A 66,158-nucleotide genomic window follows, 5' to 3' on the forward strand; every position below is an offset into this window, starting at 1 on the left:
CCATCATTAGGGCAGCCTGTAACGGTGGTAGAGGCTACTGTGCAGCAAGAGAGCCTTTTTTAATGAAAAGAGAGGGCTCTAATTTATAGATTTGGGCCTCCCATGAGCTAAAATGGCAAGAGAAGGCTACAATGACAAGTGGAGAGCCACACAATAGCTGGAGTGACAAGTGTGAGGCCACTTGTGTCACTTTGATCCACTTTCTTGCCACATGTCCCAATCTAAGAGATGGGTTCTCCCATAATCTTTACCTCTAAAAATATCCCAACTAGTAGACATTCTGTCATAGGCACTTTGCCAACTCTTCGTATCTGCTCAATCCCAGATGTAACGACGCGAACAGAATTTCCATTGGAGTCGGGCCAAAAATAGCAACTCTCCCAAATTTTAGGAGTGTGGTCCTTTGTATTCTAGGATAATCCCCCATTCCCAAAGCTTGTACTTTCCAAATATTTAGACATCCTGGAGTCCACCAGACTCCTTTCATACTCAGAAATGTCGAGGCTGGTGACACGAAGTGCTGCCGATTGGGAGAAAGAGTGGCTAGAAAGGGGCGAAGGAGTGAAAGGGCAGGTGTAGTAGTCAAAGAGAGGTGTTCAAGCAAAGAGCAGTATAAAAAGGGATGAGAGCTTATAGGGGGAGTGGTGGGTTTGAGACAGCAAGCAAGAGAAAGGTGTGGCTTGGGAAAAATATGTAGCTGCAACTGTAGGGTAAGGTATGCGATGTCCTAATGTGTGCGCCTGAGGTATGAGTAAGGTGTGCTTCCATTCATCTTTTGGATTCTTTTTTTTTTTTTGTAAAGTCAATAGCATTGTCTTGTGTGTTGATTCTACACAAGTCAGCAGTCACCATACATACTATTCTGATATAAAGAGTACTTGATTTTTCAGGAAAGGATAAATCAGTTAGAACAAAAAAAGAATGTGTTGTCTACTAGGATGAAGCAGCTGGAGATGTCAACAAGCCCAATCCCTGTGTCTTCTTCTGTGCATAACAAGGCAATACGATTGGTAAGCTCCAAGTATTGAAATGTGGGAGAGAGCCTGAGGTGTCTTTTTGGGTTGTAAGCCCTGTGTTTCTTTGACCAAGTAAATTAATAACTGAAATCATGACTTCTAACCACAAAACAGAAGTTAAGGTCATATAACTGGGACAGCAGTAGGTTTCAGCTCTCGTGAGGAAAAGATTTACCATTCTCTACACACATGTTTTAAGGCTACATTTGAAGCAATTCTTTACCAAAAGCAAATTCAATCCAATAGCTCTTTTTGGGCTTGTTGGTAAAGTTGAAGGATGGGTCTATGCATTTGTACATAGAATACAGCACATTAAATCCAATAGCTCTTTTTGGGCTTGTTGTTTAAGTTGAAGGATGGGTCTATCCATTTATACATAGAATACAGCACATTAAATAAGATTGCAATAGAGAACAAGTATCAATTGCTTTCCATTAATGAGCACTTTGACCAGCTTCAAGGAGCTAAATACTTTTTGATAGTAGATCTTTAATATGGGTATCACCATGGCTAAGCTCCCTCAAATCCCTAGTTCATGCATCGGCCCTCATAGGAATCCCATAACACAGGATGTACCAAAAATAGTTATCTGATGTGTAAATAGTATGTCTCGAATTTAAGTCACAGCAACAAGCAGGAAGCTCTATGCATTGAGTCTGTTTAGCCTTTTCAGTAGCAACAGTAGACATCTAATGTCCTTTTGCTAGTGGGAGGAGAGTGGCAACAATTCTGACTTATTAGCATGATCTCAACTTGAAAAAAAAAAAAGGGGCAGGGGGCGCTGTGTGTGCACCCTCCATGGTTGACCGTTCTTAGAGGGGGACCATTTATGCTATGAGGTGGGTGGGAAGAGCCTGCAATGCCAAGTGATCCCCTCCTAGTCTTTAGACTTCAAATGTCTCAGATATGTGGAAAATTTGTCATATGTTCTTGCATGGCCCTGGAGATACCGTGGAGGTTCTACCAACGGCCACATAGGGTGTGGATCAGGTGGACTGGTTCATGGGCATTCTACTGGCCGTTGTGACAGTTTCTACTTGTAGGACAAGTGGAGCATGTCCGTGTCATGGGGGATGAAGTCTGTCTCCATTGCCCAGGTGATGAAGTGCTCACTTTGTTGGTCTTAGGTGCATGCAGGAAGTGCCATGAGACTTGCTATCGTTTTGTGAGTGAGCTCATGTGTTTTGGGAGTGTGTAGCTCCGACCTACAAATGTTTTGGATGAGATGGAGGCATCAAGCCTTAAAGGTTTAGCTTCTTCTGGTAATGAACAACAAATCAGCGCAGAAAGTGAAGATACTTTTTGTTGGTTCTATACTGGGTGGACATCCATGGTGCATGTGCAGAGAAGAGAGACAGTGAACAGATGTAACAACGTGAAAGTAAGAGAGCAAACGATTGTAATGTACATGGGCGCCCTTTGACAAAGTGCTTTCTTTCTTTGGTCTTATTATTTTTCCTTTTCTCGTGAAATGTGGCACATACTTTAAGCTTCCATATACCATGGAGCTTACTTAATTTGAATGCATATTATGTCCTTCGTAAATAATTATTTATCAACACCACAATATATTCAAAGGGGAAAAAAAAAGTATTATGCATGTGAGCTCTCTTGATCTATTTCCAATACCAGAAGGAGACGAGTTTAAATCATAGTTTTAGCTTTGCTAACATCCCTTGTATAATTTTAAAATTGTGGTTCCCTTTGATTAAAAATAAGTCAACCAAGAAAAACATTTGAGGCTTGCAATATATATATATATATATATATATATATATATATATTATATGTATATAATGCACAACATGCATATTGAAATAGCAAGCACTTGTAAACTTTAATTGTTTATAGGTATACAGCACGAGTTTTATTTCAAGGCTTTTATGGTTGTGTAGATCTAATTTAACAAGGAAAGGCATGGAAGTTACATCTAGAAAATATGGATCACTTGTCCCCGTGAAGCACTAGTGGTCAACTCTTTACTCCTTAGGTGCATATCTTTATTCAAGAGGAGAGTCATGCTATTGAAGATGTGCTAGTGTTTATGAATATATGGTGCTTACGTAGTAGTGATTGTGTGGTGACATGGTATGCCATTTAGATTCTCAAGCGTAGACTTCGGATCGAAGACATTGATTACCATGATTTAAGATTTTGATTTGTCTTTTTGAAACTAGTTATTAAAAGCATCATCAAAATCTTATCACAATCTTATTCTTGTTACTAAATTCGTGGTTGAAATTACTCTCTTATTATATAAAATTAGTGATATGGAAGGCATTCTTTTGCCTCTAAAAACCTCACACTCAGAATAAAAAAATGAAATCATGGCTTTTCCTTGGAACCTTGATCTTGCTAAGTTAGAAAGAAAGGAAGAAAGAGTTATATTAGACGTCTCCTAAAGACTCAATGGGTTTATGAGGCCAAAGTGATGCAATGCTATCCATGGTTTGTCTCATCATGGAAAAGAAAATGAAAACAAGTAAAAATAAGGTAGCTCTTTGATAGTAGAGGTTGATACAATAATGATCATCATGGGGAAGTCGAGCATGGGGTTATTGAGTATGGTCGAGAGGTCCCAATCTGTCACAGTACGTGGAAAGGTGGTGTGATGGTGGTGGAACATGTCTTGGATTTGGAGATAACAGGAGAATTGTGGTTGGTGTCCCATGGAGGTATGTTAAAGTGTGCAAGCCCGTTCTGAAGTGACTCCTCAGGGATGGGGCGGAGCTGAGGTATCTTGTGGTAAACCACCCATGGGGTCCACTATGTCTATATCCTTTCCCTGGGCTCAGAAGAAATTGGTGATGGTCAATTGGCAAGGAAGGAGAGGTGGTGGCTATTGGCGACACTAGCGAAAACCCTCATGGAAAAGATAGTGGTACTTCTCGTAGATCTCAGAGTACATTGGGTAGTGACAGGTATAGTGCTTCTTTGTCTCGACCCTTATGTGGCATAATCTCCATATCCTTTTTCCCCAAGGTCTCTTCGTATGAGCTCTCCATCTTTGAATATGTGCTCTACCTGCCCTGTCTCCACTTATAGGTTGTGGGAGGTACCCATAGGTGGCCACTACATTGTAAGTGCAACATACCCTCCACTTATTATGTTTCTTGGGCACAACAACTATAGGAGATACCCATTCTGCATCAGCAATTGGATAAATGACCAGCCCGTAGCAACTTAGACCTATGCCTCCAAGATCTGCCTTTGTATTGTTCCTAATCTCCTTAATTTCTGGGGTATTTTATTGAGATAAATATATGAAGAATTTCCTTAGATCTTGTCTTGTTTGTGGTGAATGCTATCCTTGTATTTCTCTCCATGTCATGAGATTCATGCACTACACAAGAAGAGAGTAATGTCATTGATAATATTTAAGAGAACGAAGATAATATAGTTTTTGATAGATTAAATACAACCATAGGTATGAAATTGCAACAATCAAATTGCTACACGATTCTTTGTCCATAGAGTGAATAGCTCATTGAGACAATTGACATGCTTTCACTAGAACTTTGTAGGATCTAAGAATCACCATGAAAGTGACATGTTGCTTGTCTCATAGATTACATGAGATGGATTGGTTGTTTTTTCGCATGGAAAATAGTATTAAATTTACTTTGGTTCCACCACCTAAGAGGTAGGCTAACCTTGAAATTGATTTTGTTTGTGTGTGCGCACGTGCCCATGCGTGTGCGAGGTTCTCTTCATGGGAAACCTTCCTAAGAAACATCATGTATTGCTACATTGGCTATTTCACTACACACTTTGTCAATGGCAATAAACTACTCAATTTTTACATCATGACTAGATTCTTCCTTGGTTTTGAGAATGCCAGTCTTGGTATTCACGTACTTTTTTTTCATTTAGTGGCAATGTGTTCTTTTTTGTTACAATACCTTTTTCTTTTGATTTAAAGCGTTAGAACCCTTATCCTTCTTCTTTGTGCTAGTGAAGAAAGCTTGGTCACCACCATTGTGACTTTGCATCGGCATTTCCTCATTTTAGAGTAATGATGTTCAAGACAGTAGCTAATCTTAACCTATGCCATATTAAGTGTCGTTTGGTCTTGTCGTAGAGCACAAATGCAACTTTCTAGTGTGGGTGTGCAAGCCCGTTCGTACTCCGTTATCACACTAGAATGCTTACATGGGCATGGGAATGAAGGCGGAGACTTCTTTGCCTAGGTGGAGACAATGAGGAGATAGCCTTTGTGGTGGCTCTCTCTCACAAGAGGTGGTACAGAAGAAGCTCAAGTAGGGAGAAACCTACACTCAATCCTGTCTAAGCAAACCATCATGCTATGTATAGGTCCATGAGAAAACAAGCAAGCAAGAGAATGGAGAAGAGGGAGAGCTCACAACTATTCTAATGCAAGTGAATGAATGTGTATTGCTTAATGTCGAAAATGAGTTATATATAAATGACTAATTTTCATAGGAACAAAGTTTAAAAAAGTTCCATTGACAATAGTCCTAGTCTTAGGTAATTATATACATAAAGTTTATGACTTACGTATTTGGCTGTAATGATGAGGCTCGGTGCAAATGCTAGCTATTGTGAGTGTCTATGTATGGTCCCCCATCTACAGATGTACATGAATGGGTGTCAATGATGCAAGTACTAGCTATTATGGATGGATGTCAATGATGAGGCTTGGTGTAAGTGCTGGCTATTTATATAAGATGTTCTTGTGAAGTGCAAAGCCCTTGTGAGTAATGCAGGTGTCGTGTATGGGCTATGTGGACTAAAAGGTGTTCTTGTATGTGTTCTCCCCATATGAAAACTCCGACACTCTGCTTTCTTCGGCTCTTTTTTCTTCTTTCTTCAACATTTACCTTTTGTCTCAATTTTGGAGAATTAAAGTCATGAAGCTTGCGGTACCCCTCTTTGAGTTGACGAGGGTTTTGTAAACGGGGCGTTGGGCTCGTAAACAAAAGGAAAGTGGTAGATTGGGCCTGTCATATAGTTGTGAGAATTACAAGTCCACATTGGTGCCAAAGATACCGTTAATCTTGTAGAAGGAAGTGATAAGGGGTTGTGGGAAAGCCATTTGCATCGCTGCATGATAGTGTTTCTAGAACTCATTATTTGGCATATCCTATGGTCGTGGAAATATTTGACCATGCCATAGAGGTTACCTGGAGACTGGAAATTTTTTTGCCTTTATTGAGGTCGAAGACTAGGCGTTCTTAGTCCTTTGGCACCTCCTCAAAGATGAGGATAAATGAGTTGAAAGAATCGGCATGTGGAAACTATAGCTCGGTCGATGACCTTTGTGTAGTACTGGATGAGGATAACGAGCTGGAAGAAGTGGTAGGTGGCAATTATGGCTCGATTGAGGACCTTTTTGTAGTAGAGATCACTGAAATTTTTCATGCGGAACCACATCTCCATGGTGGTGAGTGGAACTGGTCCATCAATGTTAGGAAAACCCTTGCCTTTTCCATCTGTAAATGCGAGGACCACCTTCTTTTGATTAGTATGAACCTTGGGTTGATGCAGACCTCTCTTAGTGTGGCCATATGCATTTATTGATTCAAGAGATAGACTTTGACCATATCAAAGGGTGTGTCAAGATTGTTGCGGAAGTTGCCTTGGAAGATGAGATCCCATACATTGGGTGGATAAGTGAGTTGCTACTCAATGGATGGGGGAAAGGACACCCCTCGGTTCTTCCCATTGCCTTCATTGGCATCTTCCTGTCGGGTTGAGATTGGTGCCTCATTTAAGGTTGACGGGCCCCTCATGGAATGGTTCAATGATTTGAGGTTTTTTGATACAAAATGGCAATTTCTTTGTTCTCTCTCTCTCTCTCTCTCTCTCTCTCTCTCTATATATATATATATATATATATATATATATTATAGACTCTCTTCCTCTTACATCAACTCTTGCCTTGATTTTAGATATTATTTTAAGATATGCACCAAAATGTGCACATAAATATACACATTAAGAATGCACACCAAATGTGCACATCAATTGTGATGTGTACATTGACCCTTCATATGAAATTTGATTTGGGTTAAGAGAATTAGATTATTAACTAAGTAAAGAATAAAATTCAAATTTTAGATTAAGGATGTGTTCTATTTTAGGGTTAGCTCTAGTCCTAGAGAGAGTGGAATTAGGGTGTGGTTGAGAGAGGAAATTAGCTAAAGGTGAAAAAAAATATCTTAGTTCAATTAGAAATCGGTAGGTTAGATACTTAGGATTCTTTTTAAAAATTGGTGCAAGGAATTCTAGAGAGAGAAAGCTTCAGAAGGAGAATTATAAACAAAGAAGAAGAGATTATATAGAGTGAAATCCATGATTAACATTTTAATCAAGAGAACAAAAGTACCTCATTAAAAAATAGGGTTATATCTTAAAGTGCAAAGTTTAGAGGATATTGAAGAGATCAAATTATCAAAGGCTTTTAATGGAGAATAAGGACCATGAAAAAGATCAAGAACAAGAAAAGTAGGAATTGATTCAATCCTTAATAAATGCAAAAATTATTGGACTTGAGAAGTCAAGAGTGAAATAAGTTTAAGGGACCTTAAAGGATAGATGTCCTTAAGATACTTAAGAATGATCAAAGTTCCTACCTTAGATCACATTAAACTCCATTTCACCATTTTATCACATCAAAATTTCCATCCATTGGAATTAAATTTCCCCCCTCATTAGGATATGTTATGGTTCAAGGAATTCGGCATGTTCGTCAAAGTTTCGATCGGAGAGCTATGATATCTCGTCGAGTTTACAATGGTTTTATAGTGCATCGAATGAGAATATGGTGTACCTTGATTGAAATACTACTTCTTTGTTTGGAATATTATATTCATGTGTTGCATATATCGTGGAATCATGTAAAGGTACCATGCAAGTTCATAGAATGTTGTGTGGGTGTCATTCATGGGGTGTGGGTACATATGTTGCATATGTTGTCACGTAAAGGTACCATGCAAGTTTATATAATGCTATGTGGTGTCATTCATGGGGTGCATCACATGAAGGAATTTGTTTGAGGCCTTAACCCCTCTCGATCGAAAACATGGGTGTTTTGCCAGCACAGTTGGTGTGAGGATAGGAAACAACTCCGGGAGTGAAACAGCCAGGGTAGTACTTGGTGGGGCTAAATATGTGTGCTGGTACTAGATACACATAGCTCATGACACTGATACTTAGAGTGTTTGTGCTTCTAGGATAGGTGACAACCAATAGAAATGACTCCTAGGATTATTTGGCACTTGTGTTAAGGTGGATGTGAGATATTATAGGGCTTCTCTAGTCATCGCAATGGTCTAAAAGTGCTTGAGATCTCATTGGTGCATACCGTCCTAGTCTAAGGATCATGGTCGTAGTGTGAGGAGATTTGATGATGATGTTATGACACTGATGTGTTACTTGGATATTTGTTATGTGATATATTATATATGTATAATTTGAGAAGATCAGTGAGATGTATGTTTTCTTTTGAAAGGATTGTTTTTATAAATAAGTGTGTGAACTCTTATAATGAAGTGGCATGTATGAGTGAAGTGGTAATTTTTAATTAAGGATGCGTGAGCTCATACCAGCTCCATAGACTCATTGGGGGTGGAAGACTAGACCCATAGGACTGGACGGGGCTAGATTGAGCTTATGGATCTAGTCGAAGTAGAAAAAGGATTCAACATTGGAAAGTGAGCAGTAAGGTGCACCTGAGAAGTGGGTGCTTTCTAAAATGAAACAAAGTTGAGTTACTAGAACAAGAAAAACCTAGGACGAATAGATTAGTTAGAAAATCATGAATAAGAATAGAAGCATTATCTTCATAATTGAGGAGCCATGACATCTTGTTAAGCCTTGGGGAGCCGCTTGATGTGGCCTGCTTATATGAGAATTATAAAGGGAATACACCCGGTGGAATCATTTATCTTTCTTGCATTAGGATTGTTCTAGTTAGCCTAAGAGGAGCTAATGGAATAGCCAAGCATTAGGAAATTGTCATATGAGGCCCCCCAGTGAGTCACTGTACCCTCAGTGTGATTCCGCTACCATAGATATAGGCCCCAAGTTAGTCACTCTATGCTCTACTCCAAGTGAGTCACTCTATCCCTAGTGAGCTGCTCTACCCTTAGTGTGATTTCACTACCATAGATAGAGGGGTAGGAGTCTCAAAGTTGGTATAAGAGCTAAGCCATGTTTAGATATGAGATTATGATGTTTAGATGTAGATTTATCATATGATGCACTACCTGAAAATCGAAACTTATAATATTTTACTGGATTTCTCTTTCATATGGAGCAACAGTTGGCCAAACTTCATCTATCTAGAGTCCCGTGCCATCTCTCGATGATGACATAATAGCTTTTTTGCATTCGAGCATTTCCTCTCTTCAGCTCATTACACATATCGAGTCACCCATGCCTAATATTTTGAGAGCCTTAACTTTTTGACCATCGCTTAATCAGAGGTATAGGTGGTACTCAGAATTGTGGATCATGGCTACCTTTAACTAGGATAAGCGACTTGTCGAAGAACTTTGCCCTTGCAATGTTCCTTATTCGACTAGTTGTTGTGAGAGGCATAGTTGTTTATGGGATATTTTTGGAGAGATCTTGGAGTTCATAAATTGATGTGTATAGGACTCTAAGGTGCTATATTCCTCGACGTAGGATCTCAACTACCAGGTGAGATTCTAATTGGTGTACTATGGCATGTATGCTCGCATGTTATCACTTTATGAGCTAGGCTTGGTCATTGATGACCTTCCTTTGATGTACTTAAAATAAAACTTTTTGGAATAAAATATATATTATCTTATCTTCTATTTGAATCTTGTCTTCTATTTTGAGTAATGTTATGTAAAACTAAAATGTAGTATAGCCCAGAACTTGTCTTCTTCTTTGGAAGGACAAGCGATCCGAGTTTATTTTGATCATCTGCCTAGTAACAGTGTGATGACTGTAAAATTCTATGTCAATTGTTGAGAATTTAATTTTAGGAAGCCTTATCAGTCATTATTTATGTGGCATCATTAGTGGGATAAAGAGGAAGAAAAGTCTATTCTAGTGATAAACATAGATTATCTTTCGTTATATGCCTTAAATCTAATCTTAGTTATGATGTCTCAATTTGGTAAAAGCTTACAGAATTTGTGGTAGAAGCCTTTTTACCCTAGATGAGTATTTAGCCAAGCTAAATCATCTTAGTCTGCATCTTCCCCATAGAGAAAGTTTTATAGGGTAGTATTGTCGTTTTCAACTTTTTGGATCCCAAGATTGAGATCTCTTCCTAACGATGCAATATTGTTTTTAAGGAAACAAAAGATACCTTTTTATTGTTATATAGTCATTCCCAAGATTTCGATTCAAGAAAAGTCTTTTATTTTAGAGGTGCAGGCGTCAAGCTCAAAATGTTGTAACCAAAATGGAGCCATTGGATAACGAGCTTAAGGAGGCACTCGATAGATCTCAACCATGACTCTTTTGAACCTCGGAGAGATAATGTTGAATTGAAAAGATTCTATGGACGAGTACTTCATTATGAGGTACAATGATAGGAGCAAGATGTTTCTTGCCAAACTGAAGCTTATTAGTGTGGACTAGAACAGTTGGAGGAATTACATTGAATCTAACCATCTTAATCAGGATGAGTTGAGATGGGAGTGTTGATATTTGTGAGCACATGGTAAGGGCAAGGCATGAGTAGAGGACCATGAACAGGAGCATCCAACCACATCGCACTTGGACATTATCCCACATGAGCACATTTGTAAGATGTGTACCTCCCTCGTATATAAAAGGGGTCATTTTCAAGCAATGAACAAAAGCTTCTCTCAAGCCTTTCTATGAGTACAAGTTTCCATCTTGGAACCTAACTGAACTTGACTCAATCTTGATTAGTTCATCATTATGTTTGTAATTAGGCTTCATCCTCCATAGGATTAGATTAACTTATTCAGTACGATTAGGGTTAGCTTCCATAGCCATTGATTAGGGTTTCATAAGTTTCATCATGGTACCAGAGCCTTCCCTTTCTCCTTGAGCTTCTCATTAGTATCTCTCTAGCATCATTTGCACTAATCATGTCATTAAAGCACTAATTCTAACCTTATCCATCCCCTTAGTAGCTCAAATTTGTTAAGCTAAATTCTCATTACACAAGTCACCATTGGCTCTCAAAATTTAAGCTTCTTACCTACTCCTAGTAGGCGACCCTAGCCCCAGGAGGAATCATGGCAAATCACCGACCCTAGCCCCTGGAGGAATCATGGCAAATCACCGCCTATGGTCTGAAATCTACATAGAATCACTAACTGGTCTTTCACACCATTTTCTCTGTAGGCTTGCAATTAGTCAAAAACCTCTTAGGGTAATCTTAGTCATAGCTTAAGCTACCCACAACGCAAAGCTAAGCTCAAACCGTCCCCTGGTTGAGCCACACTTTGCAAAATACCAATCATTGGAAGTCGTTGATTTATGCCAATTTGAGCTACCATTGGAGGGGTTGTTAGACTTGGGGACTGTCAAGGGAAATATAGCTGTGCTAAAAACCCCATCAAATCTACCTTATACATGCTCACCTTGATCCTCCAAATTTAGCTACTTTTAATCTAGGATTACGGCTTAATTAGTGTAATTAATAGTCAATTAACAGTTCAAAGCAAAAACTAATGTTGTAACTTATGAGTGGGGGTAACATTTGACACTTGCAAGCACTCACATGCATTCAAATCATATCATTACACGTGTTTGTACTACTTAAAAGTCCACTGCATTGCCAATTTGTAAAGCAGTTAGACACTGCTGAGAGCAAGCTCCGGTAAGACCTTTTTGCAATGGTGTCAGGCACTATTACAAATGTTAAGAAGTTCTCTAGGGAAGGATTTCACACCTGGGACACAAATGAAATATCTTCTCATGCACAAAAAGCTATGGATTGCATTGTCATTAATTGGATTGCACTTGGGCACCAACCTCATTCATGACATTGATTCGGCAAAATAAGCATGGGATGAGTTAAATTTAATATTTGATTCCAAGGAAAAAAAATAAGAAATTCATTTGAAAATAGAATTTTATGGCTTAGAGATGGAATTTCATGAGTCACTAGCACAGTTCTCATAAGCCAAATGAAAAGCATTATGGCCTAGTTGGATGACATTGATGCAAGGATAGGTGAAAAGGATGCACTTGCCATACTTCTAAAAGGCATGCATGAGGAATATGGTGCACTAGTGTGACCACTCTAAAGTAAGAAAGAATTTATTTTGGCTCGGACTTAAGAAAGATTTACTACAACATGCTCGTCAATGTTGCTAAGTCTATTAGAAAGGTTAAAAATGCCAGAAAAGTTGTATCCATAGATCAAGTAGGAGTGCGTAAGCATGGATTTTATTACTAGATTACCTTTAGTCAATGCAAGATATGATATCATCTTTGTTAAACAATCCTAAAATGGGATTGATCATGGTGATAGACATAGATTAAGCAACATAATTAAGGTGGATTAAACCACACTAAGAACTCCATAAGAGAGAGAGAGATTGCACACTCAACACTCAACTCTTTTGCATATCACCAATGAACCATACAATGATATAGGCTTTCTAGCCTTATCCCACTTTACATGTCATCATCCATGTGGCACTCCCTTTTCCACTTCTTTGGTCAACACTCACACACCATACACGTGGCATTCTTATTTGACCACATCACAATATCTTGCACCTCTAGGGTGCTTTCCCACATTTAACCAAATAACCCATTCATTTACATTGCACATTTCAATACCCCTCCTCAATGTAAACTTGGGTGTGTGCATACAATCTCTCGATTTGACCAACTCACCTCTCACCCCCATCAATTTGGCATTGCCAATCTCAACCAAATAACCTATTCATTTACATTGCCAATCTCAACACTCCCCCTCAATGTAAATTGGAGTGTTCAACAAGTGTGTCTGCATGTGTCTAGCTAACCTAAACACTTCAAGTCCGTTTCGAGCACCATTTTGCTCCGACAGAACCACCGAGTGCTTTTTTGGACACCCATGTGCTCGAGAGAAGGAACCAACCCATAAAGTGCGATGCCTATGCGTGCACAACTCAACACACACCACAAATACATCTATTTCGAGTACCCTTAGACTCACGACGCAAGGGGAGGACGCTCATAATTTGGGTGAGAAAATACAATCCTTCTTATGCATGCAAGCAAGGGCAGGGTACCCACAAAATCCAAGTGGTGAAAAAGATTTCCCATGGCTTTATTTTTATAAGCCGATATTTGCCCATTATTTAAGGGTACTGCAACCTTTGTGTGTGTGTCCGAACAAACTTTGTTTTGAAAAAAGTAATCACAACGCTGATCAAGCATGTGAACAAGGATTTAAAATCCTTAGTGAGTGTGAATGTACTTTCAGGTTTCTTTTTCAACTATGCAGCATGTGAATAGGGGTTAACCAAGATTAGGTTATCGGTAACCTTTAATTCTGCACATGGCCTGCAGCCTACGGCAGTGCACCATATTCCTTTATGCAGGGTGGATCCACACTCATGATGGGTCTTCATCTTCTTTACAAACTCGGCTCCAGCAGCCCACAGCCAGGATTTGACCTAATTCCTTCAACTGTGTGAAGATGGGGTAGTGTTCCAACTACCGCCACCATGCTCACTCGCAAAGGCTAACAGGTAGCAAAATCATCCTCTTCTAGTCGAGATCACCTCCTTGTGGTGGTGAGTTTTCATTACACGTGTGTCCCTCTGTCAGTCTTCCACACAACTTCTGCAGTTTCGCCAAGCTTTCCGCCCTCCTGCTGCAGCAATGCCCTCTCTATAGCTTTTAGGTCTCCTCCCTTTGATGCCCATCCTCTGCTCTACACTACTCTGGGATACACCCACTTCATTTTCTTCTCCATCTTCCTGTGCGGTCCAAGCTTCTACGCACTTCTTTACTCTTGAGCCATGGTTCACATTGCTTTGAGACAACCTTCTTTTTGTGAGTCTCCATTGACCAATACAATGGCTTGTTTGTAAGCTCCCGTTTGAGATCCATTTGTGTAGCTTCTTCTTTGCTCTATAACTCCTTTGCCTCTGTAATGAACCTCCTTCCAAGGTTCCACCATAGCCCCCTTACGTGGCCATTGCGAGCTTTAAATCAAGCTTCACTACTTGCATATGCTACTTCCTTGCATGAAAACTTCAAGGGTGCTTTGTCAAGTTTCTCCCATCGAGAAACCATAGGTGCGTACACACAACTTCCACCACTTTGCTCATCTCCTTGAGCTACATTCACAAGTGCATTCTCTTCTTGATGCACACACATGTGAACTCCATTGAGTCCACCATCTCACTTGCCATCATCTTGACAAGCATGTACCTCCACCATGCTCCTTGCCATAATGCAAGAATTCAAAGAGTAATTCCACATTCGTTTTCATGCAATCCTTCACAAGAGCATTTTCCCATGCTCAATAACCAAAAATTGAGGTAAAATTCACAAAAACAATCTTCTTGAGACACCTTTGTCTCCTTAGCAGCTTCCTTGTTGACATCGAAGACTCCATAGCCTTTATACTTGCTAAAAGTCTTTATTTCAGCTTCTTTGATGATGACCAAGCTCTCCATGTTTCAAAACTCTCATTTGCAACGCTCTTGGGCAGCTTCTAGATTCCTTGTTGACATCGAAGACTCCATAGCCTTCATACTTGCTAAAAGTCTTTATTTCAGTTTCTTTGATGATGACCAAGCTCTCCATGTTTCAAAACTCTCATTTGCAACTCCCTTGGGCAGCTTCTTTGATGTTGATGAAGACTTCATATTGTTGAAATCTCTATTTTTAGCTTCCATGGTAGCACCATAATCTCTAACTCTCCATGATGATGAGTGTGCATAATTTTCTCATAATAGAAATGCTAAAATAGAAATATGCTTAATCAAATGAACACATAACCAAAAACTCTATATATAAATATTCACTATGACCAAGAGCCCACCCAATCTTTGACACCATGTTAAACAATCCTAAAATGGGATTGATCATGGTGATAGACATAGATTAAGCAACATAATTAAGGTAGATTAAATCACACTAAGAACTCTATAAGGTAGATTAAACCACACTAAGAACTCCATAAGAGAGAGAGAGAGAGAGAGAGAGAGAGATTGGACACTCAATACTCAATTTTATTGCATATCACCAATGAACCATACAATGATATAAGCTTTTTAGTCTTATTCCACTTTACATGTCATCATCCATGTGGCACTCCCTTTTTCACTTCTTTGGTCAACAATCACATACCATACATGTGGCATTCTTATCTTACCACAATATCTTGCACCTCTAGGGTGCTTTCCCACATTCAACCAAATAACCCATTCATTTGCATTGTACATTTCAACAATCTTAGCCGTGGTAGATCGCTTGATAAAGTTTACTCATCTGATTCCAATAAAAAAAGACTATAGTACTTTCTATGTTGCTAAAGTCTTTCTGAAGGAAATATTTAAACTTCATGGATTTCCCAGAAGGATTGTTATGATTTTGATATGTGAATTTCGCATCCGGCATTTAGATTGTATTCTTGACCTATCTAGTTCTTTGCCTAAGACTGATGGCCAAACAAAGAGAGTGGACTAGATGATCGAAGAGCCCAAAAGATAGATGGATTATTTTCATCTAGTAGAATTTTCTTATAATACATTACATCATTGAAGCATAGGAATGAGTCCATTTAAGGCACTTTCTGGACAAGATTGTGTAATTCCATCAGATCCACTGATAAGAGTGAAATTATTAGAAGAAAATGTTAGATGAAATGGATCATCAGATGCAGTCAATAAAAAAGAATATCAAAGCTACTTAGGATAGACAAAAAAAAAGGTTGATATCTGAACCAGACTACCAAAGAATTCAATGAGGTGATATGGTATTTCTTCGTGTGCGACCCAAATTAAGTTTTCTCTCCTTAAGAAAGTATAAGAAGCTATTACCTAGATATTGTGGACCATATATAATTATGAGGAGAATTGGCGATCAAACTTATGAACTTTTATTCCATACTTAATGATCCACGATGTCTTCCATGCAAGCTTATTGAAGAAGTATGTTCAAGATCTGAGTCCATATATTTGATGAGGAGGTTGCCTTTCTTGCCTAAGGTCAAGTGGAACTAGAACCTGAAGCAATTTTCTATGTCAAAGAAAAGTCTCTTATGAATATGATCTTAAAGGAACATGTGAGATGAAGAAGTTTCTCGGTTGAGGATGTGACATGGGAGAAACAAGAGGATATAGTAAGAGATTATCCTTAGTAAGTGAGATGAGGACATCTCAAATCTTCAAGTGGGGGGGAATTTGAGATCCCTCTTACTAAGAAGTAAGTTGAATTGAGTATGCAAATCCATTGAATTGGTCCGACCCACCACTGATCAGAGTGGAAGTGCCGAAAAATATTAGATGAAATGGATCATTGCATGCAATCAAAAAAGAAGGATATCAAAGCTGCTCATGATAAACAAAAGCGATATGTCAATTCAAAGTGGACTATGAGAGAATTTGATGAAGGTGATATGGTCTTTCTTCATGTGTAATCCAAGAGAAGTTTGCTCTCCTTGGGAAATTATAAGAAGCTTTCACCTAAATATCAAAGCTGCTCAGGATAGACAAAAGTAATATGCCGATTTGAAGCGGACTACCAAAGAATTCAATGAAGCTGATATAGTCTTTTGTCGTGTGTAACCCCCAAGAGAAGTCTGCTCTCCTTGGGAAATTACAAGAAGCTATCACCCATATATTGTGGACCATGTATAATTACGAGAATTGAACTTTTACTCCTCCATACTTAAAGATCCACAATGTCTTTCATGTGAGCTTATTAAAGAAGTATGTTCATTACATCTTAAAGTTTTGAAAGATGCTTTAATAATCATCCCCTTGGAACAAGTTTGAGCCTATAAACCATATTTCAACAAGGGCTAAAGATCTACCTGAATCAAACCTTACAACATCTTTCTAACTTTTCCATGGCTACTACTAAAAATCTGCATGTGAAGTGGCTTCACATAAAGATGGATACATACATGCACAAAGGCAAGGAGAAGGCTATCCTAAATCTGCAAAAGTGTGGACAACCACTGAAAAGGGATCTTTGAGGTCCAAAAATTACCTCGACAAGAAAATATGGGGTAAGAAATTTAACCATGGTAATTTATGTGTTGGATATCAATGCTCCACCCTCATATTATATTATCTAGGCACTAGCTAGCTTGTTTTTATATGACCCACATTATGTGGAGTAGCCATGGTTGAGCAGCTTGAGCGCTTGACATCATGCCCGACGTTCTCATATTCACATGGGAAGGTGGCATAGGAGGTCATATGATTTAGAGATGGCTTGGATTAGATTTGGCATGCTGCCAAATAGGCTACATGCTACACTTCATCATTATCTCCTACTAGCCCACACATGGAGTAGGTATACTTTACTCTTGGAAACCTTGTTTTGGCATTCTAGGGCTCAAATGGCGTCTAGGATGAGCCCAAATGGCTGTGAGAATTGAGGTGATTGTATAACAGGTTCTAGTTTATCTTTATGGGCCGAGTCTACACCATGTACGGTGGCACCGACTTGGATCGACAAGGTCACATCACGTCCACCCCGTGTATACATACCCATATAGATACTACACAGCTACCCCCTTTTCCACACCATTCATCAGTCATCATTGTGAGTTTACTCCTTAGCTTCTATTCGCATCATATGACCTCCATCTTAGTAGTTCCAGATCAGCCATGGCTATATAGAAACATGGCTAGTCCCTTCTCCACATAGTTCATCAGTCATCATCGTGAGTTTACTCCCTAGCTTCTACTAGCATCATATAACCTCCATCTTAGTAGTCCTAAATTAGCCATCAATGAAGTTCCCTTCATACGAGCACCCATGTGTTGGGATTTTCCATCTATTATGCCACTTTAGTAATACACAATATTCTTCTCTATATTTATTATTATGTAATTTGAGTTTTAAAGTTTTGTTATGTGAAAGATGCTATTTCTTGTGAGTGTTCTCTTATATGATATCAGAGCTCTACTTGGCAAAAACTTCTTTGCTAATTATTGTCATAGTAGTCTCCTCCCTTAGTAGAAAATGGCATCTTCTATGAGACCCCACCAAACCACCATTAGATGCTGATGGAGATGGTTAACGACACCAATTATCCTCTCTGAAATCTCAAGAGCGATAGGATAATCTGCAAGTCATGGGGACATATCAGCCCACACTCTTTTATCCCACCCTCTTTCTTTTTATGATTGCTACACTGATAACTTCATTTTTGTAGGGATGGCTATTGACTTAAGATTTAAAATCTCATCTCTCTGACATGGGACCAGAGATCCATGCATGCTTAGCTTTTAAGACGATGGATGTGTGACCCCCCCCCCCTTCTCCCAGTCATTCGGAAAGTTTGCATTCACATTTAGAGATATTTGGATTGAGAAAAGTTTTTGCTAGTCCCATTGGTGGAGGTATGTCATGTACTACACAGACGCCTTGGCATTCTCATCTTGACCTTACAAAAATGATATAAGATAAAGAAGATAACTTTTATGATATATAGATGGTGGCACTCCAAGGGATACCCAAGCTATTGTATCTCATATCTAGATTAATAAAGCAATGAAAAAGTCTATTTCTTTGTACTTGGTTTTTGTAAGAGATAATGTAGCATACATGTGGATTCTCTTACGTATGAGAGGCTTGGTTTTTTGTAAGGATTGTTTTTTGTCGAGACTCTCTCCTAGGTGAGTTGCCATTAAAGAGGCCCTAGGATCACCGCATAGATGTCGTGCCTCGCAGTTTGCCTCCTAACTAGTTAGAATACTAAGACAACAAGAGGATATTAAGCTATATGTAAATGAGGTTTTAGAGAAGGACTCATACACGGCCAAGCTCTTTTCCCCTTGAATAAGTTGGATGGGTCTATATTTTTCAGCCACATAGATTTGAAAAGAATTATCATGTGAAAGTGGTGCCCCAAGATGTACATAAGAAAACTTTTTGCATAGCTTTTGGTTGTATGATTCTTAGTTACACCATTTTGTCTTACAAATGCAACAACCACTCTCAACCACATGATGGACCGGATTTTCAAAAAAACCATGAGAAGTTCATAGGTATTTTGATTTGTTATACGCCAGACTTCATATTTGTATTGAACGCAAATTGGATGTTGTGTTATTCATGTCAAAGAAGTCTCAAAGTATAGAGATTGATTTTGTTTGTCTATCAATGTAAGGTGTGTTGGAGGCATACCTAATCCATATATCATAGCATATGTATATACAAACTGGGTAAGTGATAAAGAATTTCTAATTTATTACTTTATAGTAAATCATTTTCCATAATTGAAATGGTTTACGATATTGTTTCACCTAGTAGAGGTGTCGAGTGAGACCACACTTGTAGAGGTGTATCTGGATGGTGCCATTAGCTTTTGGATGTGACCATAGATAGCCCATAAACATGTCCGTAGAGACATGGTTGGCCGTAGAGACATAGGTATGTATTGCCAAGCAACCAAAGTGGTTGTAGGAGTAGACATGTGGATAGGCATGTATCTACTCATGGGCTGGGAGCGGTACTCTTATTGGTGTCTATTACTCTTGATCTTCTAGTAGTGCATAGACACTATACATCACATAGACGCTATCTATGTGTAAACTATTCTTGGAAGAACACAAGAACTTTTAGAGAGAGGAAAGTGTAGCTTTCCTTAGACTATGTGTAAGGTCAATTGAACTTTACCACATTATAGAACAATTTGCTAAAGACTTGTAACAGTTGCGCAAATCTGTTGAATTAAAGTCCATGTGGTTTCTAACCACAAGAGAAAAACATCATTGATGTCATAGAACATGCAAAGGAATTCCTTGAATATCGGAGCACATTCATTATAAAGTTCTTGATTGAGGATTTGAGAACTTCTGGCATATACTAAAGGCATGATGTGACTCGATGCCTTAGTAGTGATTTGTGTTTTATTGGCATCTTTCATAGTTGCAAGTGGCAACTATGGTTTGGTGTTCCAAATGAAACATGAGTGTTGCATGCTTCCTTGGTCATAATACTTAAGGAAAACATGTGTTGTGTGTCTTGATTTTCTTGTGATTGTACTTAGGGAAGTTACATGCATAGGTAACCATATGGTCTACACATAGACACTTGTTTACAACTTTTAGAACCATTTTCACAGAAGAAAACTCTTCTTGAAGGAAAGAGTAAATAGGTTGACAAAGTTTTCCAACTAAAAAGATGTGAAAACATCTGAGCTCGCTAGGCTCTTTATCAAACATCTCTACAAACTATATGACCTAGCCCGCAGATATAGTGTTGGATAGAGATAGGAGGTTTGATAGTCGCTTTTGAAGGGAAATCTTTAAAATTTGGATATTACTTTTAAGTATATGGCCAATCATCCAGAGTTAATGGTCAGATTGTAAAAGTCGACCAAGTTCTAGAGAATATGTTTGTGCATATGGCAATAAAAGCAATCAGGTTAAGCGGAGTACCTGTCACCTGTTGAATTTGGTTTTGCTATTCATTTATTAACTAGATTTATTCCATTCAGGTTGCTGCATGGATTCTAGTCTACATCTCCTATGGCCGTAGAGCTGTAAAAGGAGAATATTCAACTCTTTAGTAGTGTAGTCTATGAGCTTGAGTTGCCCAAGAGCTCTTGAGTACATCTAGTTTTTCATGTCAGTGGCATATGAAAACATTGTATGACCAAGGCAACGTAGTTTGTCTCAAAGTTGTAGTTGAGTCCTTGGAGTTATACTGCACTTCCACATGAACCAATGACAATTCTTAGGTTTGAAGATCGGAACACAAGGTGTACTATATGTACTGATAGGCAATTGTTAAGTGGAAGGATAGGTCAGAAAAGGTCTCAAGTGAGAACAACTAAATGCACTTAACAAAAGATTTTCCCAATTTTTTTTGGCAAATGAAAACTCTTTATAAGGGGGGAGGAGGGGGGGTAATGTCACATAGCCTATAATAGATTGTGGGAGCTCGGCTGGATGTGGAGCCCACATGTCGGAGTGCGGACGACGAGTTCATCCAAGGTCTAGGGGTGCAAGTCAGAGCAATTGGGGGACCACACAGGCTTATGGTCGGGCATGCCCCTATAAGTGCCCAAGAGTGTGGAGTTATCCACATTCTCCTCTATGGTTGGGTGGTGACAAGACCGAATGATGAATGCATCCGAGGTCTAGGGGTGAGGATGCCCAAGTCACAGCAATTGGGCGGGCAGGTCGCTATAAGTGCCTGGGAGTGTGGAGTTTCACATTCTCCTCTATGGCTAGGTGGTGACTAGAGCTCATTGCCCTCTTAAGCTATGGTGGTGGCTATGGTGGATGTAACATCTTGACAAGGTCGGCCTCACGACCTTTTGTAACCAATTGCATGGGGGACGGGATCTCCCTATTTACCTTGCACTACATGAAATCCTACCATAATACTGACAATTCACGGGAGGTTAAGACGGATCACTTCATCGAATCTCACTCATCACCGAGGATCTCGTACAAAGATCCTTACAGCTCTCGGCCATGCATCCAAACCCCATAGTGGGAAGAGAGCCATGATCGACGTTCGACACCTAAAACAAACGATTATTTAAATTCTAATGGGAAAAAATTTAATGACATTGATGGGTACCACCAGCCTTCCTCGCTCACTAGAAGGCCCAAGACCGCCACAACAGGGTGTCCCTCACTACACTAGCTAAGCTGCTTTTCGGCCAACTGATAGATTTTGGGACCAAGACTCCCTTACCTGCTGAGCTCCAAAGCTCTTGCAATAACCCGACAAGCATATATATACTAACAAAGATCCTTTGTCATGCCATTGGTAAAGAGATTCCACCCCCTCGTGCCTCGCCTAGCCCGTTCACTTCCTATGGCATAGCGTCTCAGTCCGATACTCTCAACCCGCAACCTCTTCCGAAGAAACATAAATGGGAGACATCCCACAATCCATTTGTTTCTTCCCCAAGGCCAACCATGGAGGAGCCTCCAACCACCCATGTCATTGGCTCCAATTGCAACATCAACCTCCTACCGCCACCATCCCCATTCCCTAGTCCACTCAAGGAGAAGATCCTCTTGGCTCCTCCAAGAGTGGTATGTTTGAGCCTCATGACTTCTTTGCATCTCACCTCCACATCCTTTTCTTCTTCGACCAAGTCACATCTTGTCTCCTCCACAAGTGATATGTTTGAACCTCATGACTTCTTTGCACCTCACCCCATATCCTTTTCTTCTTCAACCAAGCCATCTCATTCATGGACACACCACACTCTTATACTCCATTTTGATTCCCATCCGTCTGCTTGTGTCCAACCTAGCCACTTGATATCACTTTTTCATGAATTCTACACCCTTTACCAAAACGAGGAAGATCACTTCCTCGACCTGTCATGGGGCCTTTTGTACTTCTTGAAGAAAAAAATAAAAACTCATAAATACATCAAAGATTAAAGCATAGACTTAAATCAAATTGATATGATTGAGCATAGCATAGCATAAAACAAGAGAAAAATAGAACAACATCACCATCAAGACACTATTGGCTGCAATCTCCCCCCTCATGCATGTAGCTCCACTTCCACGACATGAGTATTTTGAGAATTGTATTCAATATATAGCCCAAGGAGCTATATATAGTTTTGCGTACAAAATTGGGCTTGTTTTTCCACTTTTTACAAAAATAGCTCAAGCACTAGAGCTTATTCACACACTAAGTGTAAATAATCAAAACTCTTCTAGCATATATGCTAGGAATATAGCAATGCCATGCACAAGCATGCATAAATAATTTGTACAAACATTTGGCACATGGCCAACAAAAATAACTCATAAAATAACCTTGTGCACATTCGCACATTCCATTTATTAAGTTGTAACCAGTATTTAATGTGGGATCACCCACGATACCAATTCACTAGGATGGCACACTAGTGTTTGGGTGTCCCTGTACAACTAAAGGGTGGACATTATATAGCATCCCCACTGCTTGGATAAGCAACTGACCTCAGTTGTGAGTTTGCTTATTGTGAGCAAAGGAGATCAATTATCGTATAATATATAAATTCAAGTATCATCTATAGTTATAATAAAAGACATTATATCAAGGACTTCAATGTGTAATAAGTTCTAGTATCCCATACCACCAAAAATTATCCCACATAAATCTAGAGATAAGTATGCATCGAAATCCTTCACATAGGATTAATCTCGTGTCCCATACCACAAGACTAATACATAGTGAAAAATTCATAAAGTATAGTTCAAGATGGAAGAGACAATTCCTCCAAGAAGTTCTACTTTTGATGTATAAAAACTCTCCTTTAAATTTACCCAAAAAAATCTTAAATAAAATTTATTATATAAATAATCAAAATAATTCTATTACCTCAAGAGCCGAGTAGACATCATGGTATTCTTCTTCATCATCAAATTTTGGTACCTTTTTTTTGTAAAATAATTTGTAAGACGATAATTTAAAAAATTACAAAAGTAACAAACTTATCAAAGTTTGGTGCTTTTGAATGGTAGGGAGGGTTAGAGAATTCATGATGATGAAAGATAGTTGTAGAAAGATATAAATTTTAAATGTAGAAATAAAAATTTGCTGAAACAATAATACTTAGCTCATCATCCGATGCGCGATCGAGTAAAAAAGTGTTGCCGATGTGGTTTGAATTTGAGAAGTTAGCATAATATTCGAAGTAGAGCTCGTATGTCGAAAGATAAGTAGTGTCATTAGAAAGCCTTGATTTAATCTGCAAAAAGCAAATCTGAACAAAAGTATGAGACATTGTTGATTTTATAGAGTTTTGATGTTAAGGCTTGGATAATGCCTTGAAGATCTTCTCTTGATTGAGTTTGCTCAAATTTACTCTTCCTTGTAATCCTTTTTGTTCAATTCACTTGAAGCTTATGCTTGTGCTTGAATGTTATGGCCCTTTTTTTTTTGGAAAGTGTAGAGCCCCCAAAAGTGATATTCACTTATAAAAATAATAAGCTATTTAGCTTAAAACTTATAAGCTTTGCTATATAGGCTTATATTGTAAGTGTTATAATATAAGTCTTTAATTAGAAGGTTTTAAGTAGCAAGGATTCATGATAAGAACAAGAGAAAAAAAAAAGGATGACGGGCACATAAGCCTTTAAGAGTACGGCCTTTTTTAAGTCTCAGAGACTAGCATGCTCGTCTTTGACCCAGGCTCGAAAAACAAAAACAAAAAAGTATGGCCTTTTTAGATTATAAGAGTGATAAGCTTTTTAAAGCTTTCAATAAGCATATAAAGCTTATTAACTTAAGCTTTTTTTAAGAATTTTTTTTAAAAAGCATTGCGCTGAGTTAAAAAAAAGTGAAAGAAAATCAGCCAGCCAGCGCAAAGTGGAGAGTGCGAAGGGCGGGGATGAGAGAGAAAAATAAAAATAATAATACAGTTTTTTTTCCCTTTTTTTAAAAGGCTTCTCCACGGCTGTGAAAACCCCCAACTGCGCAACATGGAAGAAGAAGAAAAATAAACAAAATTGAATTCTCTTTTTGAAAGGCCACTTGATTAATCTTTAATCCAAAAATTAATGAACTGCAAAAAGAAAACTAAAAAGTGATTTCTCTCTTTGATTTGCTTAAGAGCCGACCATAGCCATCCATTATGGTTTCTGCTTAGCAATTCTAAAATTAGGGATTTGAACTCCTCAATTTGTTGATTCCATCCATACAAATGGATTTGGGAGAGGATTAAGATTTTTAAAGGTGGGTTTGGGAAAAAGAAGAGTGGTTTTTGTTTCTCACATGGTGGTTTTGATTAAAAAGTGACCTTTCAACCCTGCCCCTTAATCCCAATTTCCATCCAAGGGCTTTGAAAATTCCTATGCTTTTGTCCATGGGTTCTTCACTCTTTCACTACTCTACCCTTTGGGTTTTAGTGAGTTTCTCCCTATTCTCCAAATCAAAGTATCATAAGCTTTGATACCATTGTCACGGGACCTTTTGTACTTCTTGAAGAAATAATTAATAACTCACAAATACATCAAAGATTAAAGCATAGAATTGAATCAAATTGATATGATTAAGCATAGCATACCATAAAACAAGAGAAAAATAGAACAACATCACCATCAAGACACTATTGGCTGCAATCTCCCCCCTAATGCGTGTAGGTCCACTTCCATGTTATGAGTATTTTGAGAATTGTATTCAATATATAGCCCAAGGAGCTATTAATAGTTGTGCATATAAAATTGAGCTTGCTTTGCCACTTTTTATAAAAATATCTCAAGCACTAGATCTTGTTCATCACATACTAAGTGTAAATAATCAAAACTCTTCTAGCATATATGCTAAGAATATAGCAACACCATGCACAAGCGTGCATAAATAGTTTGTACAAACATTTGGCACGTGGCCAAAAAAAATAACTCATAAAATAACCTTGTGCACATTCTCACATTCTATTTATTAAGTTAATTTCTCCACACATTAAGTCGAGTATATTTTTTTATGATTATTATGCATCAAAAATATGATAAAATATATACTTGTAACACCACACCCAGCCTCAACTTCTTCATCCATGGAGACCCATTTCACTTGGCCATGATTTCCATGAAGACCCTTGTTCCCCAAGCAGTGAAGTCTACTTTCCACCAACTTTGTAACATGCCCAATATAACCCATTGGTGGCATCCTCTGGCTATATTATATACTGTACTCTTACCTCGAACAAGCCATCATCACTGGCAAAGCCACCATCCATGTTGCTTACTTGCAAAACATCTCCATAAGACGAGGCACAAGAGCCCTTCACCTTAGCCATAAGCCTCAAGATGAGAAGGACGGCCTTGACGAGTTCTCATAAGGGTGGGCACCAATCTTTTAGAGAAGAAGGAAACCATGGTGGACACTAGTCTTTTAGAGAAGAACAAAACCATGTGGGCACCAGTCTTCTAGAGAAAAAGAGCTGCAAGCCAATCAAACCCCCTCTCTGGACACTTTGGGAAACAAAGCAGATCCCTAGAAGCTGCACCCACCCACCTCTCCAACCGTCCCAACTCTAAGCCCCACCCATAACCCTCCCGTCAAGCATCTCATAGTATGGCTTTCTTTATTTGAAGATTTCATGGTACGAGTTCTCAAACTCTCATATGAGCTCTTGATGAGTTCTGTGAAATATATGTGACTAATCTTGAGATTGAAGTTCTATGCTATGTTTGAAAAGAATTCATAGATTTTGTTTTTTTTTAAAGTGATAGAGCAAAACCATATCCTGAGTGAAGTCAAGCTTAGGAATGTAAAGTGAATGAAATTGGTGAGATATGAGAGATTAGTTTGAGTGTAGTAACACAACCAATATGATGACGTGTATCCATTGAAGAGTGCAATTGTGTGCTTATGAGTCCCAATGATTGGGCAATCTATCATTGAGTCTTCAATTGTGGTGGCATGGAAAGGATGCATGCATAGAATAATAGAATTTTGATTCCCAAAACATAGCTCCTCCACATTATACATGAAACCTCCATTCATTCTTTTAAGGAGTCAAACAAGGACCTTCTCAAGGAGTTTCCCATGGAAATATTAAGGACCTTATCAAGGAGCCTCCATAGGGAATTTTTCAAGAAGCTTTTTGACCAATCTCTTGAGGATCTTCCTAAGGAGTCTTACAATGACCTTTATCAAGAATGTCTCAACTAGGAAGCTTGCTAGCCAACCTTCAATCACCAATTTCCCATACCATTCATAATCTATCACTAATATAGTACTACCTGGGCTTAAAAAGGGATCGAGGAGTTACATAAACCTTTACATAGCCAAGGAACCTTATGAGGACATGAGTACTTGTGTAGTAGCCATAGACATCAATCAAACACAAGGAAAAGGAGGATCTTGAGATTGAACCTTAGAGCTAGGATTATGAAATTATTATGGTGGAATCACCAATTATAGATATTCATAGCCCTTATAGGAAAAGCTAGAAGGCCAAGAAAGTGGTAGGTCCAAGGGACAAGCTTTGTCCATATCAAATCCTTTAACACAACACTATAGTTGCCAATACAAAATTCTAAGACTGACATTTATGTACACTAAGTAGATGGATTAACAAAACTTATTATTGTTGGGGAATTAGTGCTACTATAAGGATGTCACTCATGTTCCTAAATGTATAATCTCCAAAATCAATCTCTTAAGTTTTTTTTCACATGTTGAAGTGAAAACCAATGATGATCTTTTAATAGACTGGCAATTTGAATAGCAACCATACAATATTATATGATGACCCAAAAAACATAAAAAATTAATCACCATCCAAATTTCGGCTTGCCAAATCAAACAAAACAAGAGCAAGACCCAACTTGCACCATACTACAAAGTAGTGTTAAATGTCAAAACTCCAAAACTCATCACTCAATGGTTTGATGGTTCCACTCTCCCCAAGTGTGTCATTAATAAACTCAAGTGCATGGTGACATTGATGCTATTGTTGTGGACATAAGAGGTACATCAAAGGTTGCACTATGCTGCACAAATGTGGCCATCACCTTTGTTGTGGTGTTAACAAATGAATGGGTGTACCCCCTCACATCCCCATAAGACAAGGCAAATACATTAAGATCTTTCTCTAGGATCTCTACAAAAACCTTCTTTCGTGAGGAACTTGCCCGGGGTTCCTTTCTTAAACTTCAATATGGCCTTTCACTTTTTTTATCAAGGTAGCTTAGATTAGGAATGGATTCACTTTGTAATCTTTAGGAGGAAGACCTACTTTTTCATAAGATGAATGTGGGTTTTCTTCAACGTGTCCTAGTTCCTTTGACCGGGATTAGGGCATGGGCTCCCTTAGATCATTCATCTTGTGGAATTGGAATGTTTTCTTCACGAAAAGTAAGAGAGAAATCACCTTCTTTAGAAATTCCTTCAATGAATGTGACATAGGCACGTGTGGAATTCATTTACTCAATACATTGTCATGGCTACTACTTGATTGAATTTAATCTCCCAAGTATGTTGAGTTTCTAGTAGCTTAGGGCTATTAGCACCTACTGAGAGTCTCTTTAATGTTGGGATTGACCCTTGAAACAATCCACCATCGTCTTTGTTCTCCCTATTAAAGGTTGCTTGGGGCTACTTCTTGTTTGGCATTAGAGGAGCCTCTTTAATGTTGGGCTTGGCTCTTGGAAGGATCCACCATTATCTTTGTTCTTCCTCTAATAGGAATCATTAGAGAAGCCTTTCACATTTGTGGATTTTTTTTTCCTTTGTAAGCACCACACAGCTTCAAAATTTCTCTTTCAATTCTTTTTCCAAGTGTGAGGCCTGATCTATCTTGGTTTTAGCCTGGAATAAGAATCGTCCAAAAGGGGATAGAAAATACCATAAGAGATGGGTTGTACCACTAGATATGACAAGCAAGTAGTCCTTGCTTGGTGGCCTCTACACTCGAAAGGATGTGCCAATTTGGCAGGTTGAAGACCTACCATCCCAAATCCTTCATTTTTTTCTCTTTTATTGTAAAGGCATCTGGGATTGTATCATCCTTGAATCCATACTCAAGCCTTGGAAGTGGCAAAATCCAAAAATGCATCAATGCCATGAACTTTCTTCTCTTTTTCTAGTGGCCTCTTTGGATTTGATGTGGAGAATGACTTCAAGCCTCTTCACTTGGTGACAAGGCCTTTAAACTTCTTCCTAAAAGGTAGAGATAACACTGGTATGTTTCTAAAAGTTATGCTTGGTTAGAAGATACTAAGGTCCATTAAAAGCTCATACTCCTTAATTCATTATATCGGCTTCTCTAGTCTTGTGGGATATGGGGCTACGGAGCAAGAGAATCTCGTGGTTTTTCTCCTTCACTTTAAGAAGGCCTATGATTGATTAGGCCTTCTTGCAGGGCACCATGCCACGGAAGGGTTTCTTTGCATCTTGGATCCCCATGGGGAGTCTTGGCCCTCTACTCATTTTCCCACAGTTGCACCTAATTCTGGGGGCAAAAGGAAAAAGCACTTCCGAGAACCCCCTTGGTACACTAGGGCTGCCCATTAGCCCCCTTCCCCTTCCCCTTCGCTGCCAAGCCCATGACTACCATAAAGGGTGTTTTGCGTTGCCTTTGATGATCTAGAATGTGAGATAGGCCTTCATGGCAAGTCATGGGAACTCAGCAACATTCACACATTGTATGTTTTTGGAGAGATTTACAAAGAGGAGCACCACCCAAATGCCCTCTTTATAGTGAAATCCATGGGGTACTCTATTGCCTTTTTTGAGGAGGTTTTGAGCCTCTTCCAAGTTTTATTCAATACTGTCATCCAGCCTTGAATGAGGGACAAGTCCTAGGGTATCCCAAATAGTATGAGGCTGCACTCCTTGGAGACATTTTTCACTGTGGCTCCGCAGATGTTGCTAACAAACTGATAGAGACCAGAAATCTGAAGCCTCACAAGGGATGATCTTGGACAAAGAGACAGAAACGGATATCCATACTGATGGGGAGGCATTGAGATGCACCACAACTGCTTGTGACCTAGAGACTCTTACTGTAGAAGCCGGAAGCAGATGCTACATGTGTATTTTTTGTACTTCTCATACATAGCCATCTGCATTTGTATCATGCCGCCCTTATATCTACCTTTCACAGTCACCCATTTTCAACCTATATTATGAGCCGGTCATTAGCGCTTTCATGCAATGTGCATGAAAAAGACACGCTAGATTACTTGGGAAGATAAAGATACACTCTTGCTGTATCACCTTGGTCTCACTGACCCTTGTGGCCCTTCATAAAACATCAATATATTCTCTCTCTCTCTCTCTCTCTCTCTCTCTCTCTCTCTCTCTCTCTCACACACACACACACACACACAATTATACACCAACTTTGGAATGTGAGGTTCTTGATTAGAGCTCAAAGAGATTTTGCAATATGCACATGCGTGCGTTACTTTTTGTGGGCTACAATGGTTCGATGGCTCGGAGAGCTTTCCATCTGGCTTGGGAAGTCAAATCCCTGATCTTCAATCGCTCCCTCTATAAAGAAGGTTCGGTAATCATCAAAGTATGGTTCTGTTGATTTGAACTGTATACACATGGTTCATAAATCATGTTAGATAAGTAATAATGTATAAAGAAGAGAAAACCCCACAACTTTCAAGGAATTTGGGACATACAGCAGTAAATGCAAATATGTTATGGACCATCTTCTGTAGACGAGGAGAGTAGGGGTTCATCTCCATGATGGCCAATGCCCCACCTCGTTTCAAAAGTCGATGCGCCTCTTCAATTATCTGAAGTTAAAAACCACAAGCAATGCTTTGCTCATGTCAGTGAGAAAAACTTTAAAATAAGCTCTATTGGTGGGCATTAGAGTGCTTCCTCAAATTCATACCAGTTTAGTAGCCTCACGAGGAAGTTCATGGCAGACCAAGCTAAGGGAAACAAGGTCAAAAGCTCCACTCGGAAGCCCAGTGTATTCACCAGCAGCATGCAGGAACTGTACTGCTGTCTTTTCCTCCTTAAAGCACGAAGAGAACTAAGTTGGAAGAGAGAAAACTGAAAACAATACTTAGGGTGACTTCACAAGCAGCCGGCAGGGAAGCTTGCAAGAAACAAAAGGTGGGCAGGCAGTATTTGTAATGTGGGCAACTTAATGGGAGATTGTATCTCTACAAGCTGCACATGGATAGCACTAAAGAGCCTGTGTGACTCTCCATCACCAGGTAGAAGCTCAGGAATCCAGGGAGAGATGCTCTATGATTGGCTCATTCATCAAAACTGGCTGCCACCCACTTGTGAAGCCACCCTTACATAGCTGCAAACCTCACTAATCCAGGGAGAGATGCTCTATGATTGCCCCATTCAAAACTACAGCACACTTTGCTGTAGCCTGTCACCCACTTGTGAAGCCACCCTTACATAGCTGTGCAAACAAACAAAACAAAAAATGAAGAAGTCTTACAATTAAACACTACCAGAGTGACTCATTATTTTACCTTAGCATTTTGCTTCTCTTTGAGCCGATAATTGGCAACAGACAGAAAAAAAGGTGAAAGGTCTACTCCGATGACATGAGCACCTGGGAAAGTCTGCAAGCAATTGTGGCAAAAATATTATGGAGGCTGATTATTATTATTGTTTTTGGGTTTAAAAGACTGGCAAATTTGTTACATAAATTAGCAGCAAATTTTTTAATAAATGCAAGTGTTTTTTTTTCGTTGAAGAACAGCAACTATTTTTTAAAGAAAAGAAAAAAATAGCCATAAGCATAAGATTTGAACACATCTACTCTAAATAACAGCAATATAAACTTTCCATGCTTACAAGTCCTTAATCCTCTACTCAATTCCCTCAATATTATAACGCAAATATTTTGTGGAGGATACACAAAAAATAAGTTTTTGACAATTTGTTAGAGGACTACTTTTTGTTTTTGTGTGTGTGTGTGGGGGGGGGGGGGGTGTTTGGAAATCCTCATGTGTCAAGTGTTACAAGCCTGCAAAATGGTTAAGGCTGACCAACAACGCCCCCACCCCCCCCCCCCCCCCAAAAAAAAAAAAGAAAAAAAGAAAAAAAAGAAAGTGAACTACAGAACCTCGAGAACAACCATGGTCTCCCAAGTGAACCCTTGTCATTCTCTGTTGCTGATTTTCCCACTGCTGTTGGCCATTCATGAACTTTGAAGAGAGGCTCAATGGGCTCGTTGGCAATGATGAAGGTGAAGAATGGGGGGAGTGGGGAAGGCTTCTTATAGCCCCACATTAGTAAATCAACTGCTTTGAGGCTGGTCCAGATGCAGTTGAATGCTTCTGGATGTGCTTTTAAACTTAAAGATAATATTTAGTAAAACTAAGATTGTGTGTTAATGTCATGTGCACCCAGTACTCTAGGGTGCCATGTGGACATATAGATGTACATAAGACGCAATCTTAGTAAAACTAAGATTGCTTGTTAATGTCATGTGCACCCAGTACACTAGGGTGCCATGTGGACATATAGATGTACATAGTACACAGTTAACTTCCATCCTCATCATCTGGATATATCATCAAGATTCAAGGGAAGTAAAATGAAATGAACCGGTAGAGTATAGAGATAGCTCCAAAAGTGGGTATAAAAACCATGATCATCCTAGTGTGTTTGAAGTTTGAACTTTGAACTTTGAACTTTGGGTCTTGAGAAAGGCTTAAGGGAGGGAGGCAGAGAATGAGGGAGAGAGTGTGTGTGAGAGGGGCTGCCTTGGGAAAGGCTTAAGGGAGGGAGGGAGAGAATGAGGGAGAGAGTGTGTGAGAGGGGCTACCTTGGGCCCTTAAAGCCCCCGTCTAAAGACTCAAACCAGCCAAATAATTTATTTATTTTTAAAAATTGTGGACGCCTCGAACGCCTCGTAACAACTATGGACGAGGTTAAACAGTCAGTCGGTCAGTCACTGCATTGTCATGCATAGATATGTAACCCACTTGGAATTACGTTATGTACAAGTATCCAGGCAGATAATGAGGCAAAGAGCCAAGCGCCAGACACTTGTATGAACAAGTAACAAGACCCACATGCAGTTTGACAGCCCAAACACAGCTGCCAGGCAGAGCAGGGCAGTTTGGGACAGGCCCGATGGCACGGCAAACAGAGCAGTTGGGTACAGCCTGGAGTGGGTCGTGGGCTGGTTGTTCATTAGTCAAGAAGACCAACCTAAGTGCCCTATTTAAAGGAAATCCTCCTCCCCACTTCCTCGTCTCTCAGGCCTGCAAGTACAGGCATCTACAGGCAATCATCAGCCACAGAGATCACCTCCACAACTGGCCCAGACTATTCATATGTATGTGTGTGTGAACACCTACTTATAGGTGGATAAGATAAGTGTGCCACATGTCATTAGTGTGTGTGTGTGTGTTGACATGTGTCATCTGATGAGATGAGATGAGGATGATGCTATCACACCCACGAGCCCTCCTTTTCTTGTACCGACTTAGGAGACGTATCTTTCATATGTATTCACATGCTGACCATAGTGCACACCATGCTCATGATGATGATGATGATGATATAGCTAGCCTATTTTTTAACGAGTTTTTTCCAAATATCATTTAGTTTTTTTCTCCATGGCATAGTACCACATGGAACTCTTGTATCACTTTTGGTCTCATAGACCCATTGAGTCTTTTGAGATGTTTAATATAACTCTCTCTCTCTCTCTCTCTCTCACACACACACACACACATAAAGGAGGATGGTACTATTATCATGCACTCCTCTCACATATTGGCATATTGTGTCGGCCACATGGCTATTTTGTACTACTTTTCACATGTTCACAGCATAGGTAGCTACTTTTTATTTTTGTTTCTTTTTCCATGGAGCTATTGTACTACTATTTGGTCTCATAGACCCTTTGGGTCTTTTGAGGACGTTATAAAATATATATATACCTAGATGAATCCAGGAACATGCCCAAATTCACCTTTTAGGAACGTGCATGTTATATACTCATGGTAGTCAACCCACAAGACTATATAACTATCAACTCCATTATGCATAGTATGGACTAGATACTACGACATCCCCACTAATGTCATCAGTGCCCAATAGTGGGTGTAGAACTCGGTATCAAGATATGCTCTCACACACGCACTCCACACACACACACACACACACACACACACACACATAAGAGGATATATTCACACAAAGGCCTTCGTATTGAGTTTCTGTCAAACCTCCATAGATGTAGGGTAGACTCAGCCATAATGAAGCACATCACTAAGGGAAGTAGCAAATAGAAATAATTAGTATAGCAAATAAGTAATTGATAGGGCAAATGCACCACTAAAGATAGAAAGAATTGGCACAATATCAATTGGCCGCGGACAAAAACCCATTGGCCTTCTTCCGGAGCTCTCACATGCTTCCCACATGGTGGAGGCTCGAGTATAGTGGATTACCTGATGGGATCTCCGGCTTTAGCCACATCCATACACGCCTTCACCATTTCCCCCCCCCCCCCCTCCCCCCTCCCCCCCTTCCCCTTGGAGCCGACCATGCCTATCTCTCCTTCAGCCTCAGCTTTTCCCCACCATCCTCACCACCACTGCCCATCTCCCACTACACCCACATTCACTTCCACCAGGATGGGGACTCGACTTACTCCGACCATCTCTACCGACATCTAACATATGTAGACCCCAATCTCCCACTAGCCGACCTCACCTCAGCTCACCACAATCTTACACACCTCTGACATAGCCGCATTTCCATCCACCAACCGATCTACCGCCAGACCCCAACAACACCATGCCTAGAACGATTGGTATGACGAGGAATGCCGCACAACACATGAGTGTCTCTTACGCGAGGTTGCAACAGGCCAAATCCGATAGCAAGATGCTCAAAGGATTAACCAATACACAACCAGACGTAAGAAACGAGCACATGTTAAGGGCCAATACAAGGACTTATACCAGACTCTCGAAGGTGTGAACTGTACTGAGGGCTGGAAGAAAATCCGGGAGAAACACCCACCCACACCCATCACATCTCCATCCATATGGCACACATATGCACGATCCCCATACGAAGTATCAGATCAGCCCCCCATCCCATCACCATCACATACACGTCCCATCACATCGACCTTCTTCACACCCGACATGGTAGCCCAAGCCATCCGGAGACTCAAAAACGGTAGATCACAAGACCACGAGGGCCTCTTGGCAAAGCACATCTCCCATGCGGGGGAGACCCTAGCACCCCTCCTAGCCCATATGTTCAACCGGGCTCTTTCAAAAGGCTTCCCACCCACCTACACAACCCATATCATCACACCCATCCATTAGGCTGGAGATCCCGTGGATCCCAACAACTACAGGACTATTATGATTGGCCACACTAGCGAAACTTATGGGTCAATACTTGAGCTTGAGCTCAACACACTAGCAGAGAGAGACATGGGCACAAAGCATCAGGGCAAGCAAGCTTCCGCAAGTGATTCTCTACTTTGGATCACATCTTCACCCTCCAAGCCATCATAGAGGAGGCCAGAGCACAACACCAACGGGTTTACTATTGCTTTGTGGACTTCCGCAAAGCATTTGATACAGTGCCTCTAGCCAGACTACTGCAAAGACTCCAAGATTTGGGGGAACCATCAGACATGATTTGGGGGATCATGGCATTATATGAGTCGGTCATAGGGCGGGTGAGATGCCCAAGAGCATTATCAGAGGAGATCTCCAGTACAATTGGAGTGAAGTAGGGATGCCCACTGTCTCCCACTCTCTTTGGCCTCTACATTGACGAGATTTCGGCCTTCATTGATAAAGGAGGGGGAGGAGCCATATCACTAGCAGGCATCCTTGTTTCCATACTACTTTATGCTGATTACATTGTGCTTATTGCAAATTCTCCAGAGGCATCTTGACACGTTACAGGACTTTTGTGCACAGCAGGATCTCACAATAAACCTTGGGACAACCAAGGTTATGGTCTTCAACACATCCCCTCTTTTCACATCTCAACTGAGTTTCACCTACATGGGCAGCCCAGTGGAGATTGCATACTCATATGTGTACTTGGGAGTCACTTTTATAGGACCAATCTTCTCGATGAGCCATGCTGCAAAGGCTATACTGATGCGAGGGTATGTTTCTCTCGCTCTCATGGAGAGAGCGTGCTTCCAAGCCCACTTCCAGGAGCCGAGGACCAAGATGTGGCTATTTGACACCTTGGCCATTCCAGCATTGATGTATGGAGCACCCTTCTGGGCACTTAATCTTACAGCGGCCAAATGGCCAAGGATAGAGAGGCCTCAAGTCATGATGCTCTCCCGTATGATACATAGTAAACCATCGGTCACACATGAAATTATCCACATACATTCATAGGATCACTGCCATGCCCCCCTGGAGACTCCCGAGGCTTGCCCTACAGTCCTCCCAGCAGCTAGCAGCAAATGGACAAGAGTCACAGTATAGCCAAGTATGCACCTAGTTCACGAGGCAAGGACTCAGGATGGATCTCCGATCGCCTCCTCCCACTCTAGTATGACCGGGACTCCCCATTCATCAGGCTCTCTCTCAGGATGATAGGAATCGGGTGATCAGATATGATTTATTGGGACTATACATACAGGATACCTGGATCACAACACATGGGCCACTCTCACACAGACGAAAGTACTACATGGATACTTTCATGAGGCTTATAGAGGATGGTTTCATACTGTGGGCCAGATATCTTGGCATATACATGTCACATGCCATGCAGATTGTAGTGGGCTAGTTGCCGTTGTCATTGCACCGCCTAAGGATAGAGACAGGGAGAGCCATGCAGATATTTCGTGAGGAAAAAAAAAGAAAAGAAAAGATATATTAACGTCTATGGAAGGCCAGATTGACCTATGAGACAAATCTGTATACAACAAGTCCACGTCCTGAGTATCATGGAAAGAAAAACTGGAATGAAAAGCAAATCCTAGTCATATGCATCTCACTATGCAGACACTGTCTAGCATGCTATAGATCTACAATCATGATAGGTGGTATACTACTAATTCCACCCAATGGAGATGGTGGGGTGTAGTGCATCATACATGGGACATGGGACGAGGAGGACTCTCACATCTGTTGTGCCCTGGTGTAGCCTTTGGACTCTCTCCTCCATAGCTCTGTTGTATCGTGCATGAATCTGGGCACACTGGGCCTGATGGAGTAGTTGTGGTCTACGTCCGGGTAGTCGCGGTCTCCTGGCAACTCTGATCTCCGAGGCTCTCTGTAGTGTGAGCCCTCGTCGGGAGGTGGATGATACAGGGGGAGGGGGATGTGGCTCACTCATAGACCTAAAGAAGCTGGTGATCTATGGCTAGGATCTCTAGCTCTGCACCTGTAGAAGCCTCTCTCTATGTCACTGTAGCTCAAGGAGGAAAAGGCCTAAGCATCTCTGATCAGGATACTCCATCACTCGGCTAAGTGGGCCAAAACCCTCTCTAAACAAGCAGTGGTATCTCCCTCCTGATCTCATAATATACAGGGCATCTGCATATGTAATGCTCCTCTGTCTCTACCTCTCTGTGGCATAATCTTCATACTCTGTCCTCTCTAGGGGTCCGTGCTGCTCTTTTTGCCTCAATCTCCAGAGTGTGAGAGGAAACTCTGATCTGACCAATAGTCACCCTCATAGTGTGAGACGTGTGTACATCCATATAGCCTGGGCGTCTGACAAATCCATCCTCTGTGAATCTAAGGAAATGATCTCTATAGTATTGCATCTTGGTGGGAAGGGGGCCCGACCAAGTCTCCCTGGTGTGCATCTGGATCAAAGCATGTCTCAGAACTCTAGTCCTCTGCTCTCAGGAGAGTGTAAAGTATGGGGAGTCATCATCATACTAGAAGGGCGGTAATCTATCCATGTCAAGCCCATGTGCTGAGGAGAGGATATGCACTATGTGCCAGTAGGAGGTTGATTCAGAGGAGCACTTCATATGCAGATGCGCCATACATGCGCCGTACATTATGAGACTTGATGGAGGTTCCACTTTCTCTTCAAAGAGGGGTTTGGACCCTTATCTAGGATCTTGGATTACCCAAATCAACGATGCCTGGGCCTCTTCCTACTAGAGCTTCATCGCCACAGAGACTCACTGATTAGGGAGTGGAGACCCCATGGGAGACACCCACCCCGGCCCCAGGCGACCATCACTCAATTCTTCCAACCACGAGAGGATTCCCCACCAGCCTCATCGAGCCACACATTCTTGAGTGCCGGACCCCCCCCCCCCCCCAAACCCCACTCTGGCGTGAATCTAGACCAGGCCACGGCACTACAACAAGCCCGACACCCCAAACTCCCTAGACCTCGCCAGCAACACAAACATCAGCCCCAGCTTGAGGAGATCTTGGAGAGGCACAGACCCACCTTCCCATGCCTGGCAGATCTGCAGAGCCTTTTGCAGGCTCTGCAGAGCCTTTTGCTAGCCCCATGCTCGATATCCTTGACGGCCCCCTCCCCCTTGAAAGAGTGCACGGAGCGGAAGCAAAGTGGCACTAGAATGTGCTGAACAGAGAGAGCGAGCGAGAGAGAGAGAGAGAGAGAGAGAGAGAGAGAGAGAGAGAACTATGCTGAATATACTGAAGCAAAACAGTCCCAAGCAAGAGACACAGATAGTCTCATAAGTGAGGGAGCAAAATATGTACAAGACTGAATGAGAAAAGAGAGGCCAGCACCCACTATTTATAGTAAGGGAATGCTGGCCGACTGGAGCTGCAAAACAGGCCGACTGGAGCTACTGGACATGGCCGACTGGTAAATGCCAGAAAGGCTCGGAAAAATCCCAAAAAAATAGTAGAAAAAAGGGGTGGCCAGCCCACAAGCAAGGGCCATGCGAAAGGGACCAAATGGGCACCATAAAAGAGCAAAATCTGGGGATGAATATGCTAACACCCCCTCTCAGCACCAGATGCTGAACAAACTCCGAGAATCCGAAGATGGGGAGCCAAGGAAGCCTGAGAAACTGGCTTGGTGAACAAATCTGTAGCATTCTCCGCGAAAGGACAATGCTCCAAACGCAAGTCTCCAGCAAGAACCCGTTCATGAACATAGTGATACTGAATCTCAATGTGTTTCGTACGAGCATGAAACACAGGATTCTTGGCGATGGCGATGCAACTCTGATTGTCACACCAAAGAAGAGTAGATCCGGGTAGGAGGACAGCCGAGCTCCTCCAATAATCTCCACAACCATATCGCCTCACATGCAGCATAACAAACTACACGGTACTCCGCCTTGGTAGAGGAATCCAACAAGAGTGTGTCCTTGGCCATAAAAGATGCCAAAATCCAGAGTGCCACGCAAGTACTGAAGAACTCTGAGAGCACACCGCCAATGCTGCTGACGAGGTTTGGATGAGAAGGAACTAAATAAACTGACTGCGAAGCATATGTCCAATCGGGAGTAGGTCAACCATACCAAACAACCGACGAGAACCCGATACTGTCCCTGATCAGTCCCTGGAGAAGCATCAAGTGAAGGAAGCTTCTCACCAACATCCATAGGAGAAGATACTGGTTTGCACCCAGTCATCTGAAATGTATCGAGAATCTCCCGAGTGTACTTCTGCTGAGAGAAGAAAATGCTAATCGAGGTCTGCCAAATCTCAAAGCCAAGAAAATAATGCAAGAGGCCAAGATCCGTCATCTCGAACTCTGTCTCCAAAGCATCCATAACAGAACGGATCGCACAGAATAAGAACCTGTAAAGATGAGGTCATCAACATAGACCACAATGATAACAATCAACCCCCTCTCAAGGAGGATATAAAGGTTCGAATCTATGTGAGAACGGCGCAGGCCGAGCTTCTGAAAGACCTCATCAATCGGCTGGTACCAAGCCCGCAGAGCCTGCTTTAGACCATATAAAGCCTTTTTCAGCCGGTACACATAATCATGTTTGCCCGGAACAACAAATCATGGCGGCTGATCAATATAAACCTCCTATGTAAGCTCTCCATTCAGGAAAGCCGACTTGACGTCCATCTGGAAAACGGGCCATCTATGATGTCCTGCAAGTGCAAGAACGGTGCGAATGGTAGTCATCTCGACCGTCGGAGCGAAGGTCTCATCGAAGTCGACACCAAGGCGCTGAGCATAACCCTTGGCAACCAACCTCGCCTTGTGCTTGTCCAAGCTGCCATCAGCTCAGAACTTTGATTTGAAAATCCAACACACACCAATCACCTTATGTTGCAGAGGCCGAGGCACCAAAATCCAAGTGCCATTCTGTTCGATGGCATCCAGCTCTGCCTGCATAGCACGACGCCAAGGCTCATGTGAAAGAGCCTCATCTATAGAAGTGGGATTAGAAGGACCATTAATGATTGTAGACATAAGAGCATAATTAACAAACATGTTGCCCTCATGAATTTGTTTCCCTGTAACTCTGGAAGAACGCCGAAGAGAACCAGGCGAAGGAGCAGAAGGAAGCTCATATAACCCAGAATCACGAACTATCTGATAATACCAACCAAGTACAGATCTGCTCGAACTCGCCGGAGGAGGAGCAAGGTCATCATCATCTGACTGAGTATCCTCAGCTGGAGGTGTAACAGAAATAGCGAAAGCAGGAGGAGGAGGAGAAGGAGGCGGAAATGGAGGTGAAGGAAGAAGAAGCTCACCACCCCACTCTGAAGATGTAGGAGTCTCATCGAACACCACATCACGGCTCACAACAACTTTACCGGCCTGAGGATCATAAAGACGATATGCCTTGGACACAGTGCTATATCCGAGAAAAGTCATGCACTGAGACTTCGAGTCCAACTTGGAGCGGTGCTCCTTAGGCACATGAACATACGCCGTACACCCAAATATCCGAAAATGAACAACGGAGGGCTTCTCACCATGGAAAGCCTCATATGGAGTTTTGTCAGGAAGAGCAGCAGTAGGAGACCTGTTCTGAATGTAGAGAGCAGTGGAAGAAGCCTCAGCCCAGAAACGTCGAGGTAATGAAGAATGCTCAAGCATAGTATGGGCCATCTCCAGAATAATCCTATTCTTCCTCTCGGCAACTCCATTCTATGATGGAGTATATGATGTAGTAAGCTGTCTCCGAATGCCATGTGTCTTGTAGTATTGCTAAAACTCCTAGGATGTGAACTCACCCCCTCCATCAGTCCTGAGAGCCTTGCCAAGTGACCGGTCTCTTTTTCCACCTCATCTTTCCAATCACAGAAGTGCTGAAAAGTCTCATCCTTGGTCTTCAGAAAGAAAACCCAAGTATATCTGGAAAAATCATCCACCATCACGAGCATGTACAACGCCTTACTCAAAGACGCGGTACTCATAGGACCACATAAGTCTGCATGAATGAGAGCAAGTGATGTCGAAGATCTGTGTGTCGCCTCCTTCAGAAAGGCGGCTCGATGTTGCTTCCCCTGTAAACAAGAGGAACAAGCAGTAGACGGAGCCTTGATGGTTGGTAATCCCTCAACCAACCCATCCTCCGAAGCTCGCTACAGAAGCTGATAGCTCAAATGACCAAATCGAGCATGCCAAAGAGCAAAAGAAGCACCAGAAGAAAGCAGAGCGGTCAACTTGTAGAGACCACTATCTTGGACTCCCTCAGCCAAGATGCTACCAATCGCCTTATCACGAATGATAATCTCATAACGAGAAAAGATCACCTCCGCACCCTGAGTTGTAAGAGTACTCACTGACAAGTCACAAAAGGTTAAAAGCCAAATCTGGAATATACAGAACGTCAGAGAAGTACCTCTTGTCCTCATTAGAACGGAAGATGGGGATAGTGCCATGTCCATGCACTGGCACAGAAGAAGAATCACCCAGAGTGATCTCGCCTGATCTGGCAATGAAGTCCTCGAACAATCTCGATGGGGTGTCATATGAGCAGTAGCACCGCTATCAACAATCCAAGACCATGACTGAGAAGTCACAAGAGCAAGTATACGTCGAGTACCTGCTAAGAGAAGTATGCCATCATCCTTCTTGGGTTGAGACACCGCCGTTGGAGAAAGAGTTCTTTGCTGCTTCATCACGCTTCTTCTTGTGACATTGGGGTGACTTGTGACCCTTCTTGCCACAATAATGACATTCAATGTCCTTATTCTTTGAAGATTTGTTGTCTTTATCCTTGTCGGAATCCTTGGAATTCTTGTCAGAACCCCCTTTTCCTTTCTTTTGTTGATTCTTTCCTTTATCTCGTGCTGCCAAAGCTCCATCAGGGCCACCAGAGGTGCCAGTCCGCTCCTCAAAGCGAGACTCAATCTGCATGACGGAGGGAAGAACTTCCTCCCAAGTAACTGGAATAGGACGAGGAGAAGAAACAAAAGACTAAAAGTATGCATCAAACCTCTCTGGAAGTTTGGAGAGTAGCCGAATAGCCATATCCTTTGTGGAGATATCCTTGCCACAAACAGCAAGCTCGTCCCGGAGATCTTTCATCTTCGAGATGAAAGCAAATAAATATGGAAAGGCAGAAACTGATAAGTTCATAAGTTGCTTTTCCAACGCCAAAATCCGACCCGGAGACTTCATGTGCAGCATCTGCTGTACGCACATGAGAGAGAACAGCATCCTGACAGTTCAACATCAGAAAGGAGAAAACGCGTCGATCATTCAACTGCCAAATATCAATCTGTGCCTGAGTCGCACCACCGGAAGCAAGGGTGGGAGGGGTGGCATTGGCTGGTGTAACAAGCCAATCCCAAAGATCCACACCACGCAAGGCCGATTTCACCTTCACCTTCCATAGGGTGTAGTTGGAACCATCCAACTTGGCAGACTCAGCAAACATATGAAGAGAAGTCGGTGCAGCCATCACGAAAGCTTGGGCTCAATCTCAAAAAATACACAAACTCTAAAGAAGAAGTGTCCTCCACAAGTACCAAGAGTGCCACCAAAGCCTGCAACACCACAAGCCCCCTCTGCAAAGGGGAAAGGGGCCATTGGAGAGGCTGCTATCCTGTAGAAAACAGGCCGCCTATGTCCAATCTCGAAGTGGGAAAAAACGCTGATCAGAAAACGCCATATGGCTGCAGTTGGAGAAGCCAAAACTGGAAGAGAAGTGACCAAAAGTTGCTATCCAGAAAACGCAGCAGCAAGGGCTGTGGATCTGGGAGAAAACGCACAGGAGAAGGTGCTGAAAACAGGGCTGAATCTGGGGCAGCAAAGAGGTTGCTAAACCGGGAGCGATGATACTATGAAAGAGTGCACAGAGCGGAAGCAAAGTGGCACTGGAATGTGTTGAACAGAGAGTGCAAGAGAGAGAGAGATATGGAGAGAACTATGCTGAATATACTGAAGCAAAACAGTCCCAAGCAAGAGACACAGATAGTCTCATAAATGAGGGAGCAAAATATGTACAAGACTGAATGAGAAAAGAGAGGCCAGCACCCACTATTTATAGTAAGGGAATGCTGGCCGACTGGAGCTGCAAAACAGGCCAACTGGAGCTACTAGACATGGCCGACTGGTAAATGCCAGAAAGGCTGGGAAAAATCCCAAAAAAATAGTAGAAAAAAGGGGTGGCCAGCCCACAAGCGCCATGCAAAAGGGACCAAATGGGCACCATAAAAGAGCAGAATCTGGGGATGAATATGCTAACACCCCTATCGGGGGGTTAGCTCCATAGGTTGTATGATGATGATGGTCCCACTTTGTATCATATGGCTCGGATTTGACATTCTCAGCTCATAGCTCTAGTCTTTGTTTTCTTTTGTACCATGATAAGATTACATGGACACTATCGTATCACTTTGGTCTCATAGACCCACTGGGTCTTTTGAAGACATTTAATATAACTTTCTCTCTCTCACACACACACACATGATCCTGCATGATCTGTAGCAAACTAGACAATGTCATGGGATCCATAAGCTTCACTCCAGGCATCCTTAGCCTTTCTATCAAACATCCCCTTTGGGTGCTGATCATTGACGCCTGAAGTTCCAACTTACTTTGCAGCTTTGCACAGCCCACCCTGCTACATGCAAGAGTGCTTTTTCATGCTAAGACATTTCCAAATTATTACCACAACAAGCCTCTTTCTAAGCCACTCTTTCTTTCTAGATTGCATTCATGCGTCCAAAAACAGGAAGGGAAAACCTTCATGAGTTGTACTGACCTCATACAGCCCAAAGGTACTAAGACCAGTAGCACATCCTATATCAACAATATTTGTAGGGTTTGTTCTCAACATTGAAAGCAATTTTGCATGGTATGAGTCTCGCAGTTTCACATCACCCTTTGGATCAAGCTTCTTCCTCTACACAAAAGAAGTAATGGTCAAATAATGCACTTTATGTGAAGAAAACTCCAGTTGCATTCCATCTTCGCTATTCTCAAGCCTCGGAGGCCTGCTCGTGTATGGGCATACCTTGGCCATTTAGTGCTTTGATTCAAAGGGTTTTGATGCCATAGAGCAAATTTAGAGCTGAAATATATTCAAAAGTAATCCTACAAAAGAAACCGGCATATAGATGGCATACCTCAGGATCAAAAACATTTGCGTGTACAGACTTGGCTGCCAATTCCACCTCCAAAGCTGCATCCCATGAAAGATTTCCCGTCTCATATGCATGAAATGGTTTCAAATAATACTGGAAAAGAAAATGAGAGTTAAAAGATTCATGCATGTAGGGTATGGTATTACAAAGATTTGACATACTTCAAAGTTACTTGCAGCTCTTACATCAGGGTACGTAAGGGTCAGATTTTGGACTGCATCAAGCTCCGAAGACCAGTCATGATTCCGTAACTGTGCGAGCTCTGGAGCCCAAGGGTGGCCGATTTCTGTGCCACGGTTCACAATCATATTCTTAGCTTTGCCTGCTGCAAAATCGAAGAAAGGCTTGTACGAGAACAAAGCGTTGACAATGCCTGTTCCAATGCTCAGTGGAGAAATACTTGCAGGCATCGCCACCGTTTCAATAGAAGGGTGTCTCTCAGTTGATTGGGTGGAGCTGCTGCATATGATAGAGTAACTGCTGTGGTGACATCCTTTGTGCAACTCCATACGTGTTAGCTGTGTCAAGGAAAAATTCATGAATGCAGCTCTATATCATTTGTTCACTTTCTTATGCCACTTTGACTCCATGAGAATCTAGTCACAAAGCTTCGCATCATAGACTACGTGTTATGACATACTCGCTCACATCATCAGTGCTGCGAGTTCATGCATTAAGATATGTTCACCTTAGTGGAGAACATAGATATATCACCATATCAAGTTTTTTCTACTTCTCCGAGGGTGAAGGGCAGACGAAGGGAAGCACTTAAGAGAAAACACACACACACACACACACACACACACACACACACACACACACAGAGGGTAGTTGGTGGATAAACGCACAGAATCCTCGTAGAAAATATATTTATCACCTGCTGCTGTGGTACACCTACTACCTCTATGGAAGGACAAAGGCATGCTTAGATATCTCATGTTTCAAGGGGAAACCGAAGGGGAAACTATTGGGCACTGATGACGATAGTGGGGATGTCATAGTATCTAGTCCATACTATGCATAATGGAGTTGATAGTTATATAGTCTTGTGGGATGACTACCATGAGTATATAACATGCACATTCCTAAAAGGTGAATTTGGACATGTTCCTGGATTCATCTAGGTATATAATATATATATATATATATATATCAAGATCATGCAGCAAAGGTTGAAATAAGCTAAAGCTACCTCCCAGTTGAACCACACATGATGTGTTCCATGTCAATTGGTTGAAGCCTTACATAGGACCTCCTCTCTCCATTGTCCACAATGAACAAGAACCAAGTCTAGACATAGTGGACAAAGCTGAAGTTATGGTTTTGGACTAGATCCTCTTACATCGTTTCAAGCACAACTCCGGCCGAAGAGAAAGACAGTTCCTCCGCGAAGTTTCAAGACCGAGGGACACATTAAGCGGTGTGGCTTGACAAGAATTTCTTCGAAGATTATCTAGCATTATTGACGGACTACTTCGAGGCTCTGTAGCTTCTATCAAGTTAAGCAAAAGGGGATGTCATGTGCATCCCACGCTTGGATGCCACGTGGACATATCTGTACAGTAGATGTAGGACCTAGAGTAGTAACCGGTCCCTTGTGAGCCCTAGTCTGAGACGAGTCAACCAAGGTTCCACTCTAAGCGTCTAGGGTCAAGTGTACAAGTCCCATACATGGTCTTGGTCAAGTGTGCAAGTCTTGCACATGGAGTACTGCCAGTCCGTATTGTGAATCACCCTCTGGAATGATGTAGAGGTGTATCGGGCTCTGCCTGGGGGTTTAGAGGTTTTTAGCATAACCCTCGTATGTGGGCAGGTAGGCAAAGGGACAGCCTTGTGGGCCACCTAAAAGAGCTTAAGGACCTTGCCTACATAGAGGGTAGCCCTTGTGGGCCACCCTAGGGGCCAAGGAGGCCCCATGGAAGGCTGGGCATCCAGCCGGCCAGGCCTAGAAGGCATGCACAGCAAGGTGGCCAGCCCATGGTGGCTAGGGCCTTAGTCAGCCAGGCCACAGAGGCTAGTGCCTCAGCTGGCCAACCCTTGTGGGACCTTGATAGCAGTTGACCAGCCCTACTAGGGGCCATGGTGAAAAGGCGCCCCTTTATGGTGCATATTTTCACGTCGTGGAGCTTCATGGAACTGGCCCGACAGCTTTTACAGCCCACCAACCAGCAGTTTTGGACCTATATAAGCAAAGCCTTGTCAAGAGTCAATCTATCTCATTATTCAATAAGTGCTGAAGTACTTCAAGGGCCACGACCACCAAGGTAAGTCTGAAGCAAAAGGTGAACTTGAAGGTCAAGGATTTAGGTCATCTTCAGGCTGCCGATTTACAGCCAAGGAAGATCTACAGAAAGTCAGACATTTCCATCATTCAATAAAGCAAATACACCAATCCTTGGTGGGGGCCCTTCAGAGGGTCCCAATCGCGTGTACTTCTCTTTGTTCCTCTCTCTCTCTCTCTCTCTCTCTCTCTCTCTCTCTCTCTCTCTCTCGCACTCTTATCTCCGCTACATTGTGCAATCGCCAAGAACCAAGGTCCAAGGTGCTGAATATTCCTTATCAAAGTGTAATCGTGTCTATAAGTTTCCACATGTTACAAACTCTATGGCCTTCCTAACACCATCTAAAGACCTGACTCTTGGCATGCCCCACACGGTCAAATCACCTTCTACATCCTGGCCTAGCCTTTATATAGGCTCTTCACATGCCCATAAACTGGCTGACCGCACTTGCAAGGAAAAAACCCGCCAGTAAACGGCATCCCAACTTCATCTACATGCCCTTGTCTACCTTGCTGACTATTGTCCTTGGCTAAGCAACTCCTTGGTCTAAATTAATTCAGCATTTATTGCTGAATTTCCACCAGTCGTGGGACATAGCCTGGTTTTCAGCTGGCTGACTGCTCCTGAGGAGGAGTATAAATAGTGGAGGCCATAATCCCATCATTCATCTCAGTTTTCACCAAGTGCTCAAGCCAATCAAGGGCCAGTCAAGCCAAGGAGATTGCCAAGCAAAGGGGTGGACTTCTGAAGGTCAAGGGCAGGATTTTCCAGCCAAGAAAAGGTCAAGTTTCCTGTATTTGTTTTCAGATTTACATCATTCTAATAAAGCAAATACACCATCCGTGGTGGGGGCCCTACAAAGGGTAATTGGGACCCAATACTGTGTCCTCTCCATCTCCCCCTTCTCTCTCTATTTTCTGCACATCTCCTTTCAGTTTGTGCGTTAATTCCGTCGCGAAAAGAGTGCTGATTTCTGAGTTTTGAAGTACCGATCCTTCTCCGAAGCTTCGGCATAATTACAGTGGTATCAGAGCCTACTTCAAGGACGAAGATTCAGCAAAGAAAACCAGAAAATTTTTTCGCTCTCGTGGTTGGTTTTTAGACACCGGTGGACTACCCCTTTCGGAGTGACTCCCGTCCCTCGAAGGACGGTTGGTTTTTAGCCTCCGGAAGCCTCCGGAAGTCTCCCACACAGATAGTGGATGGTCAGATTGCATTCCGGAAAGGAATTGCATTTTCCCGCTATGGCGAGTTTCGGCGACGAGAGAGAACCAGAACCATGGGACCAAAGTGCACCAGGCAGCCCAGCTAGGGCACCCGGCTTGAGTGTCACAGACATGTTCCAGCAGATGATGCGAGCAATCGCACACCAGACAGCCAAGTTGGATGAGCAGAAGGCACGGATCTTGGCTCTAGAGGAGCGTTCTCGCTCTCCAGCGTCGCGTTTTCCATCTCCTCCTCCCTCTCCTTCCGTATCCCAGATACCAGATCCTCGTCACAGGGACCCTCTCGCTGGGTCACAGCCGCAGCCAAGCTCCTTGCTTGAGATGCAGATGCGTGCATTGGAGATCCGACAACGAGAAGACGACGCCATGCGACGCGTGGAACGCGAGCGTTACCTCAGAGCTTTGGACGCCAGATTGACACCGGCGACGCCCTCGAATCATCTTCCTGAGAAAATGAATTTCAGTAAGTATAATGGTAAACTCGATCCCACAACTCTATATTCATGGTTACATCAATGTGAAGCTTACTTTGCCGCAGTTAGGAAAACAAATACTAACAAAGTGATCTTAGCTAGTTGGTACTTGGAAGGTGAGGCCATTCCTTGGTGGACTCAGTGGGCTCATGCCCACACCAGAGCAGGTATGGCAGCTTATGTGTGGGACGAGTTCGTACGCGACCTTAAGCAGCGGTTTCTACCGCCCCACTACCTTGAGCGACTCGAAGACGAGTTCAGGGGAGCGCGTCAGAACGCGCAACCAGTCCTTCAGTTTGCCAATAAAATTTCGACCTTGTGTCTGCAATTAGGCTTATCTGATACGGACAAGAAAGGGCAGTTTTTGTATGGCCTGGACACGCAAATCCAATGGGAGGTGCGTATGTTTAGGCCAGCCACCTTTGAGGACGCACTCTCGCTTGCGCAGAGTGCAGAAATGAAACACAATGGTGGCAAGCCCAAAACTTCCCAGCCGGCTTCTCCCAAGGCTAACGCCTTGGGGGGCAAAAGCCAGAACCAGACGGGGTCTTCCCCAGGACAGAGCCCGGGAGCCTCTAGCTCCAAGAACTCGAACAATGCGTCTAAGCTTACTCCAGACCAGAAAGCGGAGGCAGGCAAGACAGGTGGCAAGTTGAGTGCTAAGGAGCTTTCTCAGTACAAGAAGGAGGGTAGATGTTTCTTTTGTCACACAAAAGGACATACTTCTCGGGATTGTCCGAAGAAGCCTCCAAAGGCCGCCGTCGCCTCCACAGCTTCCGTGGTGAGCACAGCTCCCACACAGACCCCAGCGGCTACCCCTAGTTCTTCAACCCCCGGTGCTTCAGTTGGAGCAATTATTAGCTGGGAGCTCGAAGATAAGCAGAAGGGCGCCCATGACTAGGAGTATGAGCGCAACGAATTGCTCAAGTCCTTTGGCTACATAGGTGGCCAGAGAGTCGTCGTCTTGTTTGACAGCGGCAGCACGGAGGATGTGGTCACGGAACATGCCGCTAGGCGTGCCCGTTTCGAGCTGACTCCGGTGGACAAACAGGTTGAGGGTTTTAGCACAGGTGTGACAACGAGCGTCAAGTATGAAGCTCTAGCTGCTAAGTTAGTGATTCAGGGCTTAGAGTTTGTGCGTGACTTTATGGTTGCCCCTCTTGTAGGAGCAGACATAATTTTGGGTATCCAGTGGTTTCACAAGTTTCTTCCTGATGTCAAGTGGAACAAGCACACGTTCCAGATCGATCGGAATGTGTCAAACACCCCGGTGACCATTAAGTGTGAGCCACGTATTCCAAACTTTCCGCTCATAAGCCACTTGCAGGCTAAGCGAGCAGTTAGGAAAGGCGCACAGTGTGCGATGATTTACATCCAGACAGCCCAGACGGTGGCCAGTGCTTCCGAGAAGTACTCGGTTCTCCATGAAAAGTTCCAGAAGATTTTTCTTCGGGACAATCTCCCTCCCCAGCTCCCCCCGTCCAGACCGGAGGATCACAAGATTGACCTACTCCCAGGCTCGGAACCCCCAAGCAAGTTTCCGTATCGCCTTTCTAAGGCAATGGAATCGGAGTTGGACCGCCAACTCCAAGAATTGTTGCAAGCTGGCTTCATCCGCCCCAGCGTGTCGCCATTTGCAGCACCGATCTTGTTTGTCAAGAAGAAAGATAGGTCTTCTCGGTTGTGTGTCGATTATCGTGCACTCAACAAGCTGACTATCAAGAGCAAATTTCCGATGCCTCGAATTGACTATATTCTCGAGAGGCTGAATGGAGCCAAGGTGTTCTCTAAATTCGATTTAAAGAGTGGGTACCACCAGGAACGGATTGTAGAGGGGGACATCCCCAAAACAGCCTTCCGTACAGAACGGGCCCACTATGAATTTGTGGTCATGCCATTTGGTTTGACGAACGCCCCAGCTACATTTAACCGCATGATGATGCGTGTTTTTCGGGAGTTGATTGGAGAGAGTGTGTTCATATTTTTGGACAACATACTCATATTTTCAGCTACAGTTGAGCAGCATGACATTGATGTGGAGAAAGTCCTTAAGTTGCTGGAAAGCAACGAGCTCTACGTCAATGAAAAGAAGTCAGAATTTTATATGTTCCAGGTACATTACTTGGGATATATAATTAGTGCTGAAGGCATTCGACTGGATCCGGCTAAAGTGGCCGAGACTGTTAACTGGGAAGTACCACAGACAGCTTATGACATTAGATCATTTGTGGGTATATGCCAGGCATATTCCACCCACATTGACAAGTTTTCCGACCTCTCGGCAGACCTCACCGATCTGCTAAAGGGAGTGAAAACAAGAAGGCAAAAGATTACAACACCGCTGGAGTCAGATATTCCAACAGTTCGGTGGTATGATTGAGTACCTTCCAGGAAAGGCCAATCCAATGGCCGATGCTTTGAGCAGGAAGGGACAAGTATCTGCGATTCAGACCACTAGACTTGACCTTGTTGGTACAGGACTAGAAGACATGAAGCACACACGTACGCGGATTCCGAGGAATTCGGTACTCAGTGGGAACAGGCATTGGATGCCACAGGACCATGCCATTTTCTGATACGCGATGGTTGGCTTTTCTACAAAGGCCGTCTATGTGTCATGAAATCATTCCGGGCAGCTCTTCTCCATGATGCCCATGACGCCATTACAGGTGGTCATAGGGACATGAATTCGACTCTGAAGAAATTAGAACGGCAATACTATTGGCCAAAGATGAGGCGCGATGTGTTTACATATGTACAACGCTGTGACATTTGTCAAAAGGTGAAAGCTCCTCGTGGAAAGAAGATAGGGTTGTTACAGCCTTTGCCAATTCCTAAGGGTCCTTTCCAAGACATTTCGATGGACTTTGTCACAAATCTGCCTCCCAGTCCGAGTAAGCGTAATACGCAGTGTTTAACTATTGTTGATAGGTTCAGCAAATTTGTTATGCTTATTCCTTGCAAGGCCAATGTGACCGCCGAGGATGTTGCCCAGCTATTCATTCGGCATTGGTACCCGATTGGCGGGATTCCTAGAACCATAGTGTCAGACCGAGATGCCAAATTTACCAGTCATTTTTCGAGGGCATTGTTTGATAATTTTGGTACTAAGTTGAATTTTTCTAGTGCATTCCACCCACAGACAGATGGCCAGACAGAGATATACAACCAGTTGGCCTTTGATGTGCTGAAGTGTTATGTCCACGATCAGCAAGGTAAGTGGGAATCGTTTTTGCCTTTAGTTCAAGCTGTTTTGACTAACTCTTTTTCTTCATCTATTGGCAGGACTCCATATGAGGCAGCGTTTGGAAGACCTTTCCAGTCGTCGTTAACCAGGACTTCGTCTTCAGTACCGGAGGCGAATAGAGTGACGGAGTCTTACCAGGAGATCCTAGAGTCAGTTAAAGACAGATTGGCTAAAGCGCAAGAGGCCTACACTCGACAGGCCAATAAAGACCGAAGGGACATGAAGTTTTCGAAAGGGGATTGGGTGTATCTTCGGATTATGAAGCAAAGATTGAAGCAGGTGGGCAAGCGATGCCCAAAGTTTTCTTTCAGGAGCTTCGGACCATTTCCCATCCGGAAAAAGTTTTCTTTCAGGAGCTTCAGACCATTTCCCATCCGGAAAAAGATTAATGAGGTGTCTATGCAGTTAAAGCTACCTCCGAGTTGGACTATGCACGATGTATGTCAGTTGGTTAAAGCCATATGCAGGTCCACCCCCTTCAGAGGTCAAAGACGAAGCGGAACCAGACATTGTTGATGAAGCAGAAGTAATGGTTCCAGAACAGATCCTTCTGCACCTTTTCAAGCATGGCTCAGGCCAAAGACTACGACAGTTCCTCACGAAGTTTCAGGACCGAGGAACTCATGAAGCGGTATGGCTCGACAAAGAATTTTTCGAAGACTATCCGGCATTATTGACGGATTATTTGGAGGCTATGTAGCTTCCGTCAAGTTAAGCAGAAGGGGATGTCACGTGCATCCCGCACTTGGATGCCACGTAGACATTTCTGTACAGAAGGTGCAGGACGACCTGGGATGGTGAACTGGTCCCATGTGAGCCCAGTCCGGGACGAGTCAGCCAGGGATCCATCTCAGATGTCCGAGGTCAGGTGTGCATTGTCCTGCACAGGAGTCTAAGGTCAGGTGTGCACTGTCCTGCACATGAAACAGTGCCAGTCCACGCTGTGAGTCTCCCTCTAGAATGATGTCAGTGGTTCTGTGTATCTGGAATGGTACCAGATGCCAGATCACTGAGTAGGTCATGTTTAGGACAAGGGGCCAGCCCATAGGGCTACCCCGGAGCTTAGTATGGGCATGGGAATGGTGTGAAACCATCCCCATGAGGGCCAGGAAGGCCCAGGCTAGACCCACCAGCCATGGAAGGGCTGTAGGACAGCCCTAGGGCATAGATAAGGCAATCTCCAGGAGATTATAGCCTTTATATGGCCGTAGGGCATGTATGGGGCAGCCCATACAGGCTGCCCAGCCCTGGGATTGTGGACAAAAGTTGTGTCCAGTCAGTCAGAAGCAGGCGCATCACTTTCAGCCTGTTAGGAAAAAAAGGCAGTATTTTTTGAGATTTAATTCAGCATTTATTGCTGAATTTCAACCAGTCGTGGGACATAGCCTAGTTTTCAGCTAGCCGACTGCTCCTGAGGAGGAGTATAAATAGTGGAGGCCATAATCCCATCATTCATCTCAGTTTTCACCAAGTGCTCAAGCCAATCAAGGGCCAGTCAAGCCAAGGAGATTGCCAAGCAAAGGGGTGGACTTCTGAAGGTCAAGGGCAGGATTTTCCAGCCAAGAAAAGGTCAAGTTTCCTGTATTTGTTTTCAGATTTACATTATTCTAATAAAGCAAATACACCATCCGTGGTGGGGGCCCTACAGAGGGTAATTGAGACCCAATACTGTGTCCTCTCTATCTCCCCCTTCTCTCTCTATTTTCTGCACATCTCCTTTCAGTTTGTGCGTTAATTCCGTCGCGAAAAGAGTGCTGATTTCTGAGTTTTGAAGTACCGATCCTTCTCTGAAGCTTCCGCATATTACACATCCTACCCCCTTGCATCGAGGATGAGATTCACCTACATGGGAAGTCCAGTGGAGATTGTCCGATCCTCTCTATACCTCAGGGTCACTTTTTTGGCCCACGATTCGCCATGCAACATGCATCAGAGGCTAGATTGGCCCGAGGATACACAGCCCTAGCCCTCATGAAGAGACAATGTTTCCAATGCTTTCCATGCCCTTTTCCAGGAGCCGAGGACGAAGGGTTGGTTTTTTAGCACACTTGTCAACCCGGCATTGATGTATGGAACACCCTTCTGGGCGCCAGATCTTTCACTGGATGCCTGCTGGCAGCAACTAGAGCAGCCCCAAGTAATGATGCTCTTCTGCATGATCCCCAGCAAACCATCGGCCCCACGTTAGAATATTCTAGTAGAGTTTGATGCACCTCCTATGGTAGTGGAGGCACTTACATCCACTGCATCCGGGACATGCATCCCTCACGACTTTCGAGGCTTGCGTTACAGTCATCCCTGCAGCTAGCAACCCACACCCCACGGAAAACCCTCTTCGCATGCTGCATGGTTTGAGGCTCATAGACTCCAAGTGGATCTGCTCCCACCACTTCACTATAGCCTAGATGCCCCCTTCCTCAAGCTCACACATGAGGATAGGAATCGGGTGATCCAATATGATCTACTTGGACTTCACATTCAGGCCACATGGATTACACCGTTAAAGCCATTGCACACCAAGATGCAGTACTACACGGATCATTTCTTGAGGCTCTGGGGTACGTTGATATATACATGTCACATACCATGCAGATTTAGATTGGACAACTAAGAGTATCTTCCCTATCTTGCCACCGCCTTCGGAGAGACAAAGAGAGCTGAGAGAATACCTCGGGAGGACAGGATCTGCAGATTGTGCCCGCGAGAGGTTGGGTCAAAGGAGCACTACATTTTCCATTGCCTAGTGTACTACGAGATCTAGGGGAGATTTCATTGTCTTTTCACAGAAGCTTTGGGTTATCTCGACATGAGCATAGACTACTGCTGCCTCGGACTCCTCTCTTTTGAGCTCCATCGATATGGAGAGTCACTCCTCAGAGAGCCCCGACCCCAACACCACCCACACCCTCTCCAACCGACCGTCCCCCACTTCATTAGACCACAGGAGGACAGGCCACAAACAACCGACCCACCTCCCATAGTGGAGCCCAGAGCCTTGGCTGCCCCACTCTCTACCAAGCCACACCCTAGAGTCTGTCAGAATATGCAGCGGAAATGATAACCAAACTTGGGTAGACAAGAGCAAGTAGACTGCAGAAAATAAACAGCACAAGAAACACAGAGAGATAGGTGTGTAAACTCTTCTCTATACACAAGATCCCAGAAAAACTGAATGAGAAAGTGGTGGGGGCTGAGGGGCTATATATACATCCCATAGAGGGCAGTCGGCCAGCAGAAAGAGTGCCCACGACTGAAGAAAAAGTCCCACGACTGCATAAATGCAGTCGGCCAGCATATAGATGCCCACGACTGATGAAAACCAGTCGGCCAGCAGCCCTGTAGCCCACGACTGATGAAGATCCAGTCGGCCAGCACTGGGGTGCTCTTGGCATCATCTGGCAGCCCTCCCACCACTAGGAAAAATGGGAAAAAATAGGGAAAAAATACGGGGAGTGTGGAAAAATGATAAAACACCTCATAAGGGCGAGCACACCCACAACAAAGGCCTTGGTGTATCAAAATAGACAGGAGATGACTTCTAACACCCCCTCTCAGCTCCTGGCTGTGAAACCAACCCAAGGGAGCTGGAGTGCCGCCTGAGCGTAGCCTGAGGTAGAGACTTCGTGAAGAGGTCCGCCGCATTGTCCTCCGTCGAACAATAAAGTAGCAAGATGTCACCCGCCAAGATCTTCTCACGTACAAAGTGATACTGTATCTCTATATGCTTGGTCCGGGCATGGAAAACCGGGTTCCGAGCAATAGCTATACAACTATGGTTATCGCACTGGATGACTGTGGGCTCCCTCTGTGGAAACCCAATCTCGCCTAGCAGCCTCCGCAGCCATACAACCTCACAAGCAGCACCACAAGCAGCCCGATACTCTGCCTTTGTCGAAGAAAGGGCAATAGTTGGCTGCCTCTTGCTCCTCCAAGAAACTGCTCCTGAGCCGAGGGTAAAACTGTATCTTGAAGTAGATCTCCTCGTGTCTGGATCTCCTCCCCAATCTGAGTCACTCCAACCTTGGAGCTTGACTCCATTCCCTCCCGTGTAAAAGAGTCCTAGATCCTTCATACTCTGCAGATACCGCAAGATCCGCAATCCTGCGTCCCAATGAGACTTTAATGGCGTCTGCATAAAAGAGCTCAACAGCCCCACGAAGAAGCTCAAGTCCAATCTGGTGTTCAGCAACCAGATCAATGAACCAACCAACTTCCGGTACTGCGAGGCATCAACTGGCTCACAAGGATCTGTAACGGTTAACTTTGTGTTCGGGTCCATCGGCGAAGTAATAGGCTTGTGGTTCTCCATCCCAAAGGCCTCAAGCAACTCATGAACATACCGCTGCTGAGAGACGAAAAACCCCCTCTAGGTCTGCCAGATCTCCAATCCCAAGAAGAAGTGGAGTAAGCCTAAGTCGGTCATCTCAAACTCCTTTGACAAGGCAGCCTTCGTCACTCCAATGTGCTCCACATGACCGCCGATGAGAATGAGATCATCCACATAAAGGATGATAAGTGTGACCATGCCGCGTTCCCGAAAGAGATACAGGTTCGGATCTGCAACCGATCTCTGAAATCCAGTCCGAATAAAGAAGGAATCAATCTTCTGATTCCAAGCCCTGGGAGCCTGCTTAAGACCATACAAGGCCTTACGTAACCTGTAAACCATCCCTTCCGATCCTTGAACAATAAAGCCTGGAGGCTGCTCAATGTACACCTCCTCCTGCAGGTCACCATTAAGGAACGCAGATTTTACATCCATCTGGTACACGGGCCACCTCTGAGAAGAAGCAAGGGCAAGAACGGTCCGAATCGTGGACATCCGCGCTGTCGGTGCAAAGGTATCCTCGTAGTCGATGCCTGGCGACAGATATCAAGGTATTTACACATATTTATCACTTCTTAAGGTTTTTCATAGTCATTTGTTTGCATGTTTATATTTACTTTTCTATATTTTTAAAATGTGCGGCATGGTTGATTGTGTCATGTAGGGTTCCACACCTACCAATGAGAGACTCACTCTCAGGAGTTGTTAGAGGCAAGAGCGAAGATCGACCATCTTAGATCAGCATTGCAGACGGCAAAGGCAGGTATGTCTCTCTTGTATGTAAAAGAGTTATAATTAAGGTCTAAAGTTATAAATTTCTTTAAGTAATACCTAATGAGAGAGACTAATCAATTATTTGTATGCTTTACTTTTTGAGTAGGCCCGAACTGAGGGAGAGAGTGCTAGAGCTGAGGCGAAGCAGCACATGATTATGGAGAGGATTGCGCAGCATAGGGCGGCAGAGTAGTTAATGCTGCATGTTTAAGAGTTTCGTAGATCTTCTGACGTGACAGTGCCTTACTTGCCTCTATATCCACGACCTGTGTACGGAGGTTTTCTCACGACCTCTCTCAGGATGTACCACCATTCCTCTGCGATGCCTTCTGCGCTCTATGCCTCAAGGACATTGACAATACTGGTGGATATGCTCTGGGATGTGGACATTTTTTCCATTTGACTTGCATCACCCAACAGCTAGTACACTTCTCGGCATGTCCCTCTTACTGAGAACGCATTGACCTAGCGACATACAAAGTTCTCGGCATTGAGGATCTTCACACGGGCTTCACTCAAGTAGATGCTAGGACTAGCATGCCACTTGATTTTACATAAGCTCTACTGACTTAAGACTCGATGCCACCGATGAGGACAAAGATGTGCCGGAGGTGCCTCCAAAGATTGAGTGGAGTGCTCACGAGTTTGATGCATACCAGAGAGTCCTTTAGGAGAGCCAGCTCATAGTACACGAGCGTGTGGGTAGTGCTGGTCCTAGTGGCACCTCAAGTGATGGTGCTAGCAGCAGTGCTACTTCACATGAGTAGTGTGTCGTTATAGCAGAGGAGCTTACATGCGTAGAGTGGCAGGCATGGATCATTGCCGATTACTGATTTTGGGTTTACAGATAGAGATGTCTTGCAGTAGCATGACGTAGAGAAATGTCTTGCTTATGGGACTCATGAGCTCCTAAGTACACCAACACCAGCTTATAATCATGCCTTTGAGGCAAACCTCCCCATAGATATTCGATGACCCTCATAGCCGACACAACCTCCTCGATGTGCATGTCGACCACCAGGCAGAGATGATGATATTGATTGGGTTCCCATTGACAGTGACTAAACTCAAACTAGCTAGGTTAGCTCATTTACATTGTACTTAAATTTATTAGCAATGACTAACCTCACACTAGTTCGGGTAGCTCATTTTCATTATGCCTTGATCTATTGAGTTAGTGGCTAAACCTAGAGTAGCTGGGTTAGCTCCCATTTTGATGTACTTAGTTGACGTTTATATCAATAGCAGTTTTTTCATTATTGAGAATCATTGCATTTTAGTTAATGTTAATGATTTTTTTATTTTTTTAACACTTTGGATATCATATTGTTTGTTGAAAATCCCCATGCCATCGTACCCAAACATGCTCCGATGGTGACCACACTTTGCGAGCATGTGAGGGGGACCCACCACCATATGCTCACAAAGTTTGGTCACCATCAGAGCATGTTTGGATTAGCAATTAGTGCCCAGTGCAGATTTTTCAAGTCTCTTAGTGCTTGAGAGGCCATGGAAAATCCCGCTCTTCTCCATCCCATCATACCCAAACTTGCTCCGATGGTGACCAAAATTTGCGAGCATGACCCATCCCCACATGCTCGCAAATTTTGGTCACCCCATCAGAGCATATTTGGATTAGCAATTAGTGCCTAGTGCAGATTTTTCAAGTCTCTTAGTGCTTGAGAGGCCATGGAAAATCCCACTCTTCTCCATGCGATCGTACCCAAACATGCTTTGATGGTGACCAAACTTTGCGAGCATGTGGGGATGACCCACCCCCACATGCTCGCAAAGTTTGGTCACCATCGGAGCATGTTTGAATTAGGAATTAGTACCTAGTGCAGATTTTCACATGCTCACAAAGTTTGGTCACCATCGAAGCATGTTTGGATTAGCAATTAGCACCCAGTGCACATTTTTCAAGTGTCTTAGTGCTTAAAAGGCCATGGAAAATCCCTCTCTTCTCCATGCAATCGTACCCAAACATGCTTCGATGGTGACCAAACTTTGCGAGAATGTGGGAGGTAGGTCCCCCCCACATTCTTGCAAAGTTTGGTCACCACCATCAGAGTATGTTTGGATTAGCAATTAGAGCCCAGTGCGGATTCTCTTAGTGCGACCCACCTCCACATCCTCACAAAGTTTTGTCACCATCGGAGCATGTTTGGATTAGCAACCTAATGTGGATGTTTCAAGTCTCTTAGTGCTTGAGAGGCCATATAAAATCCTGCTCTTCTTCATGCCATAGTACCCAAACATTCTCTGATGGTGACCAAACTTTGCGAGCATCTGGGGGGGGACCCGCCCCCACATACTCGCAATATTTGGTTACTATCAAAGCATGTTTTCATTAGCAATTAGTACCCACTGCAGATTTTTCAAGCCTCTTAGTACTTGAGAGACCATAGAAAATCCCGCTCTTCCCCATACCATCGTACCCAAACATGCTCCGATGGTGACCAAACTTTGCAAGCATGTGGAGGGGACTCGCCCCCACATGCTCGCAATATTTGGTCACCACCATCAAAGCATGTTTTCATTAGCAATTAGTACCCAGTGCGGATTTTTCAAGTCTCTTAGTGCTTGAGACGCCATGGAAAATCCCGCTCTTCCCCATGCCATTATACCCAAACATGCTCGGATGGTGACCAAACATGCTCGGATGGTGACCAAACTTTGTGAGCATGTATGAATGTGAAGGATGCTTGAGGGAGAGGACTATCTATATCCATGCATCTACCATCCTCTTGAGGCACAATGTGACCAAAGGTGCCAGATACTGTGTCACAATCATAGGAGCCTCTATGGTCAATCATGCCACCATTCACATGCCTAAAAAATCTCTTGACAATTCGAACATCACGTTTGGGATACGTGATGCTACACTCCCCCACGTTCAATCGGCCAGTAAAATAGCAGTCGGCTAGTAGACCATGATCAAGTCGGCCAACAAATATTTCAGTCAGCCAGCAACAGAACAGTCCCCCCACAACCAAGAAATCTGGGAAAAATATGAAACATGAGGAAAAATGGAGAAACATACGGACGGGTACACCCACAATAGAGGCCCTCACTCCCTATGATATAGACAAGAGATGACTACTAACATATACATCACTTTGTCTCTGGACATCATTGTATACATTTTGTTGTTGTTGTGTTTTTCTTTTCTCTTATGATGATGAGATTCCATGGACATCATTGTACACTACACACATTCAGCTTATACATGGGCCTTTAGTGCTAATACAATCTCTCTCTCTCTTTCTCTCTCTCTCTCTCCTCTCCTCTCCTCTCTCTCTAGCACACATACACACGCGCATCCATTCATCTCTCTTTCTCCCCCTCTCTCACGCACACGCACGCACGCGCACACACAAGAATCTTACGAAGGCTTGCGAAAGGATGCGTTGCCCGGACAAAACCGAGATGTCCATCGCCTTCAACTTCACCCTGTTTATCTTGTCAATCGGACTCGAAGGCAATCAAGACCTCATGGCAACCAGCAGCGCGCTTTGAAATGCAGTCTCAGCTTAGTGGCTGAGATCACAGCGACATGCTTCGAAAAAACGGCCTTAATCTACACAACTAAAAATAATATTTATTACTTTTGAAGTTTCCTCAAAAAAAAACAAAAACAAAAACAACAACTAACGATTGTATTATTTTTTAAGCTTTCCCTAATATAGGACTTATGTGCAACCACCTATTTAAAATATCTCTTATTTTAATTTTTTTAACATGAACGTTTACTCTCTTTTTGGATTTTGATCTAAAAACCAATTTACATAAAATATATCATCTCAAACAATTATTTGTTTAATCCACATGTAAGTCTCTCAATTTTAAAAAACCCATCTGTGCTGCATGTATAAAGTGAACTCCATAAGGTTAGACCGCACTGTTGATCAACACCCACCCTTTGATCTTAAACATAAAGCATCAACCACCGATTCTAACAGCTACTTTAAGTACTTTTTTGAGCTTATGTATTTTGACTCACAGATTCTAGCAACTATTTTAGGTGTTTTTTTTAAGTTAAATATTATTCTCTTATTATGGATGCATTTTTTATTTTATAATGCTCTCTATATGTGTGTGTGTGTGTGTGTATTCATATATATATATATATATATATATATATATATACATATACATATGTATTTCATAATGCTCTCTATATGTGTGTGTGTATGTGTGTGTGTGTGTGTGTATTCATATATATATATATATATATATATATATATATATATATATATATATATATATATATATATATATATACATATACATATGTATATGTATGTGTGTGTGAGCGCGCGTATGTATGTATGTATACATACATACGTGTGTGTGTGTGTATGTGTGTGTACACACACCCACACGCATACATATATGTATGTATGTATATGTGTGTATGTATGCATGTGTATATATACGCACACATACATGTGTGTGTGCGTGTGTTTATATATATTATATGATATATGTACACACACACACACGTGTGTGTGTGTGTGTGAATAGAAACAGCAAAAGATAGTTACATTGGATGTTAACATACCTCAGGTGAAGGCAGGCATGTTTTTGCATGAGATATGTGTCATTACAGATATTGACATATGGCACAAGCATATTGGTCATGTGAATATATGGCTGACGTCTTTGCAAGCCCAAAAGGTTTTACCCAAGTTTAGGTTGATGGTATGCAAAAAAATATATGTGAAGCATGCCAGCTTGTTGGTAAAGTAGACCAAACATGTTGCATGTTAGTGCAAGGCCATTAGTGGATGTTATATATTCTAGTGTATAGAGACCAACTAAGATTGCAACAATTGCAGGTTGTAGGTACTATGTTACATTCATTAATCACACTAAGAAAGTGTAAGTTTACTTCATAAAGAAGAAAAGTGAGGTGTTTACTCACTTTTAGAGATTCAAAGCCTTGGTTGAGAAGGAAAAAGGTATGCAGATCAAATGGTGGGGGAGAATGCTTCTCCAATGAGTTCAGTGATTTCTTAAGAAAGCCAGGAATCAAGAGGCAATTCCAATGTAGGTACACTCTACAAACAGAATGGTGTTGCAGGTACACTCTGCGATTCACATGCAGGTACATTCTATAACAGAATGGTGTTGCAGGTACATTCTATAAAACAGAATGGTGTTGCAAAAAGGAAAAACAAGCACATTGCAGAAAATAATATGCCGTATTATTTTCAGAATGAAGCGGTAAAACTTTTGTTTACATTATGAACAAGACCCCCACTATAACTATTCATGGCATGACATCTGAATAAAAGTTTACATGCATAAAACCAAATGTGACTCACTTGAAAGTGTTTGGATATATTGTATATGTGTATGTTCTTGATGAAGTAAGAACCAAGTTAGATCAAAAGGCAAAGAAAACCATCTTCTTTGGTTATGCTTAGGAGCAAAAAAGGTTATAAATGTTGTAACCCTACCACTCATAAGATGCAAGTGAGCAAAGATATTATCTTTGATGAGATGAGTAGTTGTTATACACCAGATGCAAATGAGCAAAGATATTATCTTTGATGAGATGAGTAGTTGTTATACACCAAGAAGTAATGATGATGTCCCACATGTAGAGCAGCAATCATAGATGCTTAGTGGAATTACTCTAGCAGTGGTGGAGACATGATGATGTCCCACATGTAGAATAGCAATCATAGATGCTTAGTAGACGTGGAGAGTTAGTCCATGGTGCTTAGTGGACATAGAGAATCATACGTGCTTAGTGGATATGGAGAGTCCTCTAGCAGTGGAGCCAATGTTAGTCCATGGTCATGCAGGTTGAGGACGAGATGTAAGGAATGCATATGCATCATCTCATAGTATGGTACACATGTGTCATGCAAAGGGAAAGAAAAGGTAGATTAACCTTCTGTGCTTAATCTATCAGCAAGTCGCTCTTATATAGATGGTGACTCTAGTGGCTCCAAGCAGAGCCTTGATAAGAAGCTTACCATTCTGTTAGTGGTTACTCCTAATGCATGGAGAACCATGACTGTTTTAAGGACATCGGGCGCACTGATCCAAGTGTATGCAACTCTACTCGGGTTAGATACCCTCTTGACAAGTTGAGATATGATGAATATATACAGCCCATGACTATGCTTACATGGTTAAAGCAATACAAGAGATAGAACCCAGTTGTTTTGACTAGGCACTAGCAAATCAAAAATGGGAAGATGCCATGGATTAGAAAATGGCAACATTGGATACAAATGTAACATGGAAATTAGTGCCTTTAACTAAGGATAAGAAGGCAATCAGATGTAAGCGGATATACAAGGTCAAGCATAACTCAGATGCATCTGTGAGACAAGACTGGCATTGACTATGATTAGATATTCAACACGGTTTCGACAATGGCATCCGTGAGAGCTATCATATGGCATTGACTACGAGTAGACATTCAGCATGGTTTCGAGAATGGCAATCGTGAGAGCTATCATAGCTATGGTTGCAAGCAAAGGGTTGGTCTTTACATCAAATCGATGTAAAGAGTGTGTGCTTGCATGATGATTTACAAGATGAAGTTTACATGATACAGCCACGAAATTATGAGAGCGATGCACATTTAGATTTTATGTGCAGGTTACACAAAACCTTATATGGCTTGAAGTAGGCACCCACTAAAGCATGGTCAAACAAGATCAGGGACTTGTTACCATTAGATTTTAGATATCCAATGTAGATAGTCATGTTGTTAATCATTTACATGGATGTCAAGATGCTTTTAAAGCAGATGCTCAAGATGAAAGATTTGGGTGAGCTGTGGTATTTTCTTAGTATAGAGATGGTAGATCACATGATGGTATTTTCTACTATAGAGGGGGTATAAAGATAGTAAGGCTTGGACATGTTATCCAAGTATATGAAATGATAGGCTGTAAGCCTATTTCAGTGCCATTCGAGCATAACACTAAGCTTTTTGTCGATACAGATGGGCCTTTAGAGGACCCCACTATGTATAAGCGCATAGTGGGTAGCATGACCAATACTAGGCAAGATTTGAGCTATGCTTTGTGAGTCAGTTTACGCAGGCCCCCAGGAAGCCACACTTCGATGTGGTTAGATGAATTCACATATACATAAAGTTCAATGTTGATTATTTTCCAAGAGGCTTGCATTTTCTATTTTCCCTTAATCAAGGTGGTTGTCATTGTTGTGGCTTCAAGGGGGCTTTCAGTCTCCATTGTTGTGTGATGTGATTGACTTTTGGAGAGGCATGACGGGTGCAGGTATTATCATCAGAAATGGGTGAGCCCATGGATAGGGCTATTGTCATTTATTATGACAACATAATAGTATATAGTTGGCCAATAACCTAGTGTCCCATACTAGGACAAAGCATGAGTAAGAGTATGAGTAGCATCATCTAGCTGGCTAGTAACCTAGTTGTCATTTATTGTGATAACTTGAGCAACACATAGTTGGCCTCGATAACTATTGGATATTTTGGAGTTAGTCTAGAGTCTAATCCCATCATTTGTTGCATCAATTTTAAACTCCAAGTCAACCCCTTCTTCTGCAATACAAATAGTTTTTTGCCTCTACTAATCTGTGATTAATTGGAACTAATCCTTATATTTTTGTACCATTGAGGATTCAACCCTACCATTGGGGACTTGCTACTACAGCTTGCCAAAGCTTCATATTGAAAAAGCCCCTTGATTTGCTCCTTTAACGGTGCTCTACAAGTCAGGGTATCCTCTTCACAATTATCATAAAAATTTATTTCACTAATACATTGAATAGTGCTAATCATCTAAGGTTTTTATGGCCAGTAATGGTTCATATCTCATATTCAAGTGTCGCCATTAATGGTTCATGATTAGCACTAATACCTTGATTAGTGCTAATCATTTAAAGTTTTTAAGGCCATTAATGGTTCATATCTCATATCTCAGTCAAACATCTAATCATATTTGCCCCTTGATTTGAGTGATCAATTTGTTACTCCAAAATTGTGTATAAATCTGCATTAGTATTGTTTGGAACAATGGGATTTTTAAGCTTGAATACTTCATGCTCATAGATTTATTGTACAAGGGCAACACACTGGCTATTGATAAGGCTAAGATCCCCTTAAGTAGATTTAACACATTATCATTTGAAAGGGATAGATATGTATCATCATCATGTTAGGCTTCATGAACACATTGAGAACATGATCCATCTTTGCCTACATGGATTTCATTACACAATGAAATCAAGGATGAAGAAGACCAAGAGCTACATCTACATCACCATGAAGAAGATCAAAGACTACATCCACATCAAGAAGATCTTCATCAACATTTTGGTCATTGAGGGAAAATCTTTTATACTAATGATAGAGAGGAGCCTTTTATAGAAACAAGGCATTACATAATCCAAAAGGATCCAAAATAAATTTACATAAACATTTTGGTCATTGAGGGAAAATCCTCTCTATCATTCCTTTTTTACCAGTGCTTTAGGCGAGGGGGTTGTTTTGGCATGCTGATATAAGTTATTTTGTTCCCCGGGAAGGACTTGATCTCTGAGTCAAGACCATGCTTGTTAAGCCTCTGAGCCATGCTTGTTAAGCCTCCGAGCCTTTTGTGCCATGCTTACTGGGTTCTAAGTCATGCTTATTGGCCTCTTGGTTTGAAGCAGGGAACACATTTTGTCTTTTCTTGTGCTGGTGTACGGGACTATTGAAGGCAATGCATGCAACTCCGCCATCAATTCAAAGGAGGGTTTGTTGGATATTTTGGAGTTAGTTTGGAGTCTAGTCAAGTGTCCTTAGTGGTGTTAACACCCTCTAGGTGTGAACGCCCCTCAAAAGATAAGGCCTTGGTGCCTATAAAATCATGTACTTGGGTCCTTCATTCTAACAATAAGTGCCATTCAAGTTGTGCAATCTCTCTCTCATACTTGAGCTCTATTGCTTCTCTCTCTCTCCCTCTCGTTCTCTCTCTCTCTCTCTCTCTCTCTCTCTCTCTCTCTCTCTCTCTCTCTCTCTCTCTCTCTCTCTTGTGGAGAGATGTCATCCTCCATAGCTCCATGATTGATCATCCTGTGATTGCCAACAAAAACCCAATGTATCATACTAGAACGAAGCATATTGAGGTACATTATCATTTTATAAGAGAGAAGGGTGATGTGGATTTAGTGTATGTCAGCAAAAGTGGCTGACATCTTTATGAAGGCATTAGGTATAGAGAAGCTTCATAGGTTTATATACTTACTTGAAGTGCATGGTATGGAGTTGAGCTCAATGGGGAGTGTTAAGATACTGAGCTTACAACTAGTGCAGGGATGGATAATACAACTAGATGATAGCTCCACCCTTATGCCATCGGCATGGTTGGTATGATTATGGTTGATATGTAGTTTATAGGTTGTATGATAGCCACTTTGGTTACTTGAGTTATGGCATAGTTATAGCACCAACTCATATAGTCAGGACCTAGCCCACAGGTGGACCTATTTTGGGTTAAGTGAAAATGAAGTCCCAGCATGGAACAACATAGCAGGTGAGCCTTGATGTCTAGCACTTTTAAGTTAGTGTTCCCTCTCCCTCATCATTTCTTTAGGTCTTTTTTATGCATTTCTTATTGCCATGTTTACAATGTCGATGGGGATGAGCAACATATCTTCGACCTAGCTATAGTATTGTTCTTAACGATAAAATGGCACCTTGGTTGTCATTGGAACAATTGTGCAAGTTGTAAATCTGGTGGCAAAGCATA

The 66,158-nt window shown here is 42.4% G+C and overlaps 2 protein-coding genes across 9 annotated transcripts in view; one reads left to right on the forward strand and one right to left on the reverse strand.

Annotated features, from left to right (window-relative positions):
* LOC147621305 (uncharacterized) overlaps window positions 1–2,556 on the forward strand; it is a 17,430-nt gene extending 14,874 nt beyond the window's left edge. The window contains exons 3-4 of one of the 3 annotated variants that reach the window (XM_086824017.1): window positions 891–1,010; window positions 2,144–2,556. In XM_086824017.1, coding sequence (XP_086680143.1) covers window positions 891–1,010; window positions 2,144–2,185 — 162 coding nt within the window. In that variant the 3' untranslated portion in view covers window positions 2,186–2,556. Of the gene's footprint in view, window positions 1–890; window positions 1,455–2,143 lie in introns of those variants that run through there. The other 2 variants (XM_086824019.1, XM_086824018.1) reach the window with 2 other exon arrangements.
* A 27,398-nt stretch (window positions 2,557–29,954) lies between these two features.
* Window positions 29,955–59,992, reverse strand: LOC147621306 (uncharacterized). 6 transcript variants are annotated; one of them, XM_086824023.1, is made up of 9 exons: window positions 59,799–59,991; window positions 44,481–44,598; window positions 44,266–44,366; window positions 44,063–44,173; window positions 43,699–43,839; window positions 31,067–31,159; window positions 30,463–30,606; window positions 30,245–30,361; window positions 29,955–30,153 (listed from the first exon to the last, which is right to left on the reverse strand). In XM_086824023.1, exons 1-9 carry the CDS (start codon window positions 59,844–59,846, stop codon window positions 30,016–30,018), a joined length of 1,011 nt encoding a protein of 336 aa, XP_086680149.1. In that variant the 5' UTR covers window positions 59,847–59,991; the 3' UTR covers window positions 29,955–30,015. The 6 variants fall into 6 exon arrangements, with proteins under 6 accessions (XP_086680149.1, XP_086680148.1, XP_086680146.1 ...); XM_086824022.1 differs by having other exon boundaries at window positions 44,454–44,598; XM_086824020.1 differs by having other exon boundaries at window positions 44,266–44,598.
* Window positions 59,993–66,158: the final 6,166 nt, after the last annotated feature.

Source organism: Cibotium barometz, chromosome 30 (genome assembly GCF_041138505.1).
Source record: "Cibotium barometz isolate CiBa-2024 chromosome 30, ASM4113850v1, whole genome shotgun sequence".
In the NCBI taxonomy this organism is placed as follows: Eukaryota; Viridiplantae; Streptophyta; class Polypodiopsida; order Cyatheales; family Cibotiaceae; genus Cibotium; species Cibotium barometz.

Coding starts and splice junctions, on each gene's coding strand:
- LOC147621306 (XM_086824020.1), bottom strand. CDS start 59,846: ATGGACATCTCGGTTTTGTCCGGGCAACGCATCCTTTCGCAAGCCTTC. Junction 44,599..59,798: donor GCATCCTTTCGCAAGCCTTC/GTAAGATTCTTG, acceptor TCCTTGACACAG/CTAACACGTATGGAGTTGCA. Junction 30,154..30,244: donor ACATATTTGCATTTACTGCT/GTATGTCCCAAA, acceptor ATGTGTATACAG/TTCAAATCAACAGAACCATA.